Source organism: Lepidothrix coronata, unplaced genomic scaffold, assembly GCF_001604755.1.
Source record: "Lepidothrix coronata isolate B3197 unplaced genomic scaffold, Lepidothrix_coronata-1.0 Scaffold85, whole genome shotgun sequence".
Classification (NCBI taxonomy): Eukaryota; Metazoa; Chordata; class Aves; order Passeriformes; family Pipridae; genus Lepidothrix; species Lepidothrix coronata.
The window spans coordinates 2,382,791-2,454,584 of NW_016690265.1; the positions used below are offsets into that span (position 1 = coordinate 2,382,791).

Consider the following 71,794-nt stretch of genomic DNA (forward strand, 5'->3'; position numbering starts at 1 on the left):
ACACTTCCACACCACGTGGGCAATCCACAGAACCTGTGCATGGATCCTCTTCCTTGAGCCATCAGGTCTTGGCTGTGGCTCGAGTGCCTCAGCACAGTACCCAACCACAGGCACACCACCCAAAGTTCATCAGCTTTCACTGAAGCCACACGGAGAGCAAGAGACGGCATTTCAGTAGATCTCCTACTCAAAAATATCCTAAACCAGCAAAACCAGCACAGGTCAGCTTTGAAATAGCAACTCTGAAATGCATCTACAGAGGTAATGGCAACATAAATCTAAAAAGGACACACATTATTGTGCAATTTGGCCATTTGGTCTCAGGTTGGTGGTATAATGATTCAACTGTCAATACAATGAACAACTTGATTAAGACGAGTGTCAGTCCATTTCCTTAGAAAATCTAAATTTTTTATTATACATACTGTATTACACTGAAAATACGTACCCAAAGACAGAATATTTTGAATTTACAACTGTACAAAAAAAAAAAATAGAAAACATACGGGCTATGCTATAGATGTGACATTTTACAAAATGACAGTTTTTGTTAAAGGCACCAGATTCCCAGAGGGCTCTGGTTTAACATTTTTTAGTCTTTTTTTTTTCCAGTCAGATCTTACTATGAAAACGTGATTCACCCTTAAACTGTGTAATGTCAAAGTCTCAAGATTTCTTTCATCTGGACAAGTGGTCTGCACTTTGACACAACTCAGCGAGAGAAGTGACCAATTCCACACGGGGATGTCAAGTAACTACCAAAGGCTCCTCCCCACTGCATCCTATGGTATTGAACTGAAAGATTAAATGGCAAAGCTAACAGCCAAAATCAGGTTAACCCACAAAATACAGGCCCAATACCAATGTTAACTGTACTAAGCCTAGACTGGTTTCTATGGAGATAACTACAGAGCACTAGAGAGCAAAAAAATGTTCTAGTGACAATTAAGATGGAATCTGTGTGGGATCAGAAGTCTTGCTCAGCATCCTTCTTGGGCTCAGCTTCTTTGTTACACTCATTTACTCTTTCTGGTCCTCACAGCACTCGTGAACAAAAATGGAGCCAACAGAAACCCAGCACTTCAACTGTAGGAGAAGTTTTTAAAGCAGCCTGGGCAAGCACATATGTGCTCTTTCTCCCGTAAGACCAAGTTTGGCCAGGATAGGGAAAACACAAGCCACTTTCATTGCCTCCTTCTCCAGTATTCCACACTCTAAAAATCGAACAAGCTAATTCATACCATGTCTAGGCTTGCAGAGACAGGGGCTTCTCTACAAGTAAGGGCAAAAGAAACTGGGACATCCTCCTTGCTGAGGAGCAGTTCAAGCTAAAACTTCAACAGTTTGGGCTTGCTATTTCCTAAAGCTTCATGCTGGGATAAAGGGAAGAGGAATGGACACAAGCAAAGCTTGAAGAACTACTTCTATGGTCAACTTCTGGGTGCATCTGCGAGTCATTCCAGAGTCAACGAGTGTTTGGTTTAACTTACAGCACACACTGAGCCTCAGCTCCAGAGAACACAACCGAGTGACTGAGTGTTCAAGACAAAAAATATCAAGTTCCAGGGCCAGATTTTGTTCTGTATGCAACAAGTCCAGTATATTGGAATTTCAATGTTGATGTTGCCCTTTCTGATTTGTCTGGCACCATTCCTACTTTCAGAACACTGATTTGAAGACTGAATTTGCTGAACTGAAGAGCTCTATGTAGTTTTACTCCTTACTGTATCATTTTAACAATGTTGCAAAACCTTCCCTTTGTTTAGGCATTTAAAAACACTTTCTAGATTCACAGATCAAGTTGAAGTAATGCTCTGATATTGAGGGTCATAAAGTCACTTTAAAAAATAATTTATTTTTGCAGTGTTGTCTTGTTCTAATGACTGAACAGAATTAAAAATATACTATAATTCTATTTAAAATTTCCATTTATTGCATATGACTGACTTTAGACAAACAGGCCTGGAGACCAACTGGGTTATGCAGCAAATACAAACAGCAGCATGGTTAAGCTTCCTACATACTACTGCACTCAAATGACTCCACTGCATCCTAGAAGGGCTTCTTGAAGAGGAGAGTGGCAACTGTCCACCCCTAGGTCTGAAATACAGACTTCTGTGCACCAAGAAAGTTCAGTGAGGGACTACAATTACTCTCAAGGAAGCCAAAAGAGCCACCACACAGCAGCTCCTGACTACGACACAGTTGCACAAGTCTTTCATCAACAGTTTACAGTGACAGTACGTGCCCCTCAAGCCAATTTCCTAAATGCTCCTTCTTAAAAACTGTATTTGATAACTGTTCCTGCTTGCTAAATAAGCTGCAAGACAGACAAGTATCGTATATGTTTACAGAAAACTGGTCTTCACAAGAAAACTTCAAAATCTGAATGCAGACAAGAAAAGGAATGTCACTTTTCTTTAAACCTTTCTTTTTAAAAGATGAATATTTTCATATTCTATCCTTAGCCCTTACCATGTAACACGCTAAAATCAAATAAGTTATAACCATGATAAAGCATTCTACTGAACTCCTAAAAACTAAAACTCACTACTCATCCTCACTTGTCAGGTTGGTTTCTAGCTGTTTATAAAGAAAAGCTGCAATCAAAATTACAATCTATATTGTTTCTGAGATGGGGTAATTACGTGGAGGACAGCCCCGATGTGACAGTTACATGTGATTAACTTTCACACTAAAACATGCACAACACTCCTTAATGGCAGCAGCTACCATCACATAACTGGCCATCACAGGAGCTACAACATTCTGCATATTTGCTTAAATAAAGTTAAGAAATCTACACTTTTGGTCACATCTTAAAACACTGTAGAATACAGGGGTTCTTTTATTATTTAGACTTGCCCTGTCCTGTTGGATCGTTTGCTTGAAAAACTAAAATTAAAATGCAATAAAAATTCCCCAATAAAAAACAAGACTCTAATCAAATCATCTAGATGTCTGTTAGTATACAAATGTCCTATGGGATTTGGTCTGCTTTCTTTTCAGAGAAAAAAAAAAAAAAAAGAAAAAAGCCTCATTTTGTCCTAAGAGTTCAACTTCAACATGAACCTCTAAGTCAGCCCCAAGGTACCTTCTCAGCACCACATCACCACTCTGCTACTCATCTTTGTATTTCTTCCTTCTAAGCAGCATTCCCAACTGAGCACAGCTCCACACACAACTACTGGCAGAAACCAGACGCTGAATCCAAGTCTCCTTCAAATGATGAAGCCAAGTCTCCCAAGGAGCAATCCTGATTTATGTACACAAGTCCTCTCAATAAATGCCAGCTTTGTTTGTACTATTAAAGCCAGATTACACCAGTGGTGTGAACACAGTTATAAAGATAAAAATGTGCTTCTACTAGCAGGGGACAAGTATAAGGCACATTTATATGCCAGTATAATTGTGGCCACATTAGCGATTATACTGATAAAACTACACTGGTAAGAACCACAGCTACAGTCATTCAAAACTTTTTGGGTCAGGGCATGGTGATCAAACACATTGTGACTGCTCAACCAAACATACACTAACACTGCCTCAGGACAACAAAACTACTACTTCTTCTCAGATGTATGTCTCAACCATTTCTAGGGCCATTTCTAAATTAAGTTTCAATTGGTCTTGAGATGAGTGGTTTCCCTTCCTCCCATCCAAGTTATGCTGTGCAAAGGGTTTGCTATGCAAGAGCTTCAGATGGACTTCAACCCCAAGACTTCCACGGCAAAGAGCTGTCACTTCCAGGCAGTGACAAGCCACCACTACTTCTTTCATTTAGACAGTTTTTTTTCCTTCAGAAAGTTATGATACTTAGTTTCTCTCTATCTCAAATAATGCCAAATACAGATTAACACATGCTGGGCATGTACACTGACAATATAGCGAGTTAGCAAAGCTGCTCAATCTCATCCTATGACCCAAGCACAAATAAGCTAAACATACAGTGGGTACCTTTAGACACTGACATACCACCCGCAATAGTTATACTGCAGCTGAAATACAAAGTAATCAAGCACTGACTTGTGGTGCTTCAAATGTCTGTTCTTACGACAGAACCCACGTAGCCAAAGAAAATGTTTTTACAATAAAGATCTGTGCCCTCAGTTAATGGTAAACCATGAAGAACTGTGCAGTCGTCTTCTCTTCCAGCACTAGGCAGTGAACTGCTCCCATCTGTAATCTTTTTCAGCATCTTGAACTGTAGGAAAACAAACCACAACGTCTCCCCATCAAGATCATCTTTCCCTCTCCCAAGATTAATTAAAAAAAAAAAAAAAGAGTGAGTTTGACCCCATCTTCTGTGTTCACTGAGCCCAGTTTGGTTGAAGAGCCACAGCTTCTATTCTGGAGGGTAATAAGAAATGTACACACGAATGCCATTTTGTACAGTTGACATACACTATGAGCTGGTTGACTCTAAGCTTGATTTGGTCCAGTCTGCTGTTGCTGCATCTCTTAGGAAACATTAGTTATAGGTTTGTACTTCTTGAATCTGGTCCATTCACCAGTAGCATAGTTCATTTCAAAGACCGTATCAACCAACATAGTGGTGCTGCCCGTGCCATCTGCCTTTGGTAAGTCTTCTGTATGCTCACTGAGTTTAATTTGGATGATGTCACCTTGCTCTTGGCAAGGATTCTCTGCAGAAACAAGAACAGAAACAAATTATACATTTCGACACTGTATTAGACAAGTTATAGAGCACTTAAAGGGGTTCTTATGCTTAAAAATCCCAATACACAAAAAACAAACCTCAAACCCCAAACTGAGCAAAACATAAAGCCAAAGATCTCCCTCCCTCTATACTCCACAGACTGAGCTTTAAGGATAACAAAACGAGACCTCTAAAGATGAAGCCCAAGGCTAAAGTAAATGGAAGAATAACAGAAGGGGGAGTAAAACATGCCAGTGTCATTTCTCTCTGCCTTGAGAGTCAGGAGAGAAGCTTATATTTGAATAGGAGTTGGTAAACCTGAACTACCAGACTTATTTTATTTAGGATACATTTTGTAGTTAAATGCCTCAACAACTTTTAGCTGTTCAGAAAGCCAAAACAGCTTCACTGAAACCACTTGTCCCAGACTCAGTTCCATGCCAGTAGAATATTAAATGTTACACTCCAAGGTATTCAAATGGTGTTCAAGAATATCAGTTGGCAGTTATTTACCCAACCTTCAGAAGGTGCTGATGTTATTACTGAAGAAATTCATATTGATATATTCTTTTCTGTATGCGTGAATATATCACACACACACTCTTCCAAAAATACTGCTTTATCTTACATTACAAAAAGCTGTTCATGTAGCTATTAAAGTACACTCTCCTACTGCAATTTGAAGTAGCATCTAATACAAAAAACACCATCATTAATGCAAGATACACCAAACTTAAAGTCCAAGGATCACCACAGTAACTCTACCCTGGTCATCTTTGTTAATTTGGATTATTGCATTAATCTAAATGTATGAGTCACATTTAGGCTCCAGGGCTCCAGTGATAAGAACCCTCAAATACCAAATTAGAAACCAGAGTTAGTGCAGATGATGGAGTTCACTTAAGGACTCTTAAGCCCCTTCTCATTTTACATCCGATAATCTTGTAGGTAAAACAGCTTTGGTCTATCAAGGCCAATATATAACAGGATCCAGCTATGAGACAGCTTATCTCCCTGTGATTCACAGCCCCAGTGGTTATCTAAAGTCTGAGACAGCAGTTGCTAGCTTCTAAAGCAAGGAGCTAGCCAAGAGGTTCTGTATTCCCAGCTTGTACCTGGACTTGCCACAGAAGAATTTACATCCACTGCTCTTCTAGACAGTGTAGCAGGACCCAACCAGGCTGTTCAAGGTTGACCAGCTGCTTTGTTTCTCCTTCAACCCCAAGTTGTGATTTTACAATATGTTCAGTTATGTATATATCGTGTTCAGCAGTTGTTCTGACAAACTGACTTATGGGAAATAGATCCTAAAAGATCCACTTCCAGGTAGCTAGAACTATAATCCATAAAACTACGTCCAGTCCACAGTAAAGGAAGGAGTCCAGCATATACAGGCAAACCTAAAGCAAAGTCTTACAGCATAGCATTTCTAAATGTGCATGTGTGAGTGCACTGCAGATTTGGGTATTCAGAAGCAAGCTAAATTAGTCTCAGTGCATACCTCTGGATCCTGCCATGAATCCAAGTATAAGAGCCTTTTCTGGCCTTGTAACTTTGTTTGCAGTCTTGAACATTTCCTGTGCAGCATACATTTGCTCCCTCTGCAACAGATACAACAAATGTCAATTCCAGTGGAGAGACACTGCCAACAGGGACCACATTAATAAGCATAAAAGAATATGGTGAAGTTGGTAGGACCTACAAAAAGTAAACAAAAAAAAGCCCCTTAACATCAAGGCTTCCTCCTCTTTTTTAATACTTGCCCCTAATACTTCCAGCAGTGACAACTGAATTCTGAAAGTGGAAAAAAAGCCCCCACCTTTAAATAGTTACAGAAACATGTGAGAGACTTAATGTTTACATTATCAATTTTGTGTCCTTTATGGCATAGGAAAAAAAGAAAAAAAGCACAATGCTTCCTCTACGGTCCAACAAACCCAGGCTTGCAGTCATTTCAGAGAATTTTCTTTTCTCTTTAATAAATGAAGTAGAGATACTGTAAAAAAAAATTCACCCAGCTTCTTAAAGTTCAGACCTTGCAAGCCAGGCTTACAGATGTGCTTAGCCAAGTCTTCAGATCAGTTCCATCTTGAATTAGTTACCTACTGACCTTCAAGCATGCATATAATATATATCCACATACCAGGAATAAGATGCCTCAGGACATATAATTGCTGTTGAGTTTAGTTTCCTCCCCACCCTCAGGCTTTGAAAAATTTGTGATGCGGAGTGATGAGAACAGAAATAAAGGTTTTCATCTTAGAATAATCTATTGATATATTTTCTCCTACCACAGCAGTGACAGGATCCTTTTAAGCAGCTTACATTATGTAAAACTGGCTGGGCAACAGCTCTCCTGGAAATACACCTTTCTCCCAAAATTCTTTTTAATGAGTAAAACAACATTATTTTCCATTACAAACAGAAGTAAATAAAAACATCTTACTGCGACATTAACACTATACAACTAAAAATGTTGTGATTAACATTAAAACAGCGATGCTAAAAAAAACCCACAAAACATTCACATTATCTTTGGTAATAAAAAAGCAGCCTCAACCACTCCATGATCCAAAGACCAGGAACTGCCAACATAGTAAATGAGATCAATAATAAAAATTGGCATTTTCCAGCCTACATCAAAAGCATCAGTCAAAAAGAACCTGGTTTTACATACTGTGAGAGAGAGGCTTTTCTTCGGTGGTGGCTGTTGCTGAGTTTGGGGGGCCACTTGTGGTGCTTGTGCCGCAGGGGAGATGGCAGGAGGCGTGGTGGGCGTGAGGGGTGAGGTAGGTGTAGCTGCAGGTGGATTAGAGTTACTGTTGTACATGGGTGTTCTTTGCTTGAACTGTGCAGGAAGAGCTGTAGTAGCATTGGGAGCTGCAGGCTCTTCAGTCTGTCTGTTAGTCTGCAAGGCCTCTCGTGAAGAGCCAGCTGCAAAAACCAATCAGGATAATTAAAAACATAATCCACAAATAGGGATTAGCATTACCAATGGCCTTTAAAAAAACCCTAAAAATTCTGATTATTCCATTTTAGCACCACGATTCAATATGCTAATATCCACATGAAGAATTTAAGAGCTAATGCTTTTTCCACTCAATTACCTTTAGCAATAATTAGACAACAGAGTAATTAGCTGTCCAATATGGATTACACTATATTTAGTATCAAATTTTATGTTTAATGGATATCAGACTTATTAAATTGAAACTGCTTTATTTACTGCTTATCTTATATTGCTGTAACAACTGTGCTCTGATCCTACCAGGACTATTGCTGTACTGTTATGTAGAAGCAAAACCAAAAATATTCCAGCAGTTTTTATCTAATGTAGCAACAGCTTTCAAAGGAACAGTAACTAAGTCTCAGCCAGTAACAGACACTGAAAATACAAATATACTTAAAGAGATGCCAGAATTAAATGCAGTCTTCACAAATCACTCATTATTTAAACACCAACTGCTAAGAGCATTAAAACCCCACAATACTGACAAGTCTTAACTCCGTTCTTTCTCAAAGTTGATCCACTCACCTGCACCAAGGAAGCTACTATTCCAAACCTGGTTGCAGGTAGAGGGAACTTAGGAAATCTCAGTAGCTTGATCACAGCCAATGGTAACTATCCAGTGGACACTCACCAGTTATATTCTTCTGCAGCTCTTAGACACGGGCACAGCTGCTTAAGCACCCATCCCAAACCCCATGGGGTTTAATCTGACCTGTTCACACTGTTCACAGCAGACTCTAAGGCAGGTATCGATCAGAGCTATGCTGACACCCTTCAGATCAGATTTCAGAGAATGAGAGGTTTACAGTTCTCCATCTCAGCACAGACATGGCATTGCTTTAACAGTATGACTATTATCCAGTGGATGTGAAAGGGGACAACTGAGAGGACAAACATTTGTACCAATTAGTTACTCCTTAATTTTGTACTGTTAGATTACCAGCTTCTTCTCTTGTCATAATAACTGACTTGCATAAAGTAACAGGGCTTAATTATGGAGCCTCAGATTATATGAGACCAAATCTGTGGATCTTCTGTGTGCATCTTATATCAAGGGAACAGTTTTATATTCCTTGTCCGTAAGAAAAGCTAAATACTCTATACTCCTAAAATAAAAATAGAGAACAGACAACAGGGAATTTTAAACTAGACTTTTCCTGCTGTTGAACACAATGCCAACACTCTGGAAAATAGTACTAGCTGCTGACACACTGATGTGCTCTTGGCTGTGTTCCTCCTAGAGATGCCAATTTTCTGCCAGAGAAAGATGTGCATGGACCTTCAGAGAGATTCTAAACTGTTCAGAGGCCAAGTGAAATGACTGGGGTTTGCATACACATTTTTCTGTAGTGACCAACATCCCACAGCTCACAAGCAAAAGTAAAATTAATGTATTAAACTGAAATGTTGGTTCTCTGTTAACAACCAGACCTGGTAATGAATCTCAGTCATGCACATCTGTGAGTGCAAATTAATACACTCCTTTAAGACTTTACACACAGCAGGGACGGAAGAGTAAAACCAAGTGGGTTAAAAATAAGAGGTGTAGAAATAAAGGATTTGTACAAACTATTTTTTACTATCGGCAATTTCCTAGAATTGAAAGTAACATAGCACTTTTTCAAAATATGCAGGATCTCACAGATACTATCACAGCTATTATCCATCAGACTGTTCTACAAAGGTAAAAGGAAAATAGATGGCTTAATCCTGGACTGTGTGAAAGCTAACGTGCACTTGCCTCTAGAAATAAATCTGATTCTTGAAAGCAACTGTTCTGTAAGTGCTAGCATATGAATGTTTGTATGGAATATATACTCCAGACTTATGTTTATTACTGCTGTCTCTTTAGGGATTAAAAAAGCTGGATTTTCTATTACAGAGTAAGAAAAAAAACCAAATCAGTAAATCGTTTTACTTACTTAACTGGCAGTCATTTTAAGACTTAAAGCCAACAATTACATTCTTTATTTAGGTTAAATGACATGTCTGGTTACTTCAAACCCAAAGGTTGGGTTCTTCCAATGGATTTTTATACTCCTAAGGTGGAGTTTTGCTAGAGGGACAGTAGGTTTATAAATAAAATAGCAGCTAGACAGCAAAACTGTACAGAGTTGGAGGTAGTAGGTCCAAAGAGCAAAAATGTGTCTGTTACCTGGTTGTGTTTCAGAGCTTGGGATATAGGAGGAAGATGGCACCACGCTGGGGGTAGCAGGTAAATAACTTGTAGAAGGTAGTGCAGGCTCATTGTTCAATGAGCCAAGTTTCTACAAAAAGAAAGAAAACAAAGTGTTAAAGCCACACTATATATTTCGCGTGCTGTTTCTGAATTTTAAACACAATTTCAACATTAGTTTTATTACAATATTCCTTTTGGGAACTCAATTACTGCCTCCTCTGTTAGGAGTCCTACCTAACGACCTGTTCAATGCTAACTTTCTACTTCAGACATTGGAAATTTGTGCAGATGGTACTCTGTGAAGAATTACTCTATAGAATTAAGTGACCTTCTGCCTGGGCAAACATGCTCTTCACTATTAGTAAGCAGAAATCTGTGTTCCTCCATGGGCAGAAGACCTACTAGAGTATCACCAAGAGAACACAAAGGCCTCTGGGACATAAGCAAGCAGAAGGCAGCAGTGAACAGCTCAGGTAAAAAACCTTGTTCCCACGGAAAAAGGCAGTGAACAGCAACACAACGGATGCCATGTAAGATCAAGCCAAAGAAAGTCACATTTTGTACTTAACTATACATGACACTGCATATATAGTACAGTATCTCTATCAGGATCTTCACTGTCCAATCCAGCCTTATAAACAAAAGGAAAGAAGAGGAAAGAAGTTTTGGGGGAACATGTCTAGCACACAGATAATTTAAGGTAGCCTTACTGGATAAATGATGGGCATTCTGTAAAATGTGGAGCTTGCTAAAAGAAAAATACTCCGAGCATTCTGCAGAAAGACGGGCAATGACCTTCACTGCTGGCTCTGGCCTAGCAATATCTGCCTGTATATTGTTTTTTGGCATGTGTAACATGCCAAGAAAACAGTTTATAACTCAGAAGTGGGGGCAGGACATAGAATTCTTTTAAAACCTATGTCCTGACAGAGAGAAAGCTGCATGACAGTTTCTATACCGTACCATACCTGACACAGGAGGAAAACAGCCTACACACAACTCCTCCCCCCTCCCTTACTTGAACTACTTCTAGAAACAGGTTTGCTTTTTTTGGGTGAAAAAATTATGTAAAAATTTTTCTATAAAGAGGTACATTTAAAAAAAGTGAGTAAAATATCATTACAGTGTTTAGCTGTTTTAGAGTAGCATGCATCATGGTTTGGTTTTGGGTTTTTTTTTTTACTAGTTGGTTTTTGTTTGATTGCTTGGTTTTACCTGTGTAGACACAAGGCCAGCAGCATAATCTGGGGTAGCATTTTCTACTACTGTTTCTTCTTTGGCTTGTTTTTCCACAACTTCTGTATCTATTGCATAAAAAAACAGAAGTCAGTTCAAGAAAGTTTTCTGAAATACTGAATTAAATATACATTTTAAACAAAGATATAAAAATGCATTTCTCAAAGTCTGCTAAAACACGATTAAAGAAGTATATGCTGAAATAGATAATCTCCATATACAATTTTATAATCAAACCAATAATGTACTGAACCACAATGTACCAGATACAGTAACTGAGTGATTAGGCAGAACTGGCTAATTTTTTGACATTAGAAAGCATGAAAGCCCAAGCAACAACTTAATTCCAAATATGGTTTTGCTGAGTTGGGTTTTTTTTTGTGAAAAATACAAAAAGGTTGTTTTGGAACAGATATACTGACTAGTGCATCTTCTTGATATGGTTAAGTAGAGCACTGCACTGCCACTTGACTTAAAAGCATGATATTGGATACTGTTCACTTGCTAAGATCTCTCAGCCAGAATTTTGAAGAGTGCTCCAAGTTTTTTCAATGTTACTTTCAATTAATTTACTTCTACAGCCAGTAGAAGTAAGCAGAATATCTCAGAGCAATTCCAGTACCGAAGCCACTCACACTCTGGGCTGCCCAATGCACAATGGATGACTAGTTCAATCCTTTCCATGACTGAGTTACTGGGCACAAGGCAAGAGGAATGGGAGCACTGAAATAAAACAAGTGAAAATCTTCCCCTAAAACATTTCTGGGTTGGTTCACATCATCCTCCTGGTCTTTAAAGTTTAGCTTAGGCTAAGTTTTACCAAATTGAGAACAAAATGGTACTGCAAATCTAGATCCTGTTTGCAGGCATATTGACAGCCTTTGTAAGAAGAATGCTGTACCAACCTAATGTCTTTCTTCTTCTCTTTGCTTCACGGCCAGCACCAACCATATCCAGCTCAGAGATATCTAGAAGCTAAGAAGAAAGACCATAAAGAACTTAATAACCACTGTTAAATGTATGTAGTTTAAATATCATCCTTAGCTCTTTTTCTTTAATATATTGATATTTAATTCAAAACAGCACCAGAAACTCACTTTAGACGAGGAAGGAGAACTGAGCAAAAAAAACGAGAGCCCAAGAATGAGCGCACCCACCTTTACTCCCCTTTCTTTGCGCAAAGGTGTTCTTGAAGGAGGAATAGGAGTTCTGTTTCCAGAAGGACTAAATACACTTGGTGCTGAAGTACTCCTGAATGGAGCTTGTTTTGGTATTCCTTTGAGTGGTGCTTAGGGAAGATCAAAAAAAGCAACAACTGATACACACATTTAGTTACAAAAACCATATTCGAGTTTTTCAGCTTTTTCCCTTCTTAATGCATTCCCTACCTCCCCTTTAACTTCAAATGTTTATAATGTGGAACTGTCTGTAACACACTGCATGTCCCTCAGAGGTCAGATTAGGTTTTACCCTTCAAAGAAGGAGTAAGAGCCAATCTCTAGGCTAATGCTAGCAACCCTGTTCTACTTGAAGTATTCAAATGGGTGCACTCATAGCAAAATCGACTTTTCCTACACTCATTGATGCTTTCTTTACTTGTAAAAAATAAACTCTGAACACATAAAATGGTATAGGACATAAATGTTTTGAATCCAGCTATTGCCAAAGTTGCTCTTTGAATTTCACAATCCGGTTACTTGGTAAAACTGTATTTAATCAAAGATTCTCAGCCAAGCTTCTGCAAGGCTAAGGGCTCATATCTACTGAAAAGGTAAACGAGTGCTTCACACAGGGCTTTGAAATTCTAGAGCTGCTCTTTGCACAAGAAGCGAGGACCCAATTTGGGTCTACAGTGCAAAGAGAACACCTGCTGTCTCAATCAGTCTCAGCAGAATCAGCTACCCTTGTAAGCAGCTGTTTTCCCCCAACTCTACACTGCTGCCCTTTACCTCACACTTAATGCTACTGCTAAATACAGCGTTCTTTTACCTACCAAAAAATTAGGGACACATATATATTATCTATCAGGTCTTTGAGCCTCCTGAAAATCTCATCATACTCTTTAAGTTGCCGATAAACACAGAACCTTAGTTTGATGTTAGAGACTCTGTACCCCTCTACATGTTGTACTGAAAACCCTTTCACCACAGGACAACCCTCTGACTCATGTGAGTACATTCCAGCAGAGCAAACCTCAGCTGGTGCCCAACTCCTATTTCTAGAGACCACCTGGCTCCAAAGGCCATGTCTAAAACCTGGCTTTATCAGTTCAACAGCTAAACAGAATGCCAAGAACTAATGGTCATTTTCTATACTGGGACAACTTTTAGTTCAAATTACAACCAGACTTTTTGCATTTCCTGCATGAACGTGAGGCCAAACTTTGGTCCTCAAAGCCACATCTTAAATAGCATCAACACAAAGTACTTCATAGCTTCTACCCACAAAACCAAGAAATCACTCAAAGTTTCACACCTCAGCATCACATTGGTGGCCAGAAAAGTGATGTGGTGGCCTGTGCAGTGATTTAAAGTATGTAACTAATTTTGAGTTCTCCTCTTGCTTCTAGTCAAAAACTTATTTGAAAAATTCAGGAGTTGGGAAACTTCAGCAAACAGTTGAAATCTCTTAATATAAAGCTGAAGAATCATTATAAGTGTCTGTCATGTCCATTAAATAGAAGTCATCGCACAGCCTTGGCTGCAGAGAACACACTGTCCCCCTTCTTTCTCCAGACAGAATTATACAAATGCAATATAGTTTCAGTCTAGTTCACAGCATTTCAAAGAGCACAGCAGACTACTGTGATCCACTCAGCTCCCTTTTGGAGCAACATGGCTTAGTCAGGAGTTATTCCTGGAGTGATGCAAATTAAATTCCTACCAAAGTCTACAGGCATGATCTGGCTGCATACATTTTAGAAGCATGGCAGATACACTTGCCATTTAAAAAAACCTCCACATTCTTGTTCTTTCTGACAAGACATGTCAGAAATATTTAAATATCAGGAGACAGGGAGGCAGAAAGGGAGAAATTCTTTGCTTCAAAAATAATTAAGTTTTTGTAAAAAAACCAGATGGTAATTTTATTCTTCATCAAGGCCATTTTATCAGATTTTCTTTCTGAAAAGTGATGGAAGTGAGCCATACTTGTTGTATCTATCTTTTTGACCAGTCCTCTGCCTTTGGCATGGAAAGGCACTCCTGCAGTCTTCTTGAGCTGTTGTGCAGTTTCTGTTGCTAAAAAGAAAAAAGCTTTAGTTATTACAGAACCTGTGCTGAAAAAAACACATTGCTTCTTATAAAAACGTTAACTAATACATAAAGAGAGGGGAATAGCAACAAAGAAAGAATTATACTTTAATTAAAATCCAGGTCATTTATGTGAAGTTAACACAGTATTTGGAGAAAATGCAAAATCAATGACTATGCAACTGACAAGGTGATCTAAGCTAAAAGAGATTACCAAAATAAAATAATTTCAATCTCTATTGAGTTAATTGTCTAAGTTACATATAACATCATAAAGTTACAAATCTTGTATTTAACCAGATCAACTACTCAAGTCACACCCAAGAAAGTAGCAAGCTGCTGCAACAGAACAGCAGCTACAGCAAGCTATTTTAAGATCACTCAGTTCAACCAGCTACCAATACGTCCATGTACACATATGCTGCCTTTTTTTTAGTGAAAACCTGCTTGGCTTTCACACCCTATATAGCCAATACTGAGCAAAAGGAAAACATTAATTAGCAGCTCTTGCTCCCTGTTGCAAAAACACACGGCAAAATAAAACTGGGTTCTCATTTTACTTTTGTTTCAGAAGCTTTAACCAACGCTGTCCCTCACAAGTCCTCACATGTTAAATATACCCCTGAGAGAACTCATCTGTGCTTTAAAAAGCCACAGCTCTTCGTATGCCTTGAAATCCTAACAGCATTTAAATTAAGATTAGAATTTTAATGTAATCATGGCCGAGATGACTTGCACCTGCTCTTCCACACATCAGTCCAGAAAAGAAAAATTTAACCAAAACTCTTGTAACAGAAATTTTTAATGTATATCACCATGTTGGAGAATAAGACTGAATATAAATTTTCCTTTCACCATTCAATTTGCTACACAATCTTAATACTACTTACACTTCTGCAAGAGTTCAGCTCTGAGAGTGGCACTTTTAGGTTTCCTTTTCAGCTGGAAGTGTTTCACTGGGGGAGTAAGTGGCCCAGCTAGTGTTGTCAAGGCATTTTTGTTTAAGTATTGGCATTCCAACGGCAACATAGCTGAAGTTTCACATTCACTTACTGCATAAAGAGTTAACACAGTACATGGGTATTAGCACCTCTTGACAGCTAATTACAAAACATTTTACAACTAGACTGTACAGGTGGTTTTAAATTTTAGATTACTTGTTTAAACACCAAGAGTAATTTAGTTCCAATTATTACACAGTGTGTAACCAGTTATTAGGATGTTTGTTTTTCACATTAGCTTCATAAAAGCTTCCATGTTAACTATACCTAGGCAAATTACTGGAATCTTAAATATTCTACTATTGTCAAAAAAGATAAAATTACTACATCTCAGAGTCCTTAAAAATTACACATGAAAAGGAAACTACTGAATAAAGTCCAAATCAAGTGTGAACAGACAAATGATTGTTTGTTTAAAATAAGAAAATGTTTCCACCTCCAAGTCATTTTATTATTGTTCTGCTGCAATCCCAAATCCAAAATCACGTCTGCCCATTTATGCCTGAGGGCTTTTTCTAGGCAGTGTGCTGAAATAAACCCACTGAAGTACGAGTAGTTTTGCATCACCATTTACTACACTGCTTGAAGCAGCAACTGTGCAAGTGGCTGGACCCACATTTTCAGCTGCTGGGCAATCTGCAGCTATTTGGACACTGGCAGCACAACTCTTCCTGAGGTCAGTCTCCCCTCCAGCACCTATCACCTGCTGCCCACAGGACTTCCAGCAGAGGCAGCCCACCTGCCTAGTGCAACAGGGTCCTTCTACACACACGACGCTGTCCACGCAAGAAAAACAGGGACTTACTGTCTTCTTCAGTACTAGGACATGAGACAGCAAAACAGAAAACCCTCTAATTATTGCAGTCACTCAGTTGTTACCCATCAGTGCACACACAGCCTGTCTGACACTAATGAATCCACATTAATTTGTGTGTTGCCTTGCACTAAGACCCAGGGCAATACCTGACATGTAAATTCTGATGATGTGTGAAAAGACATTTTAGGAAGTTACCATTCCTCAAATATCACAGTTCCCAGTCCAGTAACACTCCATGTCATAAACTGTGGTAGTTCAGAGACAAGACATACTGCTTGTCCTGGTACCTCTACTGTTAAGATAGCAAGACTGCAGATGAAATGACAGGTTGTTCTTGAAAAAAGGCACCATATTTCTGCAATTTTCACCAACAGGAAGGGCTTACCTTTCTCTCTAAGCTCTCCTAAAATATCTTGAACATTGGGATTCTGTTCTTCAAGATCAAGGTTAAGGGAGCCAGTATCTGGAAAGGATTTTAAAATATCAGCTACCATTAAGACCCAGGGGTCTGAATCCAAGGTAGCGAGCTGGATAATTTCAGTCAGTGCCCCTTTCATCTAACAAAAAAAGAAAAAGAAAATCAACCAATTGGAAACAGTTTTAAACAGGTTATAGTTGGATTTATTTTAAAAAGACACTAGCATAAACATGCATAATGTTTTACTACTGGGGAAGGGAAGAGGGAGATTGTTTCCACAAAGTTACACATTAAACTCTACAATTAAGTAAAGAATGAATCAAAGTAATTTTTTTCTAGTGCTTTCAGCCAATCTTACTCCAGTTTGTTTTGAGCTTTTGGCAGCACAAAGCTTTGTTTAGCACTGAACATTTTTACTAAAAGCAGCAGGTCAAATTCTTAAATTACCGTCTCCTTATGTTCTACACTCATACTCCCAGTGTACCCACACCTTCTATTCAGTGATAAGAGTATCACCTAGAATACAAGTTATTTAAACAGGCATCTAAATGAAGATGTGCCCCTTGCTGAGCTACAGTATAATTAAGCAGACAGACCGTATCTGCATCATAATTAAGCCCTCAAAATAATGTGTTTCAGACTAATCAAAACTGTACTGTTTGACAAAAATTATGTATTACATAAATAAACACAGGACTCTATTATGTCAAAAGTACAAAGATTTTCCATTTACCCAGAGTTTCTATAGTCAGAAAAGTTAATTTTCTTTATGCACCTATCTTGAAAAATGCTAAGTAATGCATAAGATGAATTTGAAAAGTCTCATTGTCACAGTAGTTTTTTTAATTACTAATCGACCTGTCTGCTGGCACTATGAAATGAATATCAAGGTGACTACAGTCAGGGTCTACACAGTGAATCTCTTAAATGAGTGGTTCACTTCATTCACGGGTAAGCTGAAACCCTTAAAGACTGAACACTTGCTTTTTTAACTAAGTACGTTTTCATGTAAGCTTTACAGCATTTTAGCATCAGAGAACTAAGATGTTCGAGATGTACTGCATGTCTATCAAGACACAAAACATAATGGTAAAATTACATAAAGTAATTAAACATACTCTATCTGTATGATATTAACATTGAAGAATGTACAAGCAAGTATAAGGAAATATGTGAATTTTTATTTTTCACAACCCATTGTAGCACATACAGCTTAGTTACAGTGTACATGCTTCTGAACACAGGAGGACAAGAAACTCATCTTCACCTTTATGCTGTATTCCTTTCCCTTTATTTAAAGCCAGTCTTTTTTTTTATATGAGAACATTTAATCAAATAAGCTTACTCTACTCATACAACTTTAAGAAAAAGTTAAACCTCTGCTCCCCATTCCCCCCATCCACTTTTAAACTCAGAAGCAAACAAACACTGACATTTCTCAATTCCTTTCACCCACACAATGTTATTGGCCTCTCACTTCGGAAGGGTTTACAAGTCCACTATAGAGCCTGTTTGTCCTTCACCCCCTGCATGTTCCAAGGCTCGTAGTAACGTGTTTGTGAAACGAACTGCATCAGTTCATCCGACAGAAAACCAGCATCTCTCCAGCTTTATGCTCAACCAGTTCATTGGTGTGACTGACTGCAACACACAAACACCAGAACCACAAAAACAGTGGAGCAGGAAGGAGACTCAACATGAGCCAGTTGCCACTGATTTGCTTTGGGTTAAACTGAGCACATAACCAGAACCACACACTGTTTAATGCGTTGTCCAATTTAACTGATGCACACCCAGTGGAAAGAATCCACCCCTGAGGTCCTAGTCTTCACTATCCTCCATTGCTCATTTCTTTTTCAGTAAATGTAAGCCCACCATAACCTCCACACAAACTTCTCATTCTCTCTAACCTAAACTGCTCATCGAAAGTCACTTCTACAGAGGAGAAGGATGGCTGTGAACACTATCAGAACAAAGTCTTTTATTCTCCTATCCATCCTTCAGGAATCAAGGTAGTGATTTATACAAAACACCCGAAAACCTAAAAGATGCCATGAGAGCTAACGCATTTATAGCTTTTATAAGTTTTTATCTGGAAACCACTAATGCAGGTAAGTGCACAGAATGTGATTTGCTCCATCAAAGCAAACTCAGGCAATAGCTAGAAGAAAAATGTCTCCTGTATCCTCACAATTTACCCTTCATACCTGCTTCACAAAACTCCTCTTTATACCAAAAATTCACAGAGCTACATGCCTATACCGTGTAAGTTCCTAAGAGCTCTTGTCTGGGCATGTTGCATCCCCACTGTTCTCAGGATTAAAGTTCAGGCAACCTATTTATGCCACAACCCACCACTATACAAGCCTTTGGTTCCTTCAAGAAAGGAGCCCAGAAACAACTTGTTTTCCTTGCACTGGGCAAATAACATTATCACAAGGCCTCAAGGCAGAAAGAATGTGATGGAAGAACAGTCACTGTCACGCACAAGGAAGCAAAGCACATTAACTCCTACTGTGAGCTAACCAGAGACCTTGCCTGAATAGGGGTTTGCATTTAACAAGCCTGGATTCAAGTTTTGACTCAGGTTTGTCTTCAAATGGCAACTTAAATACATGTTCAACTGGCAGCTGAAAAAAATATACTTCATTTGTGGTTTGAGAATGCCTGAAATGAAACTTAAAATAACAGGGAATCCCTACAGACAGTTTTTGGGTCACTTTATAGAGCACAGCCATAATCCCAAACTCTTAATTGTTTAAGATTGCAACACTGGGTCAGTAAAACTCCCTTTAGCTCCAACCAGCATCTTGTTAAGCATGAATGTCAAGATCTGATGCAACATGTTCTGGCATTTTTCTCATCTGAAACTTAAGCATCTCAAGTATTTTTCTCAGCCTGCTGGCATACAAGAAAAAGCAAAGGGCAGGACTAGAAACATCTAGCAAAAGAGGATCAGGTAGGATGGAAAATGTCTGGGAACAAAGGCAGATTAATAATGGCTGTGCAGGAAGAATACACAAACAGGACTGTGGGAAGGAGTAAAAAAGGAAATGTTACTAGTAAGGCATAACATGATGGTTCTGATATGACTTCTTGCAAAGAATTCCCGTTCATTTGCTTTATGTTATGCCCAAATTAATATATGGGACTATACATCTAGACAACTGCATCAACAGGTGGCTAATCAACAAAATCAAGTTTTAATCTTTCAGGGGCCATAGAGGTGATATTTAATAGGTATCTCTATTATTATTATAGAGCATTTTCATTAAACTAAAAGCATTGGATTGAAAGTACAGTATTAATATTTACACAGTACAAAACAAGGATGGATCGAGTATCACTATGGTATTTGGTTTGCATTTTAATCATGAAAAAGAGTAGAAGTGGCCAAGAGTGCTATTAGATTAAAATATACTATATTACATCACAGAATAATTAAGAACAGTAAGTGCAGGCCAAAAAGATGCAGAGCAGCCTGTCTGTTCTGAACCCAGGGAAAGGCAAGTGTCATGTGCCCTCTGACTCCTTTGCACCAGTACTCCACAATTCCCACTTCCATGAGTAGATGACTCCTGGTTCACATAAGCCAGAAGGAATAAACAGTTTTGACTTTTGCTCTCTTGCAGCTACTGTAATAAAAGGGCAGGCCCCTGCTGGGATAGGGATCTTCCTCTCAGGATAATTCAGAAAGCACAGAAGCACAGTCCTGATTCCAAACTTGGTTGTAACATCACAGTCTAACCCTGAACAAATAAATTAAACACTGGCACAGAAAGAAAAAACTTGCATTTGCCATTGTGAATGAGGTTAACAAGACTATAATATACAAAATAAACAGAAGTAACTGTTCTGCCAAATTCACAACTGAAACTCTGGTCAGCACTAGACTGAGCTTTAGGCATCATTTCAAATAAGTGCAATTATCTAGAAAAAAATTTAGCAGCTGAAAAGCTGGGAGGCTGAGAGATTCAGGAGTTCCCAAGTTCTGCCCAGAGAATTACAGTGGGAAAGGGTATTTTTGATAACTGCCTACGAAACACAGCTTAGGATGAAAATGAGAGCCAATTATTCTTACTAGTCAGCAGGAACAAACACACAGTAATGAGGTTCCCAGCATGATAAAAAAAATGAGGTTTATTACCTATCCCACAGGAGTATTACGAGGATTAAGTCACTTATATCTATATAATATTTGTAGTGTTGAATGAAAACATTATGAAAATCGAGAGATATTACATATGAGGAAAAAAACCACTTAAGTGAAGGACTGAGCTTTCAAGAGAGCTCATTGAAAATTCACTTGTCTAGACTGAAGCTTTCACAGAGATTTAGAAAGGACCAGCAGGAATTAAATCCCTTCTAAACCAAATACCACCACAGTTTCCTTAATTCCCACATAACTTTCTATTCAAATGTCTTCTCACAAATGGTTTCCATGTTATCCTAAGCCTTGGTGAAACTGCTATCATAAAGAAAACAAACAAACTCAAAAAAGAGTTTAAGGAGAAACAACCAAGTCGAATCTGTTATCTAGAGAGGGGAACATTTAACATATTCTGTACCCACTGTCGAGGTTCCCAAAGCTTTATAAAGCTGATGCAATATATTTTCCAATACAATTAAGCTTCCAAATGCCAGCTTAGTGCTTCTTGCACATGATCGATACACACTGGCACATGGCATGTGACTTTCCAAAGAGACTCATTAAGTACTCTCACAGTTAAGTTTTATCACTTTCAGATATGGGAGTGATTTCCAAATGCCTAAATTAATTTACAGGCAGCTACAGGTACCCTGTCCTGGTGCACTTCCGCTGGCAGGAAGACACCACGTCCAGCACTCCACAAGACATTGAGTAGGGGCTGCTGCAGATCCACACTGAACACAAACATATCTCTCTTGTTTTCTGGGTATCACAGGCAAGACACTCAATGCCAGTTAAAATATCAAAAAATCTTAACAGTAAGTTATGTAACAAATCTCCACAAATGCAACTATTTTAGCAAATTCACCACAAATGATGAGTGTCTGATAAGACAACATCCCTTTCTGTCAGCAGTTTGTTACATCAGCTATTTTTACCACCTATAGAAGGAAGTCTATAATGATAATAGCAGGCCTACTAGTGATGTTAAGGGTTTCTGACTCATGAGTTTTTCCATTTTTAACCACTTTTTAAAGCCTTTCCTTCCAGTTTAAGAAGAAAAAAAAAAAAGGAAGTCACATCCCTGAAATAATTAAGATGCTACAGGTAGATCTCAATCAAGCATGATCTGTTTACAACGAAGGATGAAATTTGTTATTGAATTTGTGAGCTCTACCAAACTGAAAAATTCCACAATATTTTGTTACAGCAGTAACAAGAGCTTTGTATTTGGAACATTCTGACCACTTAAAGGATACACTAAAAGGCACAGCAACTACACACACCTTATCTCCACAGCTAACAAAAGCACAGATCCATCCTCCTCAGAATTGGTTTAAAACGTGGGGTTTTTTTACCCACCCAGTGAACACTCTTGTAGCATTTCAACAAATTATTTCAGTTTGCTTGAATGCTGCTCCCTCAAACAATTGGCATGAGTGTTATTTATGAAGGTCCCTAAGCTTTTTGAAGCTCTTTTCAATCTAAAACCACCACTAATTTGATAGCCTTTTCTAAATGCTGCATTACTCATTTCTTCCAGGCTACTTGGATTTTCACACTTACTTCAGAACAATTTTGCTAACTCACGAGTTCACACGACCTCCCATCCCCCCTTTCTGGCCTTGGTTATTTTGTTTGTCCAAAATACAGCCTCATTTGTCACACACAAGGGTGACAGCTTATGCACTGGACATTAATATCGTGTTTAAAAAAAGAAAATAAAAAATCAGCATTTACGTGCCAAACAAGAATTTTTTTAAATTGACACCAGTGTGACAAAGTGAACAACCACTCAGATGCACGTGGCAAGACAAGCACCGACATACACTAAATTATTGCTTAAAGGTGATGCTTGTCCACTTTCAGCTTAGAAGTGCACAAAAGCTGAACATACAATAATCCAACTTAGATACCACACCCTGTCTAGTATATATGTGTATTAAGCCTAAGCAGCAGCTGTGTCCTAGCCAAGAAAGAGACTGGTGCAAGCACAGCTGAGAATACCCTGCACAAGGGGAGGACTAACTACACACCGCTTCCATGGTTGTTACCAGGAACTAACACCTTACACGATGGAAGTAGGAGGGGAATTCCTCGAATCTGGCTGAACAAACTTAAGATTTCTAATCGTTCTCCAGATATTGCACCAAACATCAATAGGTAAGAATAAGCCAAGTATGGTCCAGGGCCAAGGGAATAAGGTTGCAGAGCCAGCTCAGACTCGAGCCAGCCAGTTTATTATTTGGGGTGGGAGTGTAAAGGAAAGCACCAGCTGTTCCCAGAAAGGTGAAGAGAAGCAAACAAAAAGCATGGCAATTTTCTTCAAGAAAACCCTGGCTCCAAGGGTGGGGAAGAGCCCAGTTCAGCGCAGACCCCAGATCTTCCACTCTCAAAGTTTCAGCACTTGCTGCTGTCCTTCCTAAAGCCGAGATGTTCGACTTGTGACACCTACACAGCTGCCAGTGCTAAGGAAGGAGTGAAGGAAGCTCCTAAACGATCACGCCTTTCTGTCCTAGCCCTACAACAACCACTGCCTCAGAACAGCTCTCTCCCCCCAAAAGCACCCAAAAGTGTCCTAAACCACAGCCCTGTGGGGGCACACGATGGCTCGCACGTCCAAACTGCTTCTAAAAGACTAATGCCAGCCAGGGAGTCCCCAAAGCGCAGGAAGAGGAGGAGCAGCAGCAGCAAAGCTCCCACTCCACTCTCTCCTTTATCACGGGCAATCTCAGCGCTTCCCCTCACACCGAGTCCTCCCCCTCCTCGTCCAAGAAAGTCTGCAGGGGAGAGGCGGGGATGGCTGTGGGGACCAGCCCCACCACACAGCCCTGCCCGTGAGGGGCAGCGGCCGCTCGGCTTCGTCCCCCAGGGTCTGTGGGGGAGCCCGGGGTGTCCCCTCCCCGCAGCCTCCGTGTGGACAGAAAAGGGCGGGCGGGGGAAGCGGTGCTGGCGCCGCTGCCCCTTCATGCCATCTCCGATCTCTTTTCCTTCTCACACACACCCGCGCCGCGCTTCGCTGCGGCTCCCGCCCGGCTCTCACCTCATCCACCGCCCGCCGGGGCAGGTGCAGCATCCCCAGGAGCAGCTTGAGCTTGACGGCCGAGGAGAGGCCGTGGAAGCAGAGGCGGATGTTGTCGATGACCGAGGCCGTGAGCAGCGAGGCGATGCTCGGCGGCGCCCACAGCTCGTCCGTGGAGCCCAGTTTGTTGTGCAGCCACAGGCCGGTGTCGCTCTCCCGCATCGACGCCATCTTGGGAGCGGGGCGAAAAAAGAGGGGATTCTCGACGGGCATTTTATGAAGGCACCTAAAGGGAGGAAGGGAGGGGGTGAGGACCCCTGCGGGTCGCCGTCCTGTTCGTAAGCCAAAATGGCGGCGCCCAATGAGGTTGCGCTACGAAAGGCGGAGGCTCTGCCGTAACCTAAAATGGCGGCGCCCACCAGGCGGAAAATAGCGAGGCTCCTCTCATCCCTCGGGCAGATGCAAAATGGCGCCCGCCTCGGCTTTTCTTCCGTAATGCAAGATGGCGCCGCCTCACCGCAGAGAAGCTCTTCTGTCAGCCTCTCATTGTCCCTCACAGCCCGCCCCGACTCCTCCGGGGCTCTCCAGGGCCAGAAAGGGTCGAGAACCGGGAGCGGGACGCCGAACCACCGCGGGGCCGGACGGTGGGGCTCGGAGGCAGGGCTTCCCCCTCGGAGCCGGGCCGGCCACCGCGCCTCCCAGCACAGCTTTTGGCGGAGCACCACGTCTCCTTCCCACATGGCCCCGAGGGCGGGTCACCCGCTCCCTTAGCGACCTCCTGCCCTTCCTATGGCCGGACCGTGTCCCACCCAGCACCGCCGGTAGCTCATTAGCGTTGAGGGCCCCTTAAAGTGCCTCAGACCGCCGCCATGTGCGCTTCAGGCGCCGTCAGCCCCGCTCGCCAAGCCCAGCTCCGGCCAGGCGGGGAAGCCCCACCGTGGTGCTGCGATTTGACAGAAGCTGAGTGTCTCCCTCACGATTTTCCTCAGAGTTTTGTGTGCTGGGTGCTTCAGCGATGTAGGAGGTTACCTCAGTGTCTGCAGCACTAGGGGTAGGCACTCAGAAATTAGGGTTGGTGTGCATACAGTCGTATTCCCCAGCGATTCGATTCATTGTTATTTAAATTGAAAATCAATTGCCTAAATCCCGGAAGACTCGGAGTTGAATTTCAAGTGCAGCATAAACGTTTCAATTTGGTGTCTTTCTGGTTGAAATCAAAGTACAGAAGTTGTAGGAGTGCGTAGCAAATTCACCTTCTCTCTTTCCCTAAATTTTTGAATGAAAACATTTTCTTTACAACATTCTTCGTTTCAAGGATGTCGCCTACAACCTGATTCTCTATGAGAGCAGACCAGTTGTTGCCGAGGTGCTTTATTTTTCTTCAATAAAGAATCACAGAATCCTTAAGGTTGAAAAAGATCTCTTGAGATCATCGAGTCCAACCACTAACCCAGTGCTGCCAACCCCACCACTAAACCATGTCCATAAGTGCCACATCTACACGTTTTTTGGACACTTCCAGGGATGGTGATTCCACCACTTCCCTGGACAGGCTGTTCTGATGCTTAACCACTCTTTCAGTGAAGAGAGTTTTCCTAATATCAAATCCAAATATGGCATCGTGGAGTGTTATATTTTGTACTTGTTTTGACTTTTAAGTAATGTCCAAAATGCTGAGTGTCTGCAGCTCTTAGGTGCTTATGACTTCTGTCAGTGTGGAAGTGTTTTAAAGCAAAGGGTTTCTATGTGAATAAACCATATATTAGTACACTTACACTTATAACTTTTACGCAGCCATTTACAATAGGCACCAATACTGGTAACACTTGGGTATGTGCTTAACTGTAGTGCAAAATCCCACTGAGTTCACTGGAACTATTTGCTTCATGGCAGGAGAGTGAGCTTTGAATTACCTGTGGTAGAGAGTGTATGTTCTTGTACCTTCCATGGTCCCTCATAGACTTAGGTCTGATTTTACTTAAGAGTATGGACTCTGCTGTGAGAAAGCATTCTGAAATATAAAAAGTGCAAAGTGGCACAACTGTGAAAAAAAACCAAAAACAACAACAAAACCAACCCAAACTTATTGGTGAGACACAGTTTAATATTCCACCCTTAGCTCTGCCTTCTGCTGTCAGCTACTTTTGAAAATGTATAATCCATGATATAGGGTAATTAAAAAAAAATCTAATTAAACAAGGAAAACTAATGATATTCTCCCCTTCTAATGTGAGGAGAAAAGTAACCACCTCCTTTTATAGGTGAGTTGAGGGAGGTAAATCAGAGAACATGTTTGCTCAGCTGGTTTTCTTCAAGCAGTAGCTAAAAGAGAGTTAACCTGGTTCGTGAGATGGCACAAACTCCACCAGTTCAGGTGGACTGGACGTTTTGGACAGGGTAGCTCTGTTTCAGTAAAGTTTGTGTGGCTTTCCCAGGCAGTGCCAAATGCTGATGGAAACTGAGGAAGGGTTATTACATGTTTTCTTTGTTCCTGTGCTTTCCTCGAGGTTTCTATTTTTGGACACTGTCAAGTGTTAAAACACTGTACTGTGCACAGTCTGGTCTGAGCTGCTTTGATCAATTCTGTGTTCTTATCTGAAGTGTGACTTGCCAGGGGAGCCTATTCTGTGATATGTATCTGGAACAGAAGGCTTTGCATTGTCAATTTGGCTCCAGTCCTATCACCTGCAAATTTGTCCCTATCAGCTGTTAACTGAAGGGGCTTCAGACACTGTGCAGATTAAGACAAAGTGCTGTAAGAGCTTGTATCCTGACAGTTACTTGTACCTTAACTTTCTGTTTGAAAAGAATAAAGCTTTTTTTTTTTTAATTTAGATTTTGTTTAGCTTGTATAGTGATTTTCAGAGTAATAAAAAAAGTTCTCATTCCTCAGGGATTCTTGGAGCTGGAAAAGGCATACTTGATTTCTCTGGAATGCCTTATATCCCAGAGGATGTTGCTTTTCACAGATAACTATTTGCAGATGTAACTATTTGCAGATGTTTTCTCCCTTAAGTTGCAGGTCCCTTTCTCAAAGTTGGTGATGTTGAACATCAAATTGTTGAGAAGAGTTGGAGCTACAAAATAGATGAGGGGGAGACACCTTAGATTCACTTGCTCAGTTGTAGCAGTATTTGAATAAAATCCAGACATAGGAAAGGATTCATTTCTTTGATTCCAGTTTTATAATTGTTTTAAGAAAGGTGCGACTTTGTCTCACACCAAACCCAGTGCTCCATGAATTTCTGGCCTGCAGTTTTATCTCATTACCTTTTGAAAGATGTACCTGTGTATGCTGGGGTGAATTAGTCCCATCACCTCTCAGATTCAGGATAATCGTGTGTAGTCAGGAGGACATTCCAGGGGTAGAGCCTGGAGCTGTCCTGGTTTGGGGGAAAGCAGAATGGCATGTCAGCTGGGCACCCACAGCAAGGAGTAGGGCACTGATAGGCAGAGGTCTCAGATTTGTGTTGGCATTGTGCTCTCAGTGAACAAGAAGCTGCTCTACTGAATTTTGGGAAGCACTGAGGCCTGTGCAATGAACACAACGTTCATTAGCAGTGGCACTGAGTTCCCACTGGTGTCTCATCCTGCAATGGAAACTATGGCAGTGCCTGAGCCAGCAAGGCTTTAGGCTGTGATTCATGGCACGATGGCAGGGGCCAGCCCAGGAAGGCAGACAAAGCAGTAGATTGTGTATTACTGTATAATGTACCCTCCTGCCCCCCCAGCTTTGCCATCAAGATTGAATAACTGAGCTTTTCTGCAGTTTTGTTTTTACTTTCATGTTTGTAGCTGGTGTTCTAAACACCACCTCTCCTTAACACATTCAACATGATATTAAAGTGTAGTTTCCTAGGTTTTCAGAGTGTAATAAGAGGATAAATTTTATCCTGTGGTATCAAGTTGGCACGTAAGTTGTCTGTGGGGTTAAACCTTCAGAGCTGTCAGGGGCACTGATGGAATAACTGGTAGTAGTAACAGGCTAATATCCTTTGTGTTAACTGATAACAGAGGTTTGTCACTGGGTCTAAGGTACACTATTAGTAATCATTAAGCAGTAGGTTTAATAAAGTGGTATTTACTGTCAGTGTTAACATCTGTCAATACATTATATATTTTTATACTAATTCAATTCCTAAAACACTGCTTATTATGAGTTCATGCATTTGTGTGGGTGTATCATTTTGTGGGGGGGCTTATTTGACCCATTTTAAAACTTTGCTGTAGGAATGTGATCTGAAAGGAAACAATGGCTGAGAATTTACTCAAACTAAACCAGATTATCCCACTTCCTCCTGTCAAATGGAAAGCTTGTTTGTGGCAACCTCTTGTGTCGGCTGTGGTGTGTATTTATCCATGCATGGTGCTTCGAATTGTCTCTGCTTATGATAATATGACCAAATGTTAGAAAGGCCTTGCTTTGTAGGTAAGGGATTCAAGGGAATTAACTCAGGATCATCTGTTACTTGACATCTCATGCATGTGCTGTATAAAACATCATATTGTTGTTTTGAGAGAAGCATAATGCTTTCAGCAGCCATCACAATGAAATTGTGCTGTGAAATGAGGGGTATTAAAGGTTATGACATCAGGTCATGTTGAGACAATGTTGGGATCTCTGACAAGGAAGTCACTAAGTTTTCAAGGAAGATTCCTTCCCTCTTCATTACCTCCAGGGACTTTGTTTGCCAGCACTCACATGTTTCTTTCCTCTTTTCTCTCCCTCTTTATTATGTTTCAGAAACTGTTCTTTTATTTTCCTACATTTTTTATCACTCTACATGCATGTGGAATTCAGGAATGTTGGACTGGATGAGATGTCCTACATGACCATTTGCTGTCACGTGCCACGTTATTACATCAGTCTTTCTATAAGCAACTAAGCTCCATGTTGCAACTGGCTTGATTGTTTTATCCTGCTTCTGAAGGTAGAAAAGTATTCCAGAAGCTCATTGCTCTGGCAAGGATTGGTACCTTCTAATTTCCCAGATAGACTACACCCATTTTTCTGAAAAGGTTCTCCTTTCTGTGCAAACTGGATGAACGCTTAGTTAGAGTAGAATTTGTCGGCCTCTGTGAAAATTCTTTGCTCCTAATTTCTCTGTTTTGGTGACTGTGGGATAATACCTTCCCTGGCACGCCTCTCTCGATGGAGTCCAGGTGGAGTTGGCTTTATTTGCAGTGAGAATGCACTGTTGGCCTAAATGGGCTTGTGTGTGGCCTGGCATGACCATGACTCCTTGGTCCTTCTCCTGGGCTGATGCTCAGCCAGTTCCCACTTGTCTTGATGGCTGGAGTTCTCAAGCCCAAGGTATCTGTTGGCCTAATCCTCAAATTTTCAAACCATCTGACAGACTGGCAGCCCAGCCCATGCTTTCTCAAAAAAGACCATTTTTTTGTGTCGCTGTATAAATTAAAGTAGAAGATAACTGAAATTTTTTTGGCATAAATCCCGCACTGAGCACTTGAGAAGATTTAAAAGCCCAGGGGACACAGAAAGGACACAGTAAAATATCTGGATGGGAATTGTGGTATCCAAGTCTTACCATATAGTTGTATTAAGTGTTATAATATTATGTGTTATTCCACTGTTATTCCACTGTTTGAGATACTTCATGTGTGATACAGCTGGATGTTCTAGGTGTGATTTAGGAGCTGTAGGTATCTAGGCATGAAACTCCATATTTATGAATCAGTGGAGAACCTGAATTTCACGGCCCATCTCTGCTTGCTCTGTATCCTGGTTAGTATCATCAGAGGTAGCAACACAAGATAAAAGTACTTGAATTTAGAAGTAAGTAACTCTCACGGGCAAAATTTCCTGCTTTTAGTGGTAGCTCTTGACGCAGTGAGCTTTCCAGAGTTACTGCTGATGTATTTCTTATTCTCATAATTAAAAGGGAGATTGTTTATGGCAGTATTTGCCTAAGTTCTGAACATAAACACAGAGAATTCACACACACACACACACAACATCATTTGATGGAAATCATTAATCAAAAAATTATACAAATTCACCCACAATAAATTCCAAATGGCCACATGCTGCCAAATGCCCAAATTAAGCGTAAATGTCAGTTAGTGCCTGGAAGTTGAGATCTCTGGTGTTGGTTCAAATAACGGCTTTAAGGACTGGAGTATTTTTTGAAAAACACAGGTTACAGCAGGAAAAAAATTGCAGAGACCTCCAAAGACCATGACAAGATTTACATAACTGAGGAGTCTGGCTGAAATCAAAACATTTCTCTTACTTTAAGGGATACTGTGAACTTGAACTATAGTCACTTAGAGATAAAATTAACTGGAAGCCTTTCAAGTTTTTTTATGCCAATGAATTCTCTCAACCCGTTTTTATGTTCTTACAATGACACTTCAAAATTTATTTTTGCTCTTTTAATTGCAATGAGAAAAATCCAAATAAGGAGGGGAAAATTACTGGCTCACTACACAGTTTTAGAGCTATGTAGAGAGCGGTGTAGATTAGTATAAATCTTCCAATTTTTTTCACTTGTAAATTATCTTAGGCTTTATTGGCTTTGCTGTACAAGTGTTTCTTGTAAATGCTTTACTTTTAAAGTAATACTTCTGTAATCTATAAGAAAGGTTGGGCTTGTAGAAAAACAATTATATTTTATCAGATATAATTGGAAAAATAAACAAGCTTTCAGGATTGCAGTCCTTGTATTTGGTCTGATTTCATCTAAGAAAACATATTACCTCTCCTTCCAAACTTTCTTTTCTCAGCATGGCTAGATTTCCTCCAGAACTGTAGTAAGAACTTACAAAGTTGCAGGTTTTGCAGGCAAACTTTCTGTATTTGTATGTGATTGTTTATGAATTATTGAGGTGTTGCTACTTGCCGTACAAATTGATATTGGATATCCATTATAGACCCAGAAAATTAACTCATTAAACAATTTTTCTTTTTCATTAATTTTGGATTACTATGATGTGCTGAGTATTTGCTTTAATTTTTTAAAAAAAAATATTATTATAACTTCAGCAAGACTTCTACTGTGTTTTAGTAACTGAGGTGATGTCCTGATGGACAGATTTTCAGGGAGCTTCGAAAGGTATAAATCTGGTTTACATGTGCTACTTGTATCAGTTGGTGTGGTTCTAATTGCCCTTGGATTATATGGACCCAACCGCTGATAAAAAGGATTCTCACAATTTTATGAGATTCATACATAAGGACTAGGATAGATGGAATTCTATGCTTAGGGCCAGGTAAGAAAACTAGACGAGGCAGGTCTTTAACTCGATTCTCCAGCATCTCACTGGTGATTTTTACTCTATATTTTTCCCTCTTCAAAGAATCACAGAATCATAGAATGGTTTGGGTTGGAAGGGACATTCAAGATCATGTAGTTCCACCCCCCTGCCATGGGCAGGGACACCTTCCAGTAGACCAGGTTGTTCAGATCCCTGTCCAACCTTGCCTTGAACACTTCCAGGGACAGGGCATCCACAGCTTCTCTGAGCAGCCTGTTCCAATTCCATCCTCTGGAATTTAACTGAACTCTTCTGAAATTTAACTGGGCTAAACCAAGGAGGAGAAACCTGGAGATAAAAATAATGTTGCACTCTTCCCAATTTACAGTTGCATTAATGAAGGGGATGTTTAAATCAGCTTAGTCTGTTAATCCCTTTCTTGCTGTTGGGTGATGTAAATTAGGTTGAAGGAAGATGTTCTGAAATGGATTGTACTGACACTTTCATAGAGGAGTTTTTGATCTACAGCTCTCAAAGCCCTTTTTAAAGGCAACATTATGGACTTAGGTTTTCAAATTGATGGAGGAGGGCAGTGAGAAGAGCAAAAAGAGGAAAGACAGAACAAGGAGAAAAATTAAAACAAAATCCCCAGAACACAAAAGAATAATTTCAGTAAATGTTTTGGAAAAAGTAATTATGGCAATTTTTCACATTATTTCTTAAAATATCTTCAAAGCCTACTTAGGAGACCATCATTGAATTTAATGGGAAGGAGATCAGGCATAGTAGGGAGACACTGAACATGGAGCAGTCTGACCATTAGGGATAACAGACTCATTGATTCTGTGCTGTTTCATAAGGTAACGATGAGTGTGTCGTTTACTGTGACTAAATGGAGTACGTTGTACCCCCACATGTGAAGAGCTTGGTAGTGCAATTGTACCTTAATTACGTATCAAGTGCTACAGAGCAAGGAAAGCAACTCCAGCACTGAACTGGGTACCCAGCTTCTTTGGAAACTGCCAATGCAAAGCTGCCAGGTACCATGCAAAGATCTGTTTAATCCTAGCACTTAAAATGCAAGCCTTGAAAATTAAATAGAAACATCCCAGTCCTAACCCTCCTAACCTTCAGGCTACACAGAATCTTTCCACAGTAATTGGGGGGATAACATTTTAAAATGCTGATGCTGGTGGGGGCAGAGATAAACAGTTCATTGAACATTTGACAACATGGTGGGAAAATGCAGAACAGGAAATGAGCAAGCAAAGGGAAAGCTGATCCCAGCCAAGAATGGGGTGGTGATGAACATGAAAACTGGTGGATTTAAGTTTTTCTTGATTTACTGCCATTTTCTATTTGTCTTTGCACTGTTAAAGTGTTCACAGATGAAATGATAAAGGTCCTGATCATTCACATACAAACCTTTACAAAATTGATTCCAGAACCAGCTTTTCAGAAGTGCTTGCAGGAATCCAGGGAGAAAGCTCAGAGGAGGGCAATTCAGTCACATGTGCAGAGATGACAGGATTATTGCATCAAGTGAATTCACTTAAAGTTCTTTGGAAAGCCTGTATCTGGCAGCTGCGTGAGGTATGAAGATGGATGAACAAGGGCATAGGGAAGGATCTGCTGTGTAAAACCATAAACTTGAAAATTCCTAGTGTTCTGATAGCTGATTTACAGGTATGATCCTCTCAGCTGATGTATTTGGATTGTGTTTTACCCCCTACAGCTTGAATTGAAGAGGCAGGATCTGTTACTGACAGCTCAAAAACCCGTGTTCTGATGAAAATGGAGCAGAAACTGTAAGACCAATCTACTGCAGTGTCACAGACCCAGGGCCAAGTCAGCTTTATATGCAGAAGTGTGGGACACAGTCAAACCTGTTAGCTACAGGTGTGATTTCATCAGTGTAGCGTCCTAGAGGGAATAATTAGCTAAAATAGCAAAAAAACCTATATTAATTTATACTTTATCTCTTTAAATGTCTCTCACATTGTTACCTTAAGTCTGTTTGTACACAGAGTTGCACTTCCTTGTTACAGTTTGACGGTAGCTTGGTTCAACTAGTTCAAAATTCTGTAAACCTTTTTAGAATTCCAGTATTATGATGTAGCTTGCATAGATTTACACTAATCCACAATAATCAGGGTCTTAATGCACTTTTAATCTACAAGGATTCCTCTTACGTTCTTAGTACTTTGTTTTGCATAACCTATCTTTAAATTCCACACAAAAAAAAAAATCATATAAAAGCTTTTAAGGCTGCAAAGTCAAGCGTTCTGAAGTTAGAAAATGCCAGAATTTGTGTTGTTTGCAGAACTTTGCCTCCCCTTGTATTTGATTGCAAGGTAGTAATTAATGACAGAAGCCCATTCAGTGGACAGAAAGGATGGTAGTCACTTAATGAGCTATTCAGTATTTTGTTCTTTTTTGATCCTTGGTGTGGACTCCATGCCTTGCTACTTACTGTTCAAATCCTACTGTGAAGGCAGACTTACCAATTTTGTTATGCACTCTTCAGCAGTACAAAACAGTGTAGGAGCTGAGAGTTTCACAAACAGAATTCAATGTATTTTGATAACATCATCATTACGTAAGCAGAAAATAGCATTACAGCTAATTGCATTATATCGAAGCTACATTTTTAGCCATAAAAGCACAAGATTAGAATTTAGGCTTTCAGCAAAACCCTGCACCCAGTTCATGGTGAGCCATGAAAAATGGGTTTTTAAGTGGCTAATTTAGTAGTCTGTGAGAAAGACAAAAATAGAATCCAGTCCTTCTGAGCCGCATACAAATGCCTTCGTCTGCAACCACTTTTTTCCTCCTGCAGTCATTGTGTTCACTTTCTACAACAAAAGAGCCAGGATTCTCTGGACAAGATCTGATTCATCACACAATCCTGACTCATCTCCATACCATGGTCCGTTCTGTGCACTGTGAGCTACATACAGCTCTATATGAACAAGCTGGATACGCTTCCCTAAAAATGATGGAAAAGTGGCAGCAGAAGAGAAAAGCAAAAAAAAATAAAAAGAAAAAGGCTGTCCCTGCAAGTATTTCTAGCAGGCCCAGTGGTCCTAGTATGCCTCTGTGTCTAAACTGATGTGGCTTCAGTAACTGCTTTGTACAGCTGTGTGTCTGTGCTGGTGCTGAGCCTGTAGGGTAAAGGGATAAAAAAACCTTCCTTTGAAAGATGGGTGAAAAACAGTTTATGAGGTGTGTGGACTACGAGTGGCGAGATGGAGGGAAGGAATTCTGGTTGCCAAGGGGCTTAGGGAAATTTACGGGTAGGAAAAGGAGGCCTCATTTAGCTCTGGAAGGATGCGTCTTGCTGTTTCCCTCCCCTGGTGCAGATTGTTACCTGTGAAAGGTAACAGGATGCCCCTCACCCTGAGAGGCTAAGCACTGTAAATCAATGCACCACTTCCCTCCTTAAAAAGAGAAAGATAAAATCAGTTCCTCTCCTCCTTTTCCTGATGGGTGATGAAGCTAAACTCCTTGAAGAAGTGATAACACGTAGGGGAGGGGTTGTTTTGCTTCAAAATCTCTACCAACAGCCTTCTTGCAGGTCTCCTTCAGCTTCTTGATTTTTATATGGCAGTGTCTGTGGAGCTGTTGAGTGCCTCTGCTGGTACTGTCAGTGAGTGATGAGTGCATTAGCAAGATATTTCCTAGGGTTTTTTTCGTGTCTGTGGTCGTCTGGATACTCTTCCAACTGGCAGGAGAGCCTAGAACTCCTGAAGGTGCAGTGGAGTGTGGTGCAGCACACGGTGTAGGGTGACACCGTTGATATATTACAGGTCTGTGAGTCTTTCCTGAGACAGGGACATTTTGCATAAGCACCCATGTGTGAAGTGTCACAATGGTGTGGTGTGGCAGGTGTGGCACCAAGGCCAGGTTCAGGTCTGCTGCACAGCTTTGCTCATGGCTGGGTGACTGTGGCCACTGCAGGTGGGAGCTGCACCCAAGTGCTGCATGAGCAGTGTCCTGTAAGGTGATCTCACGTGCAGACACCCTTAGATTATATTGTCCTGGTGTTCCACTCCAGGGATCCTCAGCACCCTCAGCTCCCAAAGCAAGATCTTGCTGACTATCAAGGGCTTCGGGTCTCAAGAACCCATGTGTCGCTGGAATAGGGTATTACAGGCCTACCAACACAGCTTTGATGGTGGTTAGAGAATTCCTGTCCCTTCTGCAGTATAGGCAGACAGGAGCCCCGCTTACATTACCCTTATGTCAGGAGAACTGAGAACTCAGTGCCAACACTGAGAAACAAGAAATCAAGTGTTTGATGGATTTTTGTGCATGAGCATGGGGAACACTCAGTGAATCTGTGTGTGCAGTAAATGTAAAGATCCTCTGGCTCATGGGAGCAGAGAGTTACAGAACATTCATGAACCTGAACTCAAAAGCTCCCATAAGTCTTTACAGAACATATTTAAACTGGGATTTTCAAAGGCTTATCACTTGGCCCAAATTTGGCTGTGACTCACAGGAGCAGTGAGGAGCATGTCTCTGATACAGATAGTTCCTCTGTTAGAGTTTGAGGCTCTGCATCAAACTAGAAGATTCACAAACTTTTTAACGGAGAAATCTTGCCTTCCTTTTATTAAGATAGGCATTCTTCCATCTTTTATTCTCATAGGCAGCTGAACCAATATTTTATTAAACAAGCAAACATAATACCTTTCAGGTCTTCAGCAGTCAGCAAGCACAGAAAATCTTATTCAAACAGTTAAGGCTAGAATTGTAAAGTAATGATAACAAACCTAGTAATGAAAAGTGTCAGGCTGCTTTAATTACCTGTGTCCACATAAACAGCCCAACAGGAGATACAACACTCAGTCACTTACCTTTACAAGCTACTAATACATGAGATTTTGTACCTTTTATTTCTGCAGCTCTGTTCCTCAAACCGGTTTAGTGATGCAAACCATTAGTTTTAGGTGAGAAAACTCAATGCTGTATGTTTTAAATGAGATAAATTATTAATTATTGATTGATAATTATTAATTAGCTCGAACAAGACTGAACAAATGTTGAATATGTGAGCTAAGCTCATAGCAACAGCTCAGAACATGAAGGGACGCATCTTGCACCATATGGACTTTCAGGTGGTTTTATTGCAGAAAACAAGCATAGATGTCTTAATTTCCACTAGATAGATCTGTCCAGATAATACCTGTTTTCATTTCTTTAACCAAAAGGTGGCAGCATATTGTCTGCTTTCCCTTTCCATCCATCCCAGCTCTAAGCTCCTAAATAACCTTATTTGCTCAGTTTGTCTGAACGCCAGGAGTCCAGAACAATCATGCTGACTAAGGAACGCTGATGAGATCTTATGTAAAATCAACTCTTTATCACCTTTAAATAGAAACAGGAATAGTTCAAGGTCTGGTGATTTTATTTCATTGTTTCAATAACAGCCTGACTGACTTTTGGAAATGTGAAGAAGGGTTAAATTTCACCTCAGTGGTGTAAATTCTGAAGGGACATGTACCTATAGAGCTTAATACTTTTATTAACAGTAATGATTGTTAAAAAGCCAAAGCCAATAGTATCTGCCAGATACTTTTGCTGTGTCAGACTTGAACTCAGTTTTGTTCCTACTTAGGTACTTCCTGCGTTGGTAAATAGACAAAAGGCCAGTGGGCATCCAAAGGATCAGCAAAGGTGAGGCAAATACTTAATGCAGTGCAAATACCAAGGTGAAAAGGACATGAATATACCCACTGAGTTTTGCTGCATGAAGGTGTCAGCTCAGAGGCTTCTGGGAAGATGCCCAGAGATACCCATTTCCCATTTGGCTGGTAAAGAGATCTGGAGATGGAGGAAAGCATTCTGAAACACGACCTGCTCTCAGATCTACAGGGGTATTGTATACTTTGCACAATGCCCCAGGTCCTCAGGAAACACAGCGGCTACAGAGCACTGCAGTGCGTGTCCTTAACCACTCAAAACACCCACGTGCATGTCAAACTGATTCTTGCTCTCAGCACTGGCTTCCCATACTCAAACTCCAGGTCTTAGTCATGATTTCCCAGCTGCTCCCTGTCCTGGCCTGGGAGCTGTAAGTGCCACTGCTCTGGGGTGTTGGCTGGAGTTAACAGTACTGTTCCTGAGGCACTGTGGAGCTTTTTACCACAAGGGTAAACAAAGTCTTTCAGCTCGAGAGAGTTGAGGACTTACTTCTCTTAGCCCCAGATGGAGAACAGGTGTGCAGAAAGGATAAAAAGAAGTCTGATAATTAGAGAAAACTTAGGGTCACTTTCAATCTCCAACTCATTAGATGGCTATAACAAAGTGTCCTAAGTACAGGCCTCAGCAGACATCCAGTGTGAGTCCAGAAGCTCCTCTGTAGTTATATGATATACTTGGTACATCAGGGTACTGCAGCTCACGAATATGGGCAGTGGTGAGCAGCAATCCCACATGGCACTGCACCTCCTGTCTTTCTGTCCATAACTAGAGATCAGACTTAATGGAGAAAGACAACTTGTAGACAGGGCTGGATGGAAGATTAAGGAGAACGATGTGGAAGCTGGTGCTGACGAGCAAGATGCAGATGCAGGGAAGGTTGCTTAGGTGGCTTAGAGCCAACTGGAAGATCGGTTTTGGCCTTTCTCTGATACAGAAACATCATTCATTTAGCTAAAAAGGCTCCCCAATCATCACATTCCCCCTCTTAAGAGTAGAAGAGGAATAACAATGCTTATATGAAAATTTTACATGATGTTAGCCCAGCACGTGAATGCAAAGTACCAAAATACACTTAGCAATGAGGACATGTAAAAGCACATATGGAGGAGGATTTCCAGGCAGTGGGCTGGGTCTGTCATAAGTAGAGATGCCTTTGAGGGAGGCTGTCGAATTGCGATGTGGTGACTTTAATGTCACTTCCAACCTAGACCATTCTCTGATTCTGTGGTGAGCCCCAGCCACTGGAAGTCTGTTACTCAGAGATCAAAGATGCCCCTCACCAATCACACTTGGGTTTATGTCTATCAATCATCAGAGAGACAGAAAAAATATACTGTAATTAATATTCTTTTATGTACTTAAAAATGCACAGGTGGGAAAGCCCTGTGTGAATTGTCTTATATTTTAAATGCTTTCAGCCACGTGATGAGTTAATGCAATTCAGCCATGCCAATATGAGCAGATTTCAAAGCTGCTTGTCTGTTGCATCCTCTATTTCCCACCTCTTGTTGAACAGCTGGTCTCTAGAAACAGAGGAAACACTTCTGTTTTGGAGGTTTCAAAACCATCTTGAAAGATAAAGGACAGAGAGCACCTCAGTATTCTCCCTCTCCTTCAGTGTTAGCACAGCTGGAAAATTGTATGACTAGCAAATCTCAGTCGTTTTCAGACCTGGAATAGCCACTCAGCACAGGTTCTGTTTTGAATGGGAATCTACTTTCCTCTATACCGTATTTTAAAAGCATCTGTAGTTCACAGCTACGCTCAAAGCTGACAAGTCTGCGTGTCAAATGGAAATGCCAACATAGTATGGTGTGCCATGAACAGCGTCCAAACATTTCCTTACGGCTTTTTCTTTTTTGCTGGTGCAATAAAGGTATTTTTTTAACATTTGTCTGTCTCAGATGAACATGGGATCTAAAGACAATATTTTCTTTATTCTGCAGAGTTAAGATTTCTGCTACCTTTATACCCTCCTCTTTTTCTCCAATGACATTTGCAATTTAACACTGATTAGAAGACAGAAGAGCCGTAATTCACGGATTCAGAAATACCCCCTACACAATATCCAGTCTCTTTTCCACCTAGATAAAAAATGCTAGCAAAAAAAGTGCAACCTGCACGAAATTTAAATAGCTGATCTCAAGATAAAATGTGACTCATGGCATAATCAATCTCCCAAGCCCATTTTTATGCAAAAGGTGACAATTTAATCCTCTGTTAATTTCAGTGTTTGGAAAGAGGCAATTTTCAGTTCCAGCTTGGAAGAATTAACAGCCAAGTAGGGAATTCTATAGCATGAAGGTGAGATCTCTAAGTATAGTAGGAGCCTTTGCTTTCCAAGATAGTTTTGCACTTAGATCTAGGTCTGGTCTATAAAAAAAAACCCTCCTTGTTTTGGTAGTTCCTATTAGTTAATGGGAAGTAGCAGACTTTTTGAATAATCTAATAACTCCTGACTCTGCTTAATTACAGCCTTTAAAAAGCATACATTTGACACTTCCTCCAATAAATAAAATAGTTGACTATTTTAGCAAAAATTTTCTTCTCTTTCAGAATTTTTAGATTTCAGAATATGCACATGCTTTTATTTATTTGTTTGTTTGTTTTTCAGCAAACCTGAAGCAGAAAAGCAGCTTTGCAGGTCTAAGTGATAATGATGAGGAGAGGCATTCCTCAAGTTCAGGATAAAGAGGGTTACACTGCTGGTCTGGAAGTGCTTCATTTTTCTGTCCTCAACAAGAGGGTATGTATTCCTGCACAAACCTGGCTTGGAACCTGCCTCTCAAGGAAACGAGGTGCTGCTCCTGGTTGGCTAATGGGTGGTACTTTGCCTCTCTGGAAGGCAGGAGCTCATGCTGAGCTCAGAACTCGATTTGAACCGGGAGCCGACAGCCACTGCCTCCCCCAAATGCTTCTGTAAGGGAGCTGTGGCTCCTGGCCCTGGCCCTGCCCCAGCCCAACATCGTTTTGTCTGCCACTGGCCATCCTGGGTGTCCTGCATCACCGATCTGGCTTCTAAATCATGCATAAAGCCCCTCCAGTAACATCCACACAGCAGGGCAGGGAATCAAATTGTGCACATCAAGAGAAAAATGTTAAATACTTCTAGCTTTAAAACGGCCAAACAGATGTTCTTTGCTTTTGACTCAAAACCATTCAAGTTTAAAGACAAAAACAGCTGAGCCAAGTGGGAGCATTTCAGGCTCAAAAAAAACCCACTGGAGCCAATGGGGAATGGTAGGCTTGTTTTGTTCTCACACCAGTTCATAAATTCTGTTTCAAGTGTTTTCCCTAAATTAACTTCTGTTCTGGAACAGTGTAGGAAAAAATTAGCAATTGGAGAGGTTAAGTGAGGATCACAATAAAAGTTGTAATTCAGCTTTAACAACCCAGGACACTGCAGCCACGTTTATCTGCTGTGCATAGTGCAGGCTTTTTCAAACACTCTAGAAAACCCTGGTACCTCTTTGTCAAAAAGATACTTCATCTAACATTACTGGAAGACCTTTACTTGCCTCAACTATATTTCAAAGTTGATACAAATCCACTAGAATTTTTTTAAATCTTGAAAAATATTTATTTCAAATTGCTTATTAAAAAATCTCCTCATATAACAGCCACATGCCCTAGATGTGAACCCACTGCCCCATAGTGATTCAGGCTCATATTAGGTTAAACAGTAACTCTTGAGAGGTTGTTCATGTTAACAACATCAGCTTATCACAGGTGCACCATTAGCATAGAAATTGCAGGAGTTTATGCTTTGCAAAATTGGATCTTTCAACTCTCACATAATCTCCTTTTTCTCCCTCCTGATACAAGTTCCAGAATGTAGTGGGAAACATACCTGTTTTCTGAAGAGAGGATGCTGCTCTCTGGGATAAAAATGCAGGATGCTAGCCCAGAGAAGATTCCTTGGCAAGAGAAAAATATTTGTGCAACTGAGAGCTCTGCCTTGCTTTTTGCTTTTTTTGGGATGTGGAGATGAGAAGTAGTTAGTGCACAGATTCAAACAAAGCAGTTAAAATAATTCAGGCTGGTACTGTGGACTGCCCACGTTCCTGGGGATAGGGTGGTTGTCCCAGGTGCAGACTCCTCACCCAGAAGCAATGAAGAGAAATAACTAGGTGGTTACTGCCTTGTCTTTCCCATATTCCTAAAATTATGTAGAAAGTTCTAGAAAAGGCAAAATGGGCTTCAGAGTGAAAAAAGGTGGAAAACCTTTAGTCAGACCTTCACAGCACTTGTACAGTCTCCTGCTGATAGCTGAGGGCTCAACTTGAAGCCAGCTGTTATTTTTCGGGAGATGGATTGGGCAGCTTTTTCTCTCAGCCCTCACCTTGCCTGTAACATTCCTCTTTTTAAAAGTGTATGTCTGTCCCCAAATAGCTGTTAAACACTGACTCATCACAGTCCTAGTACCCATACTGATTTATTGACTATCTCAGGGAACCTGTTATACCCTTTATCTCTACAATATTTTGAAAGACTTCCATGCACGTCTGAAGCTCTCAGGGTGGTTACATGACTTTTAAAAACAGGAGTCTCTCTTTGTTTTATATTCATCTCAGTCTTTGTTTACAGTCTGCACTAGCTTGTGTTTGGAGCAGCAAGCCAGCTGAGCTGATGCTAATTCTGGCAGATGGGACAAGTGCAGTCATTCAGTGACACTCCACAGTGCCCTTTACAACACACCCTGTGATCCACTGTGGCATAGGATGCCAGACTATCAACTGCAAGGGGATGAGAAGCCAATGTGTTTGTTCCAGCCATCTTCCTACAGAACAGTAACATCCTGGCAGAGGGATAAGGGAGTGGAGAGGTGCACAAACAACTATTTCTCTTGAGGGTTGTTAAACTGCACTCAGAGAGCTGAGTGCCCACACCAGGGTCAGCATTCACACACTGCAGCTGAGCATTGGATTGCAGGGGAATATCAGGGGCTGAGAGAACAAAAAATGTCAAATGGGGACAAAGACCTAAAAGCAAGAATGAGTAATTACTGCAGAAGTTGTATAAGAGAAAAGAGCAGTATAAGAAAGGACCAGAGGCAAAGTAAGAAAAGGAAGACCTTGGCTGACAGATATCTCTTTCTCTCAACTGCCACACTGTCCTGTGTGCGTCTCTAAGCACCTAGTAAAATATCTTCTGTGAGTTCTTTTCCTCTTCACCTTGAAAATTTGGCTGCACTGCAAATAACCTGCTCCTGCTTTTAAGCATAAGCACTGTTTCAAACTATTAAAATTGTATAAGCACCTGTCCAACTCCCACTCAGGCCGTGCTGAATTTTGGAAGAAGTGTTCATCTGTTTTGGCAGGCAGATTCACCTCTCAGACAGACTTATGGCTTCCTGACAGTTCTGGGTTCCAACGTAACAGTGAAAATCCTGTTTTTCTTGGTTTGCTGAGGTTTAAATTTCTTAAACCAGTAATCCACAGAAGTCATGGCAGTGGGACATGACAAAGTGAGCAACACTTCGTAGGTCATGGAATCATAGCATCAAAGTGTTGGAAGGGACATTTAAAGGCCATCTATCCCAACCTCCCTGCAATGAGCAGGGACATCCTCCACTAGATCAATTTGCTCAGAGGCCTGTCCAACCTGACCTTGAATGTTTCCAGGGATGAGGCATCTACCACCTCTCTGGACAACTTCTGCCAGTGTTTCACCATCCTCATAAAAAAAATTTCTTCCTTATATTTAATCAAAATCTACCCTCTTTTAGTTTAAAATCATAACCCCTTTTTCTGCCTCAGGAGGTCCTGCTAAGAAGTACCTTTAGGTACTGAAAGGCCGTCTGTTTTAGAGTTTTTTAATACACCTGTCACTGTGGCATATTTGTTTTCCTTCTACATCCTCATCCCCTTAGAATGCACTTTTTTTTCCTCCCATGGTAGGGATTTTTGTTGCTTTTTAAGTGGGTGGATATGAAGATCAGAAATTCAGGAGAAAAAGAAGCATTTCAGGGGAACATTTCAGCGGAACATTTCAGCATCTCGGCTTCCTGGGAGGCTTCTCATTATTGAAAGGCTTTTATTGAGAGGAAGATTTCGCAGCATTTTCTAATTCTGGCCGGACTCTGCATTCACTATATTTCTTCTGAGCTGCTTGTGCAGAAAAATGTCCTCAACAGGATTGGTCTGTTCTCTGCTCTCTTAAAGTGCATTCTGCATAATCTTAGAGCTGCAGAACCGCCATTGTGCTTTGTAGGATGAGTTTGATATTGCTGGGGCATGAGATACTCAACTGCCTTGTGTATTCTAGCAGGTGTTGGAAGTGGACAGGGAATGAACAGCATTAAAGCAGAGCTACCCTGCATTTGTCTGCCTAAAACCAGGTGGGTATCTCAACCCTGGACACTGTGTTTCTGCACACATGTGATTTACAACAGTGTGCAGTGAAACACAATAGCATAACCAGGAGGATGAGTGTGAAAGAAAGCCAAGATATTTCCCTGGGTGATAGAAATGAGAGGACACATTGCTTAGAAACTGAGACTGGATGTCAGAGCATAGGAAGGCAATCACCTCCTGTGTAGGACGTGTCCTACAAGGCATTTGGACAGCATTAGGGGTGCTAACACAGGTTGACAGTAGTTACTACTACTAACTGTAACTTAGTAAATAAGAAGACTAACATAGGATTCTTCATAATCTGAACCTAATCTGTTGGTTTGAGTGTTGTAGACTTACACTTTTTTGGTCACAGTTAAAAAAAATTCTCCAAGGAACAGGTAACCCATTCTACCCTGTGTACCCCTCTAGAAAGCCAGATGAGCTTGAGGACTTGGGGATTCTAATCTGTTCATGAGTGTGTGTTAGAACTGATCCGTGCCTAGATCAAGTTATAGACCTCCTAAGGGTGGGAGTCTGTCCCAGCTCTGATCACTGATTTTTGACTCAGTTACTCCTACTCTAGTCATGATTTTAACAGTGGTGGTTCTGGTCTGTGTTCCAGGATTTCAGCCAAGACTATGGCCACTACAATGATACTTAAGGAATATTAATTGCTTATTTGTCTTTGGCCTCAGTCTAAAAACATCCCTTGATCACAAATGAGGAATTAATTTACAAGATATTTTGAAGGCAGACATGAGTAAGCTTTTAGCTGGAAACTGTGCAGTCACAGCTAGTGCAGCATCAGTGTAGTACTGCACTAATCAGTTTGCAATTTGTAGCACTGTCACTGTAGAAAGGAGAAAAAAATTGCAAAAAGGAGAAGTCATATCTGTCAGCTTGCAAATCTCTCATAAACATGATCCCAGGTTAGAGAGGCAGTTTTCAAACATAAATGTATGAAGGTGGATCCAACTTTACAGAATTAAATCATAGAGATTATAATGTCAGAATATTGATTATCAATGAGATCCAAGTATCAGTGTCATAAAAGTCATCCTGGATCAGTCTCCTAGCTGTGGAGGAGTTGATTCCTAGAGCAGAGAATGGATCTGGAGCCCTCTGAATGTGGGTCTTCTGATTTCTGAAGTTTGGGAGCCCTTATACAGACTTTGGATAATAAACATCTTTTGGTGAAAAAAAGGGTCAACAATAAACTTCCAATGTTAGCAATCTCACTTCCTTTATTTTCCAAGCATCCTTTGCCAGGAACCTGGGTAACAGTGCATTGCTTCTCAGCTGAGAGATCTTCTCTTTACCTTCCTAGGCCACTTGTGTTAGAAGAGACCCCTGGACTCTAAAGTCTGGTTCTAGACTGGGAAGCTTGGGAAGGTAGTGGTTTGTTCCCCTCCAGTTCAAAGCCCATTCATGTGCCTATATATTTGTCTAGTTGCTGCAGAGTACTCAAGACATCCCTGTGGACTTCCCAAACTAGTTAAAGTTGCAGCTCTTATGTACCCTGAAATAGCTCAAGCACAGCTTGGAACGCAGCTTTTTTCCCCAAAGCTGTGTATGCAGGAGGGTGGATAGGGACAGCGCAAGCCAAGGATAGCTCAGCTAACACTAACCCTTCCTGAATATCGCCATGGGATTTTTAAATGCTTCTCAGCTCCTGCAGAGATGCGGAAAGTTATGACCCCGGTTCAACATCTCATCCAAAAAGCAGTAAGCAGTTCTGACAGTGCAGATCTCCCTGAGAGCTGTATGGAAAAGCCAGACTTGGATGTGAGCCCAGCCTTAGTGTTGTGCTGAAATGCAAGATTTTTGGGTCCTAAAATGACTTCAGGCGATCCATACCCTGACAGATGGGAACCGCAGGATTTGGAGTTCCCGACAAGGAAATTATTCCTAAAATTACTGGTGGGGAAAATGGAAGAAGGAACAATTGTGATTATTTGCTGCTACCAAAGTAGGTGAGACCTGTTCAGGGAACAAATGCAGACTTCATTTCTTAATCTGGTTACTCTGACACGTCCCAAGAGCTTTACATTGTGAGGAAAAGAATAAGAGGCTTGCTCTATGAATAGCTCCTATATCAGAGTGGGGTGAGAATGAGATCAGCTTTAGGTAGTTTGTCTTTATTAATTCATCACATCTGCCCGGAGGCCTCCATCAACACTCCAGCCTTGTGGTGCTGCGCCAACAAGTGCAAACACAGCCCCTGCCCTCGAGCTATCACAGCTCGGGATTACTGCAGGATCAGGAGGGGGGACTCATCGGGAGGTGTGAGGCAGGGAGATACTGGTGTGACAAACACATTTGCATGCCGCCCGAAGCCCCAGCCAGATTCCTCCCCAGGCTCTGCCGGCCAGCGGCACTTCCTGGGATTCGTGGCAGAGGTAAAGCATAAAAGAGGATTTGATGGAAGACAAGATGGCACCTTGCGGGGAGATTTTTACCATGATTTAGAGGGCAGGCTGTGAGAAAACATAAAAGTGTCTCCAGGAGAAATGACAGAATCTGTTATCTTTAGTGAGGGAAGAAAGTTTTCTGCTGTGACAGAGTATTAGATTTAAGAACCAAGGAGATACCAAGCAGTGAAGAGGCTTAGAGGTAAAGGCTTGAGCTTTTCTCCCAATCCCACAGAAATATTTATAGTATCAAAACATGTGCTATCGAGATGAAAAAATGAAATCTCAGTAACAGCGCTTTGATGTTTTTTAGCTGGTGGGAATCTTGAAAAAAAATCCATTGTGTTCAGCTTTATTATAGAAAAGAAGCTATAAATTCTTTCTGCTTTCCTCATGAATGGTCCCCCAGGGCAGCTGGGGAGCCAGCATGTTCCAGCTTTCACCCAAATGTCACTTTTCACGCTCATCCCATGGATTCCTCATACCCACCACTGCAACTTGGGGCACACCAGTGAAATCACCACTGAAGGCTGTTGTGCAGGTGCTGTGTAGTCCCAATCCTGGTCTGTACTTCCAGTTTTCAGGTGCCCTTGGGCTAGCATCTGTATGACCCATGCTTTGTGCTTGAGGGAAATATGAGAAGCAAAGATTTTTTTTTTTTGGGTTGTAATGTTCTGTTGGGGATGTGCCTAAATATCTTTAACATGAGAGCTGCTCCCACTCTGCAGTCCCATGAACAGACTCTGTAATATATTTTTACTTTGTTAAGCTTAGTTTAAAAAGAAAATAATTCTCAAGCAGAAAGCCAGAAATTATCAATCTGAAAATTATCCAAATAATATTTTTCAAATAATTTTTCAAATAAAAATTTAAAAATTTTCAAAATTTCAAAATTTTCAAAATAAAATTTTCAGTGTACCCTGGCAGCCAGGAGGGCCAACCATGTCCTAGGGGATATCAGGCACAGCATCACCAGCCAGTTGAGGGAGGGGATTGTCCTGCTCTGCTCTGCACTGGGGCGGCCTCACCTTGAATATTGTGAGCAGTTTTGGGAACCACATATAAGAAGGATATGAAACTGTTAGAGATTGTCCAAAGGAGGGCCACGAGGATGGTGAAGGCCCTGGAGGGAAAACCGTGCAAGGAGCAGCTGAAGTCACTTGGCTTGTTCAGCCTGGAGAAGAGGAAACTGAAGGGAGACTTCACTGCCATCTTCGACAACCTGACAAGGGGAAGTGGAGGGGCAGGCACTGATCTCTTCTCTGTGGTGACCAGTGACAGGATCTGAGGGAATGGCCCAAAGTTGTGTCAGGGGAGGTTTAGTTTGAGTATCGGGAGAAGGTTCTTCACCCAGAAGGTGGCTGGGCACTGGAACAGGCTCCCCAGGGAAGTGGTCAGAGCACCAAACCTGACAGAGTTCAAGGAGTGTTTGGACAATGCTCTCAGGCACGTGGTGGGATTCTCAGGGTTGTCCTGTGCAGGTCCAGGAGATGGACTTAGATGATCCTTGTGGGTCTCTTCCAACTCAGGACATTCTATGATTGTATGAAAAATATCCCAAAATGGGATCTCTAACTCTTCTGTGGAAGACCTCCTCCTTGGTGAACTGATATTTTCCAGCTAAGAAAATTTTAACTTCAGTGAAGAGAAAAAAACAGTGCTTAACATAGTGCAGAGTGGAGAAAAGTGAATTAAGAGGAAATGTCTTTAAAACACTAAAATAGAAGTTGTTCCATGCAGGATTTAAGACAAGGCTAAAGAAAGGACATTCTGGTACCTTGTATGAGATGCTTAGAGCAAGCAATTTGACATCTGAGAATGGCAGAAATGGATTTTTATAATTTTAAGTAATGGAGTCAGAAGCCCATTGCAAGTTTCTAGAAGAATGAATCCATGATAACACCCGAGGTACCAGAGTTGACTGCTTGGTGTTACTGTTGTGATAGAAAAAGGACAGGATTCAGGAGAACAGAGTAAGATTTACTGGGAATGATCACATTACAAAAAGACATATATATATAGAGAGAGAGAGGGGTATACATGTCTGCGGGGGGTGTGTCTATATGAATATCTATGTTATTTATCAGGAAGAGAGGCCAAGGTGTGAGATTAGAGGGCAGAGAATGACCATGAATAAAGTTCTGCATTTATAATTTGTGTATAGGCAGATACTAAATCAAACCAAATCCTTTATGGTTATCTCTGCAAGAGCAATGCTAAATCTTGTTTTCCCAAAAGAACAGTCTTAAAAATTATTTTACCCTGCCTTCTGTTTTTTGTGATGTGTAAGGATACCAGTACTATAATTAATTCCCTCTTGACTCTGCTTATGGATGCTGTAACTTCATATAGCAGCATAGTTACACACTGAACAACCTGACATTTTAGCTTCTTACTTACTTGAATTAATGGGAGCAAACCATTCCTCTAGGGCTGTACAGGAGAGACAGGTTATAGAGCATGTTGAAAAGAAGAATGTTAGCCAGCAATTTAGTCATAATTCTGCAAAAGACTTTCTGATCATGAAAGAAAAAAGGTTGTGTGCCTGACCTTCCTGGACATGGAGTGCCCCCAACTTTCACTGTGATGGCATTGAAGATTTGAGTCCCCACTGAACCTGCTAAAGCAAACACAGTGCACAGTCCCTTTGAAGTCCTGTGCATGCTCCTCAGTGCTGTGCCTGCCCTCAGCTGGGTTCATTCTCTCTGTAACAAGAACTGCTAGTGTTTAATTTGTGATGGGAAATGTGGGGTTTTTGGGGGGGATGTGTGTGATGCAACTCCTGAACTTAGCTTTGCTTAGACAAAAGCACTTTTATAATCTGCACTTCATTATGTTTTTGCATTCAGCTCAAGTGCTGTCAGTGTTGTCCTGGAGCACAGCTCATGGGGCATTGAAAGGGGAACAGAGGTGCAGGCTGGAAAATAGGGGTGAAGTTTACTCTGAGTTCAGACTCGAGTTCCCATTTAGAGTTTAAGTGCCTGGACTCCTGCATGTGCTCCTAACAACCCTGGAACTGGAATCACAGAAATTCCCAGGAAAGCAGGCAGGAGTGCTTAAGACCCCTGTAACTCAGAACCATTCAAATGATCGACAGTGCACCAAACAACTCCTGAGTGCAATCCCATGGTTTGTCCTCATTTCACATAAAGCAGGTGTAGTTTGTCATGGTTATTTTCAGGCTCTAGGGAAGCAAGTTGCTTGAATCAGACACGACATCCAGCTGCGCAGACTTCAGGAAAACCATTCAGCAGACTTCAGCAGAGATGGATCAAATGGCTTGGCTCTAAAAACCTTACCCAGAGCAGGTAAGTCACTACTGGATCTTGCATGTCAAACCAGAAACATCCTTCCCCAGACCTGGGAGACACAGCCTGTGGCTCTTTAAATCTGCACTGTGTGCTGCAGTGCTCTGCATTGTTGCCATGGCAGAAATCTCCCCATAGTAATAACCTCTTTCAGGGAAGGTTAAAAAGAGACAGTGCACATGCTCAGAAATGCTGTACTTGTTCTCTTAGCAGTTTGCAGCGGCCATTTCAAAGAAACCATCACAAAGACAAGAGAAAGATCAGGTACTGATATTTTTTCCTTTGTTAGAGGGGATGACTTTTCTCTTTCACAGTAGTCCATGCACAGATCTATCTCCATTCCCAGTTGCACTGCAGAGAGAGACCACCCTTGAAGCCTGTCATGATTATTCCTTGCCATTTTTCATGAAATAACTAAGAGGCAGGAGTCAGATGTGATTTAAGGTGATTGCTGCACTCGGGGAACAATTGTTTTGCTGTGGGGCTCACATACAAAGCTGAGCTGACTCTGGGGTGGGTGATGTGTAAGGTACCCTAAAAAGTTTACCGGCATGCCTGCTTTGTTTTGATGAACCTTTGTAGTACTCAGTCAACTATGAGAATAGCCTCTGCTCCTACTGATCAGGAGGCTTCTTCATCAGGTACTTTCAAAAGAGGCTGGTATTATCCTAGTTTACTGTTACTTGGAGACACTGCTGCATCCTGTTGCAAAGACTTTGATTCTACTGGTTTTGATTGCAGATCACCATTAATTAAAACAGAAAACCCAAGCCACTTGTTATAATTTCAATCCCTTTATTTTAATGATTGTAGAAATAAGAAAAAGGATCACATCAGATTTAAATAGTGGGTGGGGTGGGAAACCCAGTTATGAGGTTATAGAAATTACATTACCAGATCTTTTTCTTTCTGTGTGCTCAAATACATCTGTGACTCTACACGTACATGTTTGTCTCTTGCCTCTGAACCACTCCCTATCTTATGTTTGGGTTGAGGTGCACAGGAAGGAGATGTGTATAAGGCTGCTCCTTTCCTGGATGAATTGCTGGTTTGCACATGCTGCAAGTGTTTGTGCAGAATTTACAGTTTCAGAGTAGCTGCATCTGAAAAGGTGGATTGCATAGATCGAAGAGCAAGCTTTTTCTGTTCTGTGTTTGTGGCAAGATGGGGAAAACCCTTTCCTTTCTTGCCTCCCTCTACTGCCTTTCTAAATGTGAAATACAATCTGTTCTAGGGAGTGCTGTACTCTCACATTCAGTACATGCAGATTTGGTGCTCTTACGCAACATCTTTTGCTTAGTGTGCACCAGCTTAAAAATCAGAAAGAGGCAGAACGTTGTCCTGCTTTCTGACGTTTAGCTGAAGATATTTTTCATGTGACTTTTATTGTATTGCCATAACTTAAGTCTTATTTGATTCTTTCTTTCTTCCATTTGAATGTACAGGAACGAAAGGTACCTAAGGACCTCTTTAGCAGTTTGCCAGAATCCTTGATGCTTGGATTGAAATCTCTAATAGATTGTTGCAGCTTGAGCCAGGCCCTCTTGATCTGAACAGTTTACCTGTCAGGTCAAGAAACTACTTAATTTGAAACCTGTGTACTTTTAAAAAAAGTTACCACTGTGTGAAGGGGAGCTGTTGCTGAGACAGATTCTGCCAGCTTCAGGGCATGGTGTGGCCTGGCTGTGGTGTTCAGGAACAAACGGATGGCTGCAAATAACAGTCTGAAACCCAGATTAGGAGGGGAAACAGAAGGTCAAAGAGTTTTGATGTGTTTGCTGTTAGAAGTTCTACCTGTGAATTTGTGGAGGTTTAACAAAAGGCTTTTCTTTATCTACTTTTATAAAGGAGTAAGTTTTTATAATCAGTGTGGTGTGTAATGCTAATGGTTACCTTTAGTTATTATTTTTGTGAAAAAAATGGTGCATCAGTAAAGCAAGCCAGAGGGTAAAGAGCTCAGTTCCAGGTTCTGCTCTGTTTCAGCCAGCTCTGTAATCCCTGCAGTTTTGGTCTCCAAGCCCAGCTAGTCTAGCTCTCCAGACCAGCTAGTCTAGGACTGTGTAGTTAGAAAAAAGTCACAGAGCAGGCAAAGTTGTTGGCATCCCAGCTTGCAAATGAAACCAAAAACTGAATAGGGACTTCTGATCTTGTCCTTCATGTCTAGGGATGTTCTTTCCCAGTTGGGATTTATTGGCACTGCTGGAAAAGTACAGAACAGTTTTGTCCATGCTCTAGATCTGCTATTTTGTTTTCTTTCAGAGGAAGCCTGCCAATGCTTTAGCCTTCGGGAACATTAATTTCTGTGTAACAAAACCCTTGTATCCACAGTGTTCCTCACTAACTTGTTTATTTCTCTTGATAAACAGAGAAGCACCCACTCCCAAGATGCTGCCACCCTGCCTTCTGAGAAGAGCCATCTTTACAGTTCCTTTAGTTTTTGTGGTTGTACTACTCTTCATGGACCCTGTTAGAGCTGATCAAGAAGCAGGAACAGCCATACCAGCTGAAAGTATGTACCACCCTGCAGCCCTCCCCTACAGCCCCTACTGTAGTTTCCATGTTGCAGAACTTCACATCACTGAAGCTTGTCCACATAATTCAAACTATTTTGGACTTGTCTTGGCTATATTGTTTTAAAACCACAACTTGATAGCATACCAGTGCTGTTTTGCTCTTGCATCCAAGGCTCTCCACTGTCTTATCCTTGTCTTTTGCCCGTTGCTGTCTTGCTTCTACCTGAAATCTGCCACTGTTCAGCACTTTTTCTTTTGTATATCACTTTCAATGTGTTAGCCCTTTCTATGCCAGGAAACACCTTGTTTGCTTTTCAGAGACATTATTGAGAACTTACCCTTTTTCAACCAACATTGGTTGTTCATTATATTTCATTCTTGAGAATGTTTGCTATATTAAAGTCATTATTTTTATTTAAAAAATCCACAACAAAGATGCCGAGAAAACTTTTTTAAACACCTAGCCTTGTGGCCTTCAACACCTAATTCTCCTTTGCTGATTTGTATTGAGTTTATTTTATATCATAAACATAATGACAAGTCTTTGCATCAAGTTGTTGATGTGAAAGCTGCTGAAATTGTTGATGTGAAAACATCAACTTTTGTCCAGTGCGAATATAGTAACACTAAAGTTGGGTGATGGTACAGCAATGAGAGAGTAGGTCTGTAATACTGCTCTATGTTTTTTTCTATCTCTTTTTCTCTTTTTTCATAGCCGGTTAAAGAATTTGGCAGGCTCCTTTCCTCCAGCAGGCAAAATTTCTGTTTGCTGGTTAGCACACAGATCATGAGCTGGAAGCTCATACTCCAGCTTATTAGAGGCATGTAGTAATCAGTCCAACATCAAGTGTTTGCAAAATGGGCTGACACTGCAGGATTTTCCAGCATCAGTCTAGGTTTCATCCCTTCTTCCTTACCAGACCTCAGAGAGCAAACTGAACCTGCACTCAGAATTTCTCACTTGCACAGTATTTCCAGTGAAGTTGTCAGCAAGGCTCAGCCACTGAGAGGGAAATAAGAACATATGTACAGCCTGATGATTCAAAGACGTTTCATCATGTCTATATTTGTTCTGTCTCGGTACTGCTATCTGTTGGGGCACAGTTTTGTGTTACATGATGATCCACATGATGATGTGGCCTTCAGTCTGGGTGTCTGGATCTGGGAATGCTCTCTTAAACAGTGCAGTGAGTCCAGATTGCAGCAGTTCTGCTTATCAGCAATGCCCACTAATGACAGGGCATTTGTTTAGACTAAGCTTTATCATATTCGAAGTTAGAGGCTAAGTGGTCTGTCTGTGATATTGCAGACAGTTTTATTCCATTAGCTTTCTATTTAGAACTCAAGTTTGTGAGATTAGGAGATAAGATTTTTCCAGGGAACAGGTTCACGGCTTCAGAGGTCTTTTCTGAAAAATCTGAAGATAAGGTTGAAAATGTGTTTGAGGTTAGTGGAGCAAAATGAAAGACTCAAGTTATGTGGTTAGTGTTTTCATAATATGAACTTTCCCCTGACAAGGAAGAGTGGCACAGCAATAAAGGAGGAAGAAAAATTTTAGTGCAAATTTGTTGAAGTAATTATTTTGTTATTGAGAGACTTGGTGGACCATCCTGATGGACCATTTACAATAACCCAGATTGTTCAAGGGTACCTACATCAGTATAGACTCTGTGGATTTTTTCCTGTAGCTCTTTCAGATACTCAAAATCACTGTTTAATCCTTCTAGTTAACTTTTCATGCCATATAGTCATGATTCTCTACTAAATGCTCTACCAAATGCTCTCCTAGGCCGTCCCTGTGTTGATTGCCATGCATTTGAGTTCATGCAGAGGGCTCTGCAGGATTTAAAGAAGACAGCATATAACCTAGACACGCGGGTAAGGAAACATTAAATTTCTTTCTTTTTACTTTTTTTTTATATAGAAGAATATGCTGTGGATAAAAGTAGATAAGGTGGATGGATTTTGCACAAGCACTCAGTGAACTGTACTGTCCTGTCTTCTAAGGTGAGGATGGTTAATTACATTTCCATTTCACCTCTCTATGCAATAATCTGTGGAATTCTTCTGCCTGGGGGTTCCAGGACACCAGGAAATACAGGAAGGAGTGAGCTGACCATCCTCAGCCCTCTATCCTTCACATGCAAAGTTACAGCCATTAGTGCTGCTCTTCTCATTCCAAATGCTGAGCACACACCTTTGTTTTTATGTTAGGGGGCGTAAGGTGAAAGTATCATTTATATTTATTACCCAAAAGGAGGGAGCCAAACAAAAAGTCTACTAAAATAAAATACTCCCCTGCACATGCTTTTACCCCTGGGGAGAGGCTAAGGAAGGAAACATCATCCGTAGATAGTTTTTACATTTCTCCGATTTCATAATGATGAAAACCGCCACAAAGTAGAAGAGCACAGGGAATGAAACTTGTCTGGCTTGTAGTCAGTGTGCAGAATTTGCCAAAGTTGGTATCTTCTGTGAGAGAAGTGGAATCTTTTCTCTTGCTGCTGCAACCTGCAATCTGTGCGTGGCTGTGTCCCAGCTGCTGTCAGATGGAGGTGTCCCAGGAGGGTGGCTTTGTCCCCACCTCCTGTGTACCCTTTAGCTGAAGTGCTATATCTACACTCTTGCACAGATTTTTCAACAGAAGGCACTCAAACTTTTTTGTTTTTCTAATCTGTGGTCAAGGTTGTTCACAGTTCAAAGCCTGTGAACTGGCATCTTTGAAGAACGGTTTGAGGTAACTTCGAGCAGGGTCCCTGACATTTAAGTGAAAATGTAAGGGCAGGAATGAAGATGCCTTGAATTGTGACATACTACAAAAAGATAAACAAACATTCCAGCAGAACCAGATTGGTATGTAACACATTTACAGTTAAACAAAATCTGTTCAATAATTACAGGTCAAATATATTTTGGGTCTCATGAAGAAATCTTGCTAATGAATAGATCTTCTGAACACTGTATACAGCCCAAACAAGATGTTCAGATTGTGCTGTAAAGTGGGTCTAGTACATCTTTTCCTTCCTTTACAAACCTTTGAACTTTTCACCAGAATTTCTTCATCTTGATTCAAAAATATCTCAACTCCTAAAATCTTCTCTGGCTCTCTGGCTATGGCAGTGACCTTTATAAAACCTTCAGATTGTAGATAAGAGAGAAACTTCATGAAACACAGATATCCAAAGCAGGAGTAGCCATAAGAACCCCAAAGATAGCAACTCTATTTTAATACTTTTCAAAAAATAGAAGTAAAAGAAGCAAAAGAGATAAAGTGAGGATAGAAAAAAAGTCAGTTGAGATGAATGTCCTATTAACTTTCACAGTTGTAGATTTGACAGCAAGCCTGAAAATGTGGCTCCATTATATATTCTCACCAAAACAAACCTCTCACTTTCTTATAACTTTAAAATCTAAGGAGTTGAATCCATATTGAGCTCCTTCAGTTCCCCTGGACTAGGACAGGCCTATTCCAGTCATTAAGCTAGGAGTTCTGCCTACATCTTCAAAAGATATGGAAACATTTAATAGTTGAGGACTTCTTGGAACAGCCTTCTAGGGTATTTTAATTCTTACTTTTATTATTCAGCTGTGGCCCAATTTGATGCAAACTGAGAGTTTTAAGACTGTTCCTTTCAGCTACATAGATATTTCACATTTCACTATTTTAGTCTGTTTTGTTGCTTTGTGGGGCAAATATTTCTGTCCCTGAAAATACAATTCCCTTTGTTAATATTCCCACTGGATACACTAATTTTCTGAAAAACCCTCTTTTGTTTGCAGGCAAGATTGTTAGAAGATGACTAAGCAGCTTCTGTGTTGGAGGAACAAGGATTGCCAAAAGAGAGGAATTTGTCATTTAATTCCTCCTGCACATCTCATTCTGCAGTTCTGTACAGGGGAAACCATATAGTTTTATTGCACAGCTCAAGAGCTTTCACACTTAATTTGGCCCTGTGTTGATCTACATGGTGTCTCACAAAGCAAACTAACTGTGTCACACACCCCTTTAGGGAGGCCATAGACTTTATCTCCTTCCTTTTACAAAACTAGATGTGTTTGTAACCTAAACTGATGTGAAGATCCCTTACTGATTGTCAGGCTGGCTGGATTTTACTCTCTCAGCAAGAGAAGGGTCACAGACCACCTTTGAGAGTCTGGCTTCTACCCATACATATACCAGACCTGTTTACCCCTCTGTGTAACTGTTCTCCACCCTTTTGTTGCTGCTGGCCCCTTGGAGCAGGCTGCAGGCTGGATTAGTTGTTTTGGCAACATTTTCTGGGGATATCTGTGATTCACCACTTGGCCAAAGTGCCGTATGTGGCAGGTGCAGCTCTGATCAGGAACTGGGGAGAGGGGTCTCATACTGCTGGGAGGAAGCTGCTGCCATCACAACCATTCAGCCAGTTCACAGCCAGCTCCCCACAGCAACCAGAAGCTGCTCAAGACAGAGCCCAGCAGGGAGACGGCCATAAAACAAATCCTGGAAAACAAATCCAGTCCATGGGCTGCACAGTTCACTCTAAGTCTGCCCTGTAGACAGTTATTTTTAGAACTCCAGCTCATTTTTCGGAGTTAACCAGTGGACATGGCATTACAACTTTGAAAAGTTCAGGAACTGCATTTTTTGCTGGAACTTAACAGATTTTTTGTAGGTTTAGAATCTGGAACCTGTTTGACTTTTTTGGTGGGTTTGGTTTGGTTTTTTTCTTGTTTGTTTGGTTGGTTGTTTTTTTTTTATTTTGGTTTAGTTTTATTTTTTTAAAACATGCCTTAACCTACCAGGGAATAACAACAAAACTCTGTGAAAACAGTTTTGTGATCATGCTTTCAGAACAGTCAGCAAAGCTGTATTCAGTGCCATTCATTTTGTTCTTTATTGCTTTCTAAATTGTCAATGGTTATTGGAATGTTTAAAGCACATTAAGTTAGATATGTCCCTGAAAATAAGATAAAGGCTTGAAAATGTTATTAAAGGTATATAAGATGGTAAGCAGCCTTGGGCCTCAGCTCCAAAGATGTTGGCATGCTGTCAACCTCCCTTATTCAAACCATTGCAAATGATGTCAAAAAGGTGGTGAGAGTGTGGTGATTGAGTGTCTTTTCAATGATTAGCAAAGCCTGATCAGATCTTTCCAGCTTTGCAGGGTAGCTGAAATGATCAGAAATGATTCCTGATTTAATATAGAACCACAGAGCTGTGTCTAGTGATTTATCATCTGAGGAAAACCCCTGAGCAGCAGATAGCTTTTCCTGCACTAAGAAGGAAAGTGGAAAGCAGGATGCTTCAGCCCGTCTCTGCTCTAAGTGCCTTTAGCTGATGTGGGTCAATGGATAACACAGGATTTAAAATACAGTCTTTTATCACATGGAAATTCCATCTCATACAAAAATCACAAGTCAGGAAGATTAAGGATGGATTTGATTGGCATTTAGAGCTGGTAGTCTCCATAATACCCTTTTTTTTGCGTAGCTGGTTGCAGCAGTAGGAAATAATTTGGGGAGTGGACTTCCCACAGCTACTGTGTCCCATGACAATAAGGAGGAAGTCCTCTCTTGGATCAGACTGGTTCTCAGATACATCCCATGTGTGAGCTGTGATGGCTGTAGGCCAGCTTGGCACCTCTCCCCTGTTTCAGGCACATCAACAGTAACAATGGGGAAGCAAGAGAAGTTAAAGCAGAAGTAAATCTCTTCACTGAGAGGGTGGTCAGTCACTGGAACAGGGTCCCAAGGGAAGTGGTCATGGCACCAAGCCTGACAGAGTTCAGGCTGGATGATGGACAATGCTCTTAGTCATACACTTTAGTTTTAGGTAGTCCTGTGAGGAGCAGGGAGTTGGACTTCATAATCTTTATGGGTCCGTTCAACCTGAGATATTCTATAATTAAATTATGCCTTACTTTTTTTGTATAACTTTCAACAGTGAGTCCAGCCTGTAATATTCTAAATTTAATGTTTGAGTCTGTTTCTAAGTAAAAGAAAATTTCTGACAGGTTTTTGGGATCTTTTTAAGCCTCTAATGAACGTCTGAGCTTATGCTCCAGTTTGTGCTGTTGAAGTAAGATTGTAAGAAAGAAAAATAACTTTAAACAAAAATAACAGCACCCAGACACATACTGAATGGACTGATGTGAAAAACATGAATGTGTACTGCACTGAATTTCTCCATGTCACAGAAGTATTGCCATGTTGGTATGCCAATTAATCCCACAAAAGCTAAATTATTTTGCAGAGCAGTAAAAAACAACTCTGATTTTTACCCCAAGCCTCATCTCATACAACCACTTTCAAATCTTAGAATGAACGTAAAATGGACTTTTCTTTGGGACCTAATTAGTTTTACAGTGCTGAGACTTGTTTTTTGATGTTGCTTTTTTCCCCCTCTCTTATAGACAGAAACTCTGCTTCTTCAGGTGGAAAAGAGAAATCTGTGTGACTGTGTAGCTGCCAATCTACTGAACTGAATCTTGGAGGCCACCAAGGAGAGTCACCTGTTCATCAGTTTTTAAAATGCAGCTGTATAAAATACAGCTTTATGGAATTCATGTTGCAAGCATGTATGCCCCAATGTACTGATGAAATTGGGGGCCTGTGTCTTATGTATTTGTCTGCTGTGTATATTTTTAAAAAGTACCCTCTTTTTTTCACACTTGCTGGATTGCCAGTAATGTCTCAATTCAATAAATCTATTACTTAATATTAGAGTGGGGGGAAAATGTACCTGCTTTGATTTTTAAATCAGAGTTTGCCAAGTGTAACCCACAGGATAAATTTGGCCAACAGTGCTGTAGAGACACTTGCAGCTGTTTTTTGTCTCCAATATGAACATATCTCTGTGGTAACTTACCCAGTTATATTGAGACAGGACACTGTGGTCTCTGTAGGCTTTGCTTGTGTATTAAAGATGATAGAAGTCCTTTCTGTTTGTTGTTTGCACTGTGACCACCTTGAGGCATGTTGTAGTTCTGTCAGCTGTAATGAGGTGTGTGTCATGAGGAGTTACATGTGTGCTGTGCTTGCACCAAACCAGTTTATATCTCAGTGCTGAGTTTTCTGTTATCCTGCATAAGAGTATTGTTTTCTTCAATTAAAGTGTTTAGTTTCTTCCCCTCCTTCCCTGGACACTCCATTCTTAACCTATTGTATCTCTAAATAGCTTTATCTTGGCAAGTCAAATGGATAGTGTACAAAAAGGAGAATAAGGGTATGACTAGGCAGCCTTGCCAGTTCCAGCTGTACCAAATGCTGCCACCAGCAACTGCTCAGCATCGCGTTGAAGGAAAGCTCCATGCAGTGCCAAGAAGTTCCTTCCTGAGAGTGTGCCTTATTTTACTTAAAGTGAAGCACAGTGATTAGGACACACATATTTGGTCCATTCTGTGACATACTGAACTCTGACTGTTTTGGTTTTTCCTTGTAGTTGCCTTTGAAAACTGCTCTTTTTGTTTCAGGCATGAAGAAAGACTTGTGTACCTGAAAGCTGAGATGGTTTTTATCCTCAACTCTACCCCTTTATTGTAAGACAGTGTCTACTCACAAGTCTCAGTTAGGTTGTAGATGCTTGGAGTTTGTCTGACATGAATTATTAACTGTCTCAAACCATTCCAGCATTGCGCTATGGGGTGATAACTTGTCTTGGGAAGGGAATGGGACATCTGAAGACAAAAATCTCTTCAGCTGAATTTGGAAGAAAGTGCCTGCCTGTCACCTCGCTTCTCTAACTAAACTGGTGTGACTTTGCTGGAAGTGGATGAGAGAAGAAATCAAACTACTGCTCTGCCAGTGCAGTTCTAGGCATGGTAACAAACAGTGGGGAAGTAGAGGAACACCATAGAGAGCCTGAGTGGCTTCCCAAACCTGTCCAGGGCTTGGAAAGTGTGCAACTGCTGCACACTGAGAAGTGCATCATGCTCTTTTGCGTGGGACCAGGACACAGGCCAGCACAGAAGCTCAATGTGAACTGGAGAGGGGATTCTGATGTTATTTTTCCAAATTCCCTCAGAGAGCACCTGTGCTGTATGTTTTTCCCTAAGTCTGTTCACACAGCCTGGGAGCACTGGCACTGCTGATATCGGGCTGCTTGGCAAAACCAGAGTCACTGCAAGCTTCACCTGCAGCTCCCCTCCCAGAGAGTGGGAAAGGGCAGCAGTCCTTACCCATGCATGGCAGAGCACTCTCAGGACTTCTGGAGGAAAGCCTCCTTTGGAGGGCTTCAGCTGATCCTGGCTGCAGCAGAGTGGCTTCTCAGAGCTTCTTGGCTTCTGTTGCACTTGGCTCATCCCCGTCTTGTTATAGCTTGGCTTTGTTCCCCTGCTTTGCTCTGGACCTGTCTTGTCTGTCCTCTCTAGTCTGGCATTGCCCTCCCTCTAGTCCTGGGGATTTCTCCGTGAACCCCTGGCTGCCCATCCTGGTGAATCTGTGTGTAGGCACTGCAGGTGTGAGTGGTGGGGCTGATTGTCCTCAGGTCAGCTGAGTCCAGCTGGAGCACTGCCAGAGCAAGAAGTGGCACTCCAATTTACCATGGAGTGAGTGAACATGGTGCTGAGGGACACTGCCATCTCATTCCCAGGGAAGGGGATTTCCCCTGTCCAGGGAAGATATTGTGGGGAAGGGCCTCTTTTTACCTGAAAGCCAACATTCCCATCACAGAACTTGGAGGAAGTCCCAGAAGAGTTCAGGTGGTGAAAGCTCTGCTCCTGAAGATGAGTTAATCTGTGTACTGTCCCCCAGGGTGCTGTAATCTCTCTGGCTTGTGACAGGTGTGGACAGGAACCCAGCCATGGTCAGTCACTGTTTTTTTCCAGATATTGAGTAATAAGGTGTTCTGGCACAACTGGAAACACCTGTAGATGTTCATGAATTTTTCTCTTTGTGTCTACACAGACACTGGCTTGAACAAAAGAAAATAAGACCATGTGGAAATATTTTCCATCAGTCATTTTGCTATGATTTTATGGTTCACGTTGTTAGAACTGGGGAAGTGAAACACAGGACAAAACTGGGCTGTTGCCCCAAGAGAAAGCAGCCAGGAGGGGGATAGATGGAGAAAGGGGAATAGGGTCATCAAAACACACATGCATCCTTCTTGCTGTACACCTTGTCCTGTTTTATTCCCTGTGCTATGTTATGTGGTGCCTCTTTGTGACTGCACTGAAAGGTCTCTGGGGCAGAGAAGTTGTCATGTCAATAGCACTGTCAGGTGGCCATCACACCTTTAAGTGTTGTCAACTTATTAAATAAAATCACAACATAAAATATGCTGGCCTGTTGCTTCAGTTTCAAACGTGGTATTTGTTTATGCATAGGTTTGCAGTTTAATTGTCATGTAGGTATTCCTTAATCTTCCAACTCCAGCTTTGCTGCTCCAACTGTGACTTTGTAGAGATGGGGAGTGGCTGGTATTTTCAAGACCTTGAAGTGCCTGAAGTTTGAAAAGTGGCATAATAAGAAGAGTTTCAGGCATAGATGCTATGAGAAAGGAAATGCAAATATCTGCAGATATTCTATTTTTTACATTGATCTGCCTCCACTTTTCTTTCCTGATAGTCAGGGCTGTCATCATTTGATTCCTGGTCTGAAATTCCATGTACTTTCTAAAAATCTGCTAACATATCATCTTGTCTTCATTAGCCTTCAGCACCTTTTGCTCAACAAAATAAGTGATATTGCAGTTTTATGGTCATTTAAGTGACAAAACTACAGCTTGTTCCCTTTGTCAAGAGAGTCTAAAAATGGAACAGGACTGGCAACCCTCCCGTTATTCTTTTCATATAGCTTCACTCTTCTCTGAGGGTTCAAATCAGATGGAAAGAGTGCTGACTGGTGATACAAGTTCAACCTTTCCATAGAGTAAGCAGAATGTAGATTTTAAGGGATTATACCAATGTAAGGCCATGATGACCATCCTGATCAGTTATGGGAAACACCTCAGCACCTGGTGGGGGCATTCTCAGAAACCCATTGCCAGATGATAATGGGTTACACAAAAAGGGACAAAGAAACCCCAGTGGCTTCCCAAAAGTCCTCAACAAAATGGGGAGACTTCCCAGCAACAGACTGATAGGATTAACAAAGGATGGAGTGCTATGGCAATAGCACAGCCTTTACACGCAACATCCTACGGGAACACAGGGACCCGACCCTTAGGCTTACGTCATCTGTCTATCACCCCAAAAATCATTATTGACTATAGTCACTCAAACTGCCTAAGAAAAAAATTATAAAAGGAGATTGGACATGAGCAAAATCGGGGAGAAAGTCCATCATCTCTGCGGGGGTAACTGATGATCTGCCCTGTCTCCTTCCACTCCTTCAGACACTGTAGGGATGAGCAGCCATTTACTCTGCTTTCTTTAGCTTGACCTTGCCTTATACCCTATAGATCACTGTCTTTTACCGTTACCCCATAGATACTTTATTTGCTAATTGTACTTTGCTACTTTGCTTTATAGATACTAATTTTACCTTGCCCTACACCTTCTAACTTACAGGGTACATATCTTACTTTATGTTCTTTTTATTGTTTTGTTGTCCTGTATTGTACTTTATTGCCGACTTGTTGTTTGTGGTTTGCTCTAAGGTGTACATTTCCTTATCTTAGTGAGTTGAAATGTGTGTTAGTAGGAAGTGGCTATATTTTCTTTTTTGCTTTGTGTTAACAAGTGTGTTTAGATTTTGTTCTAGTCTCTGTAAATTGGTCTGTCGTGGGGGGGTTGCTTGAGTTTTGTATTAAGGCTTAGGCAGTTGTGTTGTTTTGTAGAGCGTGCTTCTGGTTTCTGTTTTTTTATTAGTTAAATGCCATCGTGCAGTTAAATGTTATCACCAGTGATGCAAACCCAACAGTAGTTTGTCACATACTTGTATTAATAAAAGTTATTTTGTGAGCTGCTAGAGTAAATCCATTTTGTTTCTGGTGCTGGCAGCCTCGTAACTTGTAGGAGAACTTTTGCTGAGAAGGTTCTCCATTGCTATTAAGTGCTGCCCCCATATCAGGGTATCAAAAGTCCTGTCCATCGCAGTGAATCTGTCTAGCAAAGTGTGTCTTTAGGTGAGGCACAGACAGACTGTTTTGGGCTTTAAAAGGCTTTGATATTCTGGGGACACTGATAGCCAATAAAAAATTCATTAATACAGGTGGGAAATCTTTGCATTTCTGCCCCTTTCCATGTGACAAGGGAGAACAGTGTTCAATTTCTTGTTTTGGGTTGGGGAGGGTTTTGAATATTCTCTGTGTGTGCATTAATAGCTGCGCTTAACACTTAATGTTCATGCTCAGGCAAACATAATGGCAGCCTCAGCCCTGAGCTACATCTATTTTTTAGATGTTTTTTAAGAACTGATGTGTGGATTTTTGAGGTTTTGTTTGTTTGTTTGAGTGTTGTCGTGGTTTGAACCTTGTTTGGTTTTTTGTTTGTTTTTAAGACCAGAACTTTATTTTTACCCAATTTTTTTTTTATTCCAAAACTCCATAAAGTATTTGGCTATGCAAAAGCCAGTAGGTACCACAGACAGAAAAATGAAGGAATCACTCCTGCACTGAACCTGGTGAAACTTAGCATCTTCCTTTGCATAAATCCCAACAGACTTAAAGTTCCCAGTGATACCAGGTTTAATGAGGTTATATCTATTCAGCTTTTGACTGGAACACAAAAAGATGACCATGTTTTACTCTAAAACTTTTCAGTTTAATATAGGATCTGGGAAGAGACACAAATTTTTGGACCAAAACCAAAGTTGCGAGCATTTGTGACTGCTTATAGCCAAGTCTTTCATGGAGACCATCTGCAGTGCTACAAGTTGATTTGCAAAGTTCTGGGTATTGTGGGTTAATTTTCTTCCCCAGTTAAAGATCATAATTTCATCCATGCAGTTAATTTGATACACATGGTTTCTTGCCTAACCAGCTCTTGCATTCATCCTGTACTATATATACACTGTAATACAGCATCCAGCTTGTGAACCATATCTGGTTTCAGCCAACAGCACTGAATATAACTAATGCACAGTTTGGTCTTGCATTGAAGCCAGAACTGAACAATATTTAAATGCCTTTTGACAGCTGGTATATTGCACATTGAAAGTATTGTTTGTTTAATATACAATGTAAAATCAAATTCCAGTTTTACCCACGGAGGCTTGAACCATGCCCTAGAAGTCAATAGCTTTTCTGAAATAAAATATGTTCTCCCCACCTGCCCTTTCCGTATGCACAGACAGGCTGTGCAGAGAACTGCCTGTGCCTTTTGTTACTCTGGTTTTGATAGCCGCAGAATAATGTGTCCAAATCTCAGAACTTAAAATAACAACCAACATATCCACAGAATCATAGAATCATACAATCTACTGAGTTGGAAGGTACCCATCAGGATCATCGAGTCCAACTCCTGGCCCTGCACAGGACACCCCAAGAGTCACACCATTACCTGAGAGCATTGTCCAAACACTTCTTGAACTTTGTCAGGCTTTGTGCTGTGACCACTGCCCTGGGGAGCCTGTTCCAGTGCCTTCCCACCCTCTGAGTGAAAAACCTTTTCCTGATATCTAACCTAAACCTCTCTGACGCAGCTTCATGATGTTTCCTTGAGCCTTGTCCCTAGTCACCACAGAGAAGAGATCAATGCCTGCCCCTCCACTTCCTCCTCATGAGGATGTTGAAGACCACAGTGAGGTCTCCCCTCAGTCTCCTCTTCTCCAGGCTGAACAAGCCACTCTTCATAACGCTTCCCCTCCAGATCCTTCACCATCCTCATTGCCCTCCTTTGGACACTCTCTAATACCTTAATCTCTTTCTTATATTGTGGTGCCCAAAACTGCCATGATATTCAAGATGAGGCCACCCCAGTGCAGAGCAAAGCGGGACAATCCCCTCCCTGGACCAGCTGGTGATGTTTTGCCTGATGCCTCCCCGGACACGGTTGGCCCTCCTGGCTGCCAGGGCACTGCTGAACTCACATTCAACTTGCCATCATAACACATGAATTCAGAAAGGATTTTTACACACAACTGGCTAGCAAGTAAATAACAACATGCTTATATCTTCCTAGATATGGATGAGATTGGCAGTAGCAAGGCAAATAGCTCACTTTCATCCTCAGTGGCATTCAGACAGAGTACACAAACAGCACACAACCCTTGCCTATGATGTAAATTGACCCCACGTCCAGCACAGTGATGAGTTGCTGGATTTCCAGCAGTCCAGTGCAAACCTCATATGTAAACTAGGAAAACTGGTATTTTGCCAGTGGTTCGTACTTTTTCTTTTGGTTCAAAAAGCCTGAACTGACCTTCATTTCACAATAGCTGTGTAGCTGAAAGCATTCTAGGCTTTCAAAAGTATTTAAAGATGCTTGTCACCCTTGGCTTCAGTTGATTTCTGGGGAACTGATCAAGCCTTCACAGAATCACAGAATCAACCAGGTTGGAAAAGACCTCTGAGATCATCGAGTCCAACCCATGACCCAACAGCACCCTGTCAACTAGACCATGGCACTAAGTGCCACATCCAGTCTCTTCTTAAACACCTCCAGGGACAGTGAATCCATCACTTCCCTGGGCAGCCCATTCCAACGTCTGATCACTCTCTCTGTAAAGAATTTCTTCCTAATATCTAACCTAAACCTCCCTTGGCATAGCTTAAGACCATGCCTTCTTGTCCTACTGCTGGTTGCCTGGGAGAAGAGACCAACCCCCACCTGGCTACAACCTCCTGTCAGGCAGTTGTAGAGAGTGATGAGGTCTCCCCTGAGCCTCCTCTTCTCCAGGCTGAACAACCCCAGCTCTCTCAGCCTCTCCTCAAAGGACTTGTGCTTGAGTCCCTTCACCAGCCTCGTTGCTCTTCTCTGGACCTGCTCCAGCCCCTCCATGTCCTTCCTGAACTGAGGGGCCCAGAACTGGACACAGCACTTGAGGTGTGGCCTCACCAGCGCTGAGTCCAGGGGAAGAATCACTTCCTTGGATCTGTGGGCCACACTGTTCCTGATACAGGCCAGGATGCCATTGGCCTTCTTGGCCACCTGGGCACACTGCTGGCTCATGTTCAGCTTCCTGTCAATCCAAACTCCCAGGTCCTTTCTGTCTGGCTGCTCTCCAGCCACTCTGTCCCAGCCTGTAGCACTGTAGGGGGTTGTTGTGGTCAAAGTGCAGGACTCGGCACTTGGTCTTGTTAAACATCATACCACTGGATTCAGCCCGTTTATCCAGCCTGTCCAGGTCCCTCTGCAAAAAGCCTTGGTGCTCTTCCATATCTTATACTGTGGTGAAAGAGACCTCTTAGAATTGACTAGTTCATATATTAAAGGATCTTAGTACTGAGTTTCTGTCATATTCCCTCTTTGCAGCCACATCCCTGTTTTACAATGTCACATGGACTTTGCTGGGACAGCTGCAGTGTCTTGAAGCCTTGCAGTCTGACCAAGGTTCAGTTTGTGGTTGGATTCTTGAAGGGTTTTCCAGGAAGCTCTAAGATAGGGAACTTGTCAAGCAATGATTCCAAAACCAAATTGTTCATTTCACGAGGGAGACTTTTTCCCCCATCAAATTTCTGGCAGTTCTTAAAGAAGATACTGAGCCATCAAGCAAAGGTGAATTATCTCATGGCATAAAGGACAAGGTAAGCATAGGGTGATTTAATTTTCAGTCCTTCTCAAGGCCTGAGGTAGCTGTCAGAAAAAAAGACGATACAATTTATTCTGTTTATGGGCTGGAACATCTAACAGTGCATCTCTCAATTCATCAACAAGACTGTGATATACTTCTTTAAAAGAGTATCATGAAGCTGTGGGCCCTGGCAGCTGCCCTGTAGCCAAATGTCTTTGAATGCCTTTATCAGTAACCCATCCCAAAATGGGGATGTTCTCTAGCCATCATACCTGCTTAGACCAGAAAAACATTTCCTTTGCCCTGATAACTGAGGAAGGAGAAATAACTAGTCTGAATTTCAGATGCTGCACAAGGGCAATATATTTCTCCCAGGGGTGTCTGTGTTCGTGCTGGAATTACAACATAGAGAGCTGGGAAGTGACTGCCTGGGGAGCAAAATTATTCTGAATTATAGAATCAGGAAAAACAGGAAGGGAAAAGTATCCATAAGAAATCACTCAGTCCATCCCTTGTTTTTATGCAAGGCCAGCTATCCTAATGCCATTCCCAAATGATATCTAATTTATACCTGCAGTCTTAAATATTCCCCTGTCTTTCACAGGTAATCCCTCCCAGTGCCATCCTCATTATTAGGAAGTTTTCCAGGGGCTTTAATGGTGCCTTCTTGATGCCATTTAAACTTTTGGTTATTTCTGCTGCTCTGGGTGTCTCTGACAGTTCCTAGTATTGCAGTGACCAAATTAGATGTAGCACTGAAGCTCAAACCTTCTGCTGAAGGCAGCCTGAGCTCTTGCACTTTTTCTTTTGCAAGTCTCACTATAATTGCATTTTTTTTGGCAATTGCAGAATATTGTAAACTGATTTCAGCTTGTGACTCCCTAGCTTCACCATAGAGGTGCCACTTAAACCTCTTGTTCCCCATTCCAAATATGAGCTGTTGATTATTCTTGATGAAGTGTAGCACCTTGTTCTCATTTTGATAAAATTTTATTTTGTTTTTAGACTTTTTTTTCCAAGTTGTCTTTCTGATTTAGAATTCTAGTCCTCTCCCCCAGCACTGTTTATAACCTCCAGACTGGTGTTACATCTTAAATAACCACTTTCCTTGTTTATTATCCAGCTTACTAATGAAATGTTGAATAACCCTTGAACTAAGTGAGTCTTTGCAGACCTGATGTGATATATCCTTCCATGGTGACAGTGACCCATTGCTAACTCTCAGCAGTGACACAGATGGTTTTGCTGGCCATGGAGCAGTTTCCTGAGTTTGCTTCTGACAATGCTGTGTGACATAGCAGTAGAGATCTCCCCAAGGTGATTAAATTTGGCTTTCTCTATCTGTAAGGCCTGTTACCCTGTCACAGAAGGATACCAAACCAGTTTGATTTGATTCTTGACAAACACATCTTGTTTGCAATTCAAGTTCTTGTTTTTCACATACTTACAAACTGTTGGTGGGATTATTACTTCTAAAACATTCTCCAGGATGGACAGGTTTGTGTGTTATCTTCCAGTTTCTCTTCCTCATTTCAAAGACAGTCACTGCACTTACCCTTTTGCATGGCTGGTATAACTCACATCTTCCCTAAGTTCTCAGCAATAATTGCTCATGGTGGTTGTTTTACATTCTTCTTTAAATACCCTGAGGTAGGTCTAGTGATAGCCCAGAGTAAAAAGAGAGGTCCAGATAGATCAAAACCCAGATAAGAAGGGACCTATCACAAATCTACAAACATCTGTAGCAAAGTAAATTTCTGCTAATTGTTCTTACCTAGAACATCTCACTGGTGTTGCATTAGCCTCCTGCTTGCTAATTCACTTTATTTTGGTTGGTAGATAAAGCAAATGCTTAGCCCTGTATCCCTTTCTAGGCATCAACTTGATTAACTTTCCCCTTCTGCTGAACAGAGAACAAACTCTTTCCTTGGGTTTTGTCTTCCTTAATTTACTCCCCTTGTGTTTAAAGGATGCTTTCTTGCTGTTCTTCCTGTTTCACACTATTTGTATCTTGTTTTGTGTCTTGGCTTTCCAGGGGTTATGCCTTGTATTCTCTTGCCACTCTGTTTTTCAGGTAATAGCGACCAGACACAGATTCTTCTGACCCTGTGCTTTCTTCTTCTGAGTCCAACAGACGGCTTATGGCCATGTTAGCAGGCAATGATTTAGCACTTCATATTAGACTGGAATTAATCGCCCTATTTTCCATGTGTACGCATGACTATAATAATGGAGTTAGTTCTAAAATCAGAACCTTTGCCAGCATCTTGCTTTTGTGCACACATGTTCAACTCAGGCCTCTAATGTTAGTGATTTAAACTCGATAGATACATTTTCTTCTACTACTTCAAAGGTGTAACTTTCAATACCTGTAGCACTTAGGCATCAACAAGAGATTTTCCAATGAAGCTACCAGATATGTATCCTCACTAATCATTTTCCCTTTAAATGTCTGATGTTTCTGATTATTTTGGAGGAAACTCTTTTTTTTGTTAGTAAACAACTATTAAGCGTGTATTCTCTGCAAAAAATGAAAATTAAGTATAAATATTTCTGACAGCCCTCTGGGATTCACTGTGATATTCTTCAGACACTAAATGGACTTCTGTGAATCTCTTGGAATTTTCTTATCCTCCAAAGTAAATTTAGTTCTGGTATCCCTTAGTCATGGTGGTTGGCAATAGTGAACGTAATAGCAAAGCAAGTCATTCAAGTGCTTTCATGCTTCTTTCTTCTACAGCTTTGCTGGAGGTGAGAGAATAACACAGATTTCTGGAACTGTTCCGTGCAGACTGGCTCCCGTTCCCTGTGAATTGAGAACCACACCTTGGACCACACGGTTCTGTTAGCAGGAGGAGTTGGGAATTTTTTTTCACATTTCTTAAAGACCATGACACAAAAACTGGCCAGAATCTGTAAGTGCAATGTCTGACTGTTTTACATCAGCACTGAAAATTTTTTAAAAAAGGACATTATTTTAAGCTTAATAATGTGTGTGACACCAAAATAACACCTTGCATCCCATTAGGTGGTGGATACAGAATGTCCTACTGCAGATCCCTCCCACTGTCGCAGGTGGGAGCAGGTTCAGTGGTGCTGTACAGTCTGGATGGCAGCAGTCCAGCTCAGCAAGGACTCCTTCTGTGGTGCTATTACAGGATTAAGTCTGGATGGTGGGGCGTTGAGCAATCAGAAACCAAGAAATACGCGGTCCAACCTCTCACAGAGGAGCTCTGTTGAATGCATGGACAACTATGCAAAGCTTTGCTGTGATATATAGGCCATAATGACAAGATATCACCAAACCACATGTAGAAATTCTTGTGCAGTCCTGGTCATCCTGGGAATGATATATTGCAGGACCTTCATCTTCTCTTTAGCTTGAATTTTCCCAGGTTCTTCTCTGTGATCCCCTTTTATATTTTCTGCAGTTGTTTAAGTGGGTGACTCCTCTGCTCACTTCTGTGGTTGCCCTTCCTCCCTGAAATGTCCAATCCCTTTCCTTACCTTACTGTGGGTTCTTCTGCTTGTTCTACCTACTTACTGAAAAGACCAAGCAATTAAAACAACTGCAAAAAATAGTTACAATTTTAGAAAATACTATATTGATACCTTGAAAAAACGGTGTTATTGCACCTGTAGGCAATTCCTTTCTGTCCTTTTCTTGAAGCTCATGTATGAAAAATATGTTATAGCCATGGGACCATAAACGAGGGTATGGGCAAGAAACTTATGCCAGGGTGAATGGAAGTGTAAAGTTTGGATTTTGTGCCAGAATTTCCATTTGATGTTATTTAAAACTGCAGATCAGGGATAGCTGCGTGACCAGTCCTAGATGGGTGTACAGACAAGCTGTACAATGTTGTTTCTTTGTATCCCAGCTCTTATGGAGCTGCTCCTTTAATGGGCATCTGAGGCCTGTGAAGAGACAAACAATGTAAAGCTGGGCCATCTCACACAACCTCACCTCAGGCATCCAGCTTCAGAGCTTGGATTGGGAGTGTCAGCTTCTTATAAAGCCAGTGGAGACATTTGGGTGCTCATGTGTGCCCTGACTCACCTTATGAAGACCCCATTGACTGAGACCTTCATTTGGACCTTCCACACAAGGGAATTTGAGTTTCAGTTGCACTGTGGGCTGAAAATTTGGCAGCGTGTCATTTTCTGTAGGGAGTGCTTCCACAAATCTTGGCTGCCCCCTGTGAAGTCCTCTCTTGCATACACAAGGCAATTCCACTTTGCCAGAAAGTCCTTTGAGATGACTTTTAAACTAACCCGGTCCAAAAGCACAAGCACTGAAGGGAGGGCTGTAGGAAGTAATTCTGAAGAAGCTACAGGAACAAGTAAAATAGAAGCAGAGTACATTGCTGGTGACAGTCCCCAGAGCTGAAGAAAGCCAGGGATAAACTCTGTCTCAGTCTGGGAAGGCTGATACCTCCACAACCTGGCAGGTTGGTTATTCTGTACAGACCAAGAAGGCTGGACCCTATTCCCCAGAGAGAGGAGATGGAATGTCCTCCCATTAGAGAATGACAAAGCCATAAATTGAACAGATATGTTGCAAAATGAGTCTTTAACCACCCTCTGGGGCAAGCAGATAGGTATTACAGCATCTTTTTCTCTTTTCTGAAAGGTATCACCTCTTCTTTCTGAACGCTTGGTTTCAGCCTGGTCCTTACATGGATCCTCTATCCAGGAGGGCTCATGCTTAAGCTTCATCAGGCCTATTAGCAGAATCCCAGATCAAGAGTTGAGTTTGAAGCAAACATTCCTAAATTTTTGCAGTGCATAGGTTTTGGCTGGACTGTTATCATGATTACCTCTGATTCTGTGCAGGATCCATATTCATTATTGGTCCAGGTGCCAGGGCTGCTGTTGTCCACAAGGCTTCCTTTTCAGTGTAGTTTAAAGTCCATAGTGGATTCTTCCCCACCATGCAGGGCACCATCAGCTGGCCCTGCAACTTCATTTTTCCAAGAAAACTTCTGAGTTTTTGTCTCATTTGAAACCTCCCAGAATGAAATCTCACTTTAAGTGAGTTACAGCTAAAGCAAGGGATGGGAGCTGCATATTTCAGCACAGTCCCTTAGGGAATAAAAGCAACAAACACAAAAATTGCCCAAGACCCTTTTATGCGAGTGGCAGCAGCCAGTTTTCATCAAGGAGAGGGCATGGCCTTTGAGGAGCAGAGGCAGAGCAGGAGTACAGCAGTGACCATCCACCACATTGTGGTCCCTTTAAATCTTCTCCTCCACTTGGCAGCTCCAATTTTTCAGTGTTGCTATAGCAAATCTCCATGGCAATGACCCTAATCAGGGAAGGGGGGATGCTGAGGGGACGCATGCTCAGAGTGGCTGCTGGAGCCTCGCCTGCCCGCTACAGCTGCTCCAAGGCTCTGGCACACGGGCGAAGGGAAGGATCAGGTACCGGGCAAACTGGTCCTTGGGGTGCATCGCAAGCCCGTGGGGTGTCACTGCAGTGATGTGTGTGCGTGTGTTTGTGCGTGCATGGGGTCTGTCCTTGTCATGTCTCATCCACTTCTTTGTGAGGAGCGTGCTGGGAGCAAACTGCCGCTTTTCACTGTTTCTCCTTGTTTCAGGCAGGGAAGACAGCTTGAATTATTGATGGGAGCAATGGCGTTGCCGTCTGCCTGGAGTGCGGTGCGTGTGGCGATCCTGTCCCTCTCGGTGGTCGGCCTGCTGAGCGTGAGGCTTGTGGGGGCTGGCCAGGACTCCGAGAGTGTCATTCCTGCAGAAAGTAGGTACCCGCTGTGCACACTCCTGCCCTCCCGCCGCACCCTGTCCTGCTTTCCTTCCTTCACTTCACCCTCAGCAGCCACACAGACACTGAGCTCCGGGGGAACTTTACGTTTCCTAAATAAGGAGGGAGTAACAAGGAGTTCGTGCCATGTCAACAAAGCACATGGAAACAAGGCTTATAGAAACAGCAAGCAAG

At 41.4% G+C, this 71,794-nt stretch overlaps 2 protein-coding genes across 3 annotated transcripts; one reads left to right on the forward strand and one right to left on the reverse strand.

The window, feature by feature from the left end:
• Positions 1 to 389: 389 nt before the first annotated feature.
• Positions 390 to 24,907, reverse strand: NELFA (negative elongation factor complex member A). Of its 2 annotated transcripts, none has more exons than XM_017820786.1 (12): positions 24,164 to 24,907; positions 23,766 to 24,030; positions 16,540 to 16,711; positions 15,227 to 15,388; positions 14,235 to 14,324; positions 12,243 to 12,373; positions 11,991 to 12,060; positions 11,065 to 11,153; positions 9,826 to 9,937; positions 7,338 to 7,594; positions 6,162 to 6,261; positions 390 to 4,646 (listed from the first exon to the last, which is right to left on the reverse strand). In XM_017820786.1, exons 1-12 carry the CDS (start codon positions 24,190 to 24,192, stop codon positions 4,462 to 4,464), a joined length of 1,662 nt encoding a protein of 553 aa, XP_017676275.1. In that variant the 5' UTR covers positions 24,193 to 24,907; the 3' UTR covers positions 390 to 4,461. The 2 variants fall into 2 exon arrangements, with proteins under 2 accessions (XP_017676275.1, XP_017676276.1); XM_017820787.1 differs by having other exon boundaries at positions 24,145 to 24,906.
• A 23,701-nt stretch (positions 24,908 to 48,608) lies between these two features.
• LOC108500178 (neuropeptide-like protein C4orf48 homolog) lies at positions 48,609 to 58,165 on the forward strand. Its single transcript, XM_017820828.1, has 5 exons — positions 48,609 to 48,728; positions 48,939 to 48,992; positions 51,095 to 51,237; positions 53,031 to 53,119; positions 57,637 to 58,165. Exons 3-5 carry the CDS (start codon positions 51,114 to 51,116, stop codon positions 57,706 to 57,708), a joined length of 285 nt encoding a protein of 94 aa, XP_017676317.1. The 5' UTR covers positions 48,609 to 48,728; positions 48,939 to 48,992; positions 51,095 to 51,113; the 3' UTR covers positions 57,709 to 58,165.
• Positions 58,166 to 71,794: the final 13,629 nt, after the last annotated feature.

What these genes read in the sequence shown, in the direction of transcription:
- NELFA (XM_017820786.1), bottom strand. Translation starts at nt 24,192, where the DNA reads ATGAGAGGAGCCTCGCTATTTTCCGCCTG. An exon ending in AGGAGAGCTTAGAGAGAAAG is followed by an intron (nt 15,389 to 16,539) that starts GTAAGCCCTTCC and finishes CTCTTTATGCAG; the next exon opens with TAAGTGAATGTGAAACTTCA. An exon ending in AAGCTCTGAAACACAACCAG is followed by an intron (nt 7,595 to 9,825) that starts GTAACAGACACA and finishes TGGTTTTTGCAG; the next exon opens with CTGGCTCTTCACGAGAGGCC.
- LOC108500178 (XM_017820828.1), top strand. Translation starts at nt 51,114, where the DNA reads ATGCTGCCACCCTGCCTTCTGAGAAGAGCCATCTTTACAGTTCCTTTA. An exon ending in AACAGCCATACCAGCTGAAA is followed by an intron (nt 51,238 to 53,030) that starts GTATGTACCACC and finishes ATGCTCTCCTAG; the next exon opens with GCCGTCCCTGTGTTGATTGC. An exon ending in CATATAACCTAGACACGCGG is followed by an intron (nt 53,120 to 57,636) that starts GTAAGGAAACAT and finishes CCTCTCTTATAG; the next exon opens with ACAGAAACTCTGCTTCTTCA.